A 72,089-nucleotide genomic window follows, 5' to 3' on the forward strand; every position below is an offset into this window, starting at 1 on the left:
TTCCTCTCTCTAAATATATGTATATGTCTCTCAATATAATAGAAAACAATATTTGCATTTTCATTCTTATTTTCATTTATGGGATTAAGTTGCAAAAATCCTGACCCCTCTCAGCTAAGTACCTTGGCCTAAATCTCTCAAGATTCAAGACATCCTCCTGAAACAGAAGAAGAGTGGCAAGTGGGAGAAGGAGCAAGTGTGTGGGAACATTGACCTAAAGTGTGCAGTCTCCTTCTCAAAAAGGGGAGGCAGGAGGGTGGGAAAACTCTTCAGTAGTTTACCTATGAGGATGATGTTACCTGTGCGTTTTTCCATACATAGACTTCATTATGTTCAGGTAGTTTATTTTTATTCTTAATTGTATTTTGTTTCATTTTCACATATTTGTAGACTTTGCAGTTTTATTCCATCTATTAATTTCCAGTTTCAATTCATTGGGTTCAGAAAAGATACTTTGTATGAGTTTAACCTTTTAAAATTTGTTGACTTGTTTTGTGGCCTAAAATAGGGTCTATCCTTGGAAATATTCCATGCCCATCTGGGAAAACGTGTTTTCTCTTGTTGGATGAGAGTGTTCTGTATATGTCTGTTAGGTTCAATTAATTTATAGTGTTATTCAAGTACTCTGTTTTTTCTACCTATTATTGCAAGTAAGGTATTAAACTATTGTATTACTGTTAAGTGATCTGTTGCTCAATAATGTCAATGTTTATTTCACATATTTTGGAATTCTGAGGTTCAGGTATACATATTTAGAATTGTTTATCTTCTAGATAAACTTGACTCTTTTAACATAATGTCCTTCTTTGTCTCTTTTAATAGTGCTTGAAATAACTTTTTTATCTCATATAGATATAACGACAACAGTACTCTTTTTGTTGTTATTTGAATAGAAAATCTTCCTGGGGTGTACAGTAAGGTGGTAGTTGCTCAGGCTGACCTGTCTCCAACCTGTCTGGTGGCAAACCAGCACCCATTCACTCCTTCTAGTCTAGGCTTCTCCAGCCTTTCTATCTGTTTCAGTCTTTCTCCAAGTAGCCAAGGGGATTTGTCTCCTCTGTGAAGGACCCCAGGACTGGGATGCCAAGTCTGTGGATTGACCTACTCACTCCTCAGTGTTAGGGTCTATTTGCACAGTCTTCCTTTTCCTCTTAGTCCTTCCCTAGGTGCACAGGTCCCAACCTGAAGTTTTTACTCCTCCCTAATTATGTGGAAATATCTCTTGAAATCTTGTTTGTATAGGAGTTCTGCCAGTTTTCAGTCACTTTTCTGTGAGAAGTTATTATCCCTCATCTTGACCCCCCTCCTCTGGAAACAGTATTCTTGATTGGTAGGTTCCCCCCTACCCCATCACTCAGTTTTTAGCAATTTAAACATATCATTCCACTGCCTTCTGGCCTCCAAATATTTTGTTGATAAATTGACTGACAATCTTATTGGATGTGATGAGTTACTGCTTTTTGTCGCTTTCAAGATTCTCTCTTTTTCTTTTGACAGTTTGATTATAATATGACTCAGCATTGGTCTCTGATTATTTACCCTACTGGGGTTTGTTGAATATCTTGCATTTGTAGATTTATATATTTCATTGCATTGGGAATTTTTTAGCCATTATTTCCTCAAATAATCTCTTTGCCCTGCCTCTCCCTTCTGCTTTAGGGACTTTCATAATGTATATACCTGTCTATATGACAGTATTCCATAAGTTTGTTAGGCTGTATTCACTTTAAAAAAATTATTTCTTCCTTCAGCTCCTGAGACTTGATAATTTCAAATGTCCTGTCTTCAAGTTTGCTGGGTCTTTTTGCCTGTGCAAGTCTAATCCCCTTTATATGTATTCAAATGCTCTTCCCCTGAGCTTCACCCCCAAGTCTAATTCCCTGTAGAAAATGTGTAAATTCATTCATTGTATTTTCCAGCCTCAGAATTTCAGTTTGGTTCCTTTTTTAATTATTTTTATCTCCTTGTTCATTTTCTAATTTTGTTCATATATTGTTTTTCTGATTTTCTTTAGTTATTTTTCTGAGTTTTCCTTTAGCTTTTTAAGCATATTTTTAAAAAGTTATTTTAAAGTCTTTGCCTAAAACATCTAATGCACATGTTTCCTCAGGGTTGTTTTTTTTTTTTTTTTTTTTACCACTTTATATTCTTCCTTTGGAAGGGCCATATTTTCATTTATTTTGTATGCCTTGTTATTTTTGTTGTTGTTGTTGAAAAATTGGATGTTTATTTATCTATTTATTTATTTTAAATGAAGGTACTCAGTACTTAACCCAGGATTTTGGACATGTTAAGTACATGCTTTACTACTGAGTTATTACCCTCCCACCCCCTGAAAATTGAGCATTTATGAAAGCAGTCACCTTTCCCATTCTTTGCATACTGGCCTTTTGACAAGGAAGTCTTTTCCTAAGCTGGCTCTTGATTTTGAAACTTGGGATTAAACTTAAGACAAGTTCTAAAGTCTTTTTAGGCTTTTTTGAGCATGCATCTTCCCTGGGCCTGTGTTTTGCTTTTTCAGTTTTCCCATATATGTGCTCCTTTTAAGTATATTAATTTCCCAAAGGATGCCTCCTTTGAACTTTTGATTGTCTATTGTGTGTCTCCACCCTGAAAAGAAAAAGAAACATTCAGTTTCTCTTCTCAACTTTCTATTCTCTATACTTATTTCTGGTCACCACATACGTGAGCATTTTTTCACAATAAGCAATTCTGACCCTAACTTCCAAGATTTGTTTATACCCTACAGATTAAGGGCTCAGTCCCACAAGACTTCTCCTCAGTTCAGATGCAATTACAAATCCAGGTTGTCACCTGTGCTTCTGACTAACTGGCTGTACATTGGAGTTACCCATCTCTTCCCCAGGTTCAATGATTTGCCAGGATGGCTTAAGAACTCAGGAAGGATAATTTGCTTACTAGATTACTGGTTTATTTTAAAAAAGGATACAGCCTATAAACAGCAAAATAGGAGATGCAAAGGGAAAGATATCAAGAAAAGCATGTGGAGCTTCCATGACCCCTTTGGATGTGCCACCTTCTAACAACATCCACATATTCATCAAGCCAGAAAATCTCTGAACCATTTCAGTTACGTTTTATTTATTTTTTAATGGAGGACTTCTTAGATAGATATGGTTGAGTAAACTATTGGTCATTGGTGATTAACTCAACTTTCATCTCTTCTCTGCTCCCCAGTGGTTGGAGCATCAGGCTAAATGTTACAACTTTCTAATAACATTGATTCCTCTAGCAAACAACTCCATTGTAGTGATCTAGGGTCTTTACAAAATCACCTCATTAACATAAACTCAGTTGTTGTTGAAAGGTGCTTGTTATAAATAACAAAAGACTCTCCTTTCATCTTTATCAATCTGGAGGTGTTTTAGGAATTGAGGACAAAAGACCAAAAGTTACATGAAAAATAATTTCATCTCTCTCATCACATAGGGTTTTAAGAGCTATAAACCAGGAATAAGGACATTGATCAAATTTGTGTTTCTTATTATACATCTCAATATCACACACCCATAATGTCTTGTCATAGGTGTCTGCAGGTCATTCTCCCTGCAGCTTTAACAAGCAATGCCCACTGCTTCTCCCTGCCTAAGATCCAAATAAGGGAAAAGATAACAGTCCTTCAGTCAGCCCATGAGGTGTCAGAACATTGTAAATGCAGTCTGCTCTGCTCTGTTTATTTTGAAAAAGGGAATTAGAAACTCATTTGATGCCTTAGATAGTCTATTTTATATATTCACTGGTAACCTATTGCTCTAGGCATCTGTGGAGCTGTTTCTCCACATTTTTCCTTGAGAAATACCTGCTGCTTCTTTCCACCTGATATCCAAGTTTTACCACCACCTACCCCTCTGCCACCCTTCCCTGAGTTTCATGTGAGGTGAAACAGAGACCTGAAGAGGCAGCCCTGACAGGTTAGAACATTATAAAATTCCCTCTCTCTGAATCAGGGGAGGGAATTGGGAAATGATTTGCCACTTCCTTAAAGACCTTACCACAATGGGGACAGAGGGCAACAGAAAAACCACAGAATTTCCTACCATTTTGAAGGAGGCTGTTTCTTGATTTGGTATTTGGTTGGTTGCTTTGGACCTTTGACTGTTTTATGGAACTACTGTAAGGTTATTCTAGCTAGTATTTTGGTTGTTGTTTATATCTCCTTGGGGAAACAAGAGCTTAGAGTTTGCTAGTCTGTCATTTTGCTCAAGTATGTAGATTTTCAATCCTTTCTCAATGACATTCACTCAGCCTTTGTGAGAACCATTTACCTCATTTCCAAAGTAGTTATGTTAATTTCTAACTTTCAGTCTCTTGTGAATATCAGTTTAGCTGGATATGTAAGTTATTATCAAAGGGCTTGGTATATTGTAGGCCTTCAGTGCATCATAACAATAACTTTAATTATATTATTATTTTGAAATAACAGTTTGGAGAGTGATATTATATTATTTCACTACCAATATCATGAGAGACTTGAGGGAATGATGGGGGAAAACCTCTGCAGTATGCTATTTCTAGGTTACACTTTGTCTAATGGAAAGCACAGAACTCTTACTTACCTTATCCTAAGTTGATAGATGCTTTGTATAATTTTGAGTTAGAGAATGGCTTTATAATCTGATTTCCACTAAGAAGCTCTTCTAGGTTGGCAGGTTGCCATGGCATCCAGACCCAAAATGATGGACCCCATTTGTCTTCTGGAAAGTGTCAAGGTTCTTTCAGTGAACCAAAAATCTCTGCAGATTCTTGGTGAGATTTCTTTGCCAGTGCTGTTGGTGGCCATTGTAGGGCCGTATCATACATGCAAATCCTACTTGATGAACCATCTTGCAGGTCAGAATCATGGTGAGTATTGTACAGGGTCCAGGACCAATTGCTTGATTCTAGCTAATACCTCAGCTTCTTAATTTTTGTCCTGATCTTGTGTAGGGAAAACCAAACTTCTCTTAACAAATCAACTTTCCACTCCTATTTCTCACTGCTAAACCACTGTCTTACTGTAATTCATTATCATATTGTATGTTTTATTCCTGTAAAGCAAAATTTCTCCTACCAATTCTCACAATCCTACCTTATTTTACATGCTTAAGCACTGGACTCTTGCAATTGTGTCTACTCGCTCTTGAAACACATTTTGCTTCTTTATGGACTATACTCATCAACATATAAATGTGTTCAAATGTCTATAATCTTAAAAATATTTCCTGTATATCATATACTACTGTGGCTAACACCTCTCCCCACTTTTGAAAAATTTGTCTGACAAAAAATATAATCTTGATTTTTTTCCCACCTTTTTCTCTTCCCATGACTGTCTTCAGTCCATTTCTCTCTGGCTTTGAACCTCACCGTTCTTTCAAGATACTCTTGTTATGGTTATCAGTGACTTCCATTTTGTCTGATTCATGGATTCCCCTTTGCCTCTATGTTGAGCCCTTGCTTGATATCTTTATCACAATTAATGTTCCTTCCTCCTTGAAACAGATGACACACAAAGTAGGACATTCTTGAGGAAATGGAGAAAGCACCAACTCGTATGCTGGGATACTGACATTCCAATAGATCTGACTCTGTAGCCCCTTGGTTGTTTAGATTATCTGCTCTAACTGAATGCTGCTTTCTCCCCTCTCCTCACAGGCTTTCCTCTAGGCTCTACAGTGCAGTCTGAAACCAAGGGCATCTGGATGTGGTGTGTGCCTCACCCACACAAGCCCAATCGTACTCTGGTGTTCCTTCTGCACAATTAGAGCCTGGGGGATGTGTGAATGGTAAAGCAGAAATTCACAATTAAATCCTTTTTATTCTGGATTTTCCCCTTATCTCTCCATGGTCCTAGAAATTTTACTGTTTAATCTGTAAAATCTAGAAATCAGTTTTAGTAAATAAGGCAAACTATGTTTTGTTTGAATCTCACTTCTAGGTAAGTTATCATAGTGTCTTAGATAAATTCTTTTATTTCTTGGCACTGTGTGGATGACTTAATTACATTTAGTAAGTCATTATTCAACGGCTGAGTTCCAGGCCTTTGGACTTAGCATTGTAGATATCAGTGACCAAAGTAAATGTCCTGCCCTAAAAGAGTCTTTAGTTCAATTGACAAGACATTATCTGCAGTCAGATTTAATACCATGTAATTGGGAAAGAAGCAGGCTGGAGAGAAGAAATTACATTGCATTGCAATCCCCAATTTCTGGGAATTTCATGGGAGCTCCATGGCTGGAATGGCTTTTTTGATTTATCCTGATTTTGGGACAGGGGTGCTGATACATTTTTGAAGAGCTGCTCCAGAAGCCTTTCTAATTAAGAGGGCTGACACCTGAAGACTGTCTTCCACCAGCACTCCCAACAGCTGGGGGAATAAGTCCTTCAGTTTTGAAAGGCAATCCAGGCAGCACCTACTGGTTTTGAGAACTTACAGTTAAGCATAACTAAGAAAGAGGAGAAGTATCAATCTGTGAGTGAGGAAAAATTTCTGATTCACCTTCTTAGCTTCAAGGTGAAGAGTGTATTTGAGGGTTGGATTTAAGGGACGGGTTTACATTTTCTATGATGAAGTTCATCAACTACTCACAGAGTGTTCTGGAAATCTATGAGACACCTCTGAATGTGCAAGTTCTATAAAAGTAAGTTTTTGTCCTACAAGAAACATTTTAAAATGGATTTTTGGTGTTTTAGCTTTCTGCTAATGGGTGAAATGAACTATCCCTCCTTTCACCGTTTTGAGATTTATTTGGAAATAGTACCTACATTTTTATAGCTCTGTCTTTTTTCTCAACAGGAGTTAGAAAGTCTGCTTATTTTTAAAGCCATATATCAAACAATGATATAATCTTGCTGTTGAAATAATTGTTTGTCATAACTGCCACTTCTTCTTATCCTAATTGATTATTTTTAAAAACTTTGTTTTGGGGAAAGAAAGTAATGAATAGACTCTTATCCCCCCAAACTCCCATTTAGAATCTTCTCAACATAAACCACAGTTTTTGCATTTACACTGGGAGCAACTTTACATGCCATTTATAATAAAAAAAAACTATTTCCAGTTTATGCCATCATTTAGACAATGCTATGATTTATACAACTTAGCCTGGGCTTTAGGGCCCTTGATTAGGCTGCATGAAACTCACCTTAACTTCTACACTTGCCCTCTGCCTTCAAATGACTCTGTTCTAACTACAAGACCCCTGTCTTCTCCCATCTCTAATTTTGTTTCTCTGGGTTTTCCTGTCTATGGGATCACCTTCATTTCTTCAGTTCCACATTTACCAGTTCTTTAATATTCAGCTCAAGACATTGAGGAAGCTTTCAGATCACATATTCTTTCTCCAAATTTCATAGCTCTGTTCTTCCTTGATAGACTTCTAAATTTTAGTTTAGTGTTATAGCTATAGGTTTCACTGCTTATATACATTACTGAGAGTAAGCCTTTTACAGATACTTCTATCATTGTTGCACTTACTGTTATGGATGTTTGTCCACTGCTTTGAAATAATCATGTTGAAAGAAAATTTTCATTTTTAGCATTGCTTTTTTAAAATCTAAGAACAGTGGGGTATATTTAGTAGCTTCCTGCAAGTATTTATTGATTGCATATAATTTAAATACCCAGTTATGCCAACTATTGTATATTTTATATGGACTCTGATTAATAAATAAATGCAGAATGAATAAGTGCCCACACTCATCACTGAATTCCTAATTACACAACAGGTACTGTATTAGTTTTTCTGTATATGTTATTTTACTTTATCCAATTGAGGAAAAAGAAAGCACTGTGAACACTAGAATCCTTTTATATATGAAAAATTTGCAAACACAAGAAATGTCTCTGTAATTGTCAAAGTTGATATCTGCATTTACATCTGTCTTCAATTTCTTTGCATGGTGAGTATGTTAGCTGAAATAATAAATGAAACCATGATTGAAGAAGTGTACAGATGAATTTCTAATGTAGGGGTAAACTTCTAACTCTCTTGTTCTAATGTGCTTTCTAGGATGAGTCTAAGATGGATTCATGGATCTTTGCCCTGACCGTGGTTCTCTGCAGTAGCTTTGTCTAGAACAGCATGAGCACCATCAACCACCAGGCCCTGGAGCATCTGCAGTATCCTTCCAGGTCCTGAACCACCATGTTTCACTGAATTCATGGGGATGAGGATAGAGTCAGTCTCTCCCTTCCTGTCATTTAGTTTCTTGGGTGGAGCAGAGGGGACCCATGGCAAAAGTGTGATTATAATATTTTTATACTAGAGAAATGTGTGAATTGTTGGTAGTGAGTTTCTTTTCCCTAACCAAATGTTAGTTATGCAACAGAGCTTGCAAAACATCAGGGCAAAGTCCTCTCAAACACCTGATAGAGTAGAAGATTCCACAGAATTTGTGAATTTCTTTCCAGAATTTATCTGGACTGTATGGGATTTCACCCTGGAGCTGCAGTTATGTGGTCAGCCTATCACAGAAGATGAGTACTTGGAGAATGCCCTGAAGCTGATTCCAGGTATCAGAGTATGGCCTGGGCAGTGTACAGTCCAATAGAGTGTGGGATCTACTAAACAATATCCCTCATCTTTGTGATTGCATTTGTATTTGAGACTAAATCAAAGTCTGTGGAAATGGTGGCTGGAAAGTGGGTTGCAAAGATCTAGGGGCTACAGTTGAAGTTTACTCAAGAAAAGTAAAGTGTAAAGTGAAATTACTCAAAACCAATTTGTTTTTTATACATCTTTAAATTTACCATCCAGATTTACATGGGTGATGAAACATTCTAAAGACTGGACACTGTATTTCCTTTTCCTTCAATTTTTCTCTGTTGAAGAAAACAACAAATCAGCTAATTGTTAGACATGAAACTGCAGTGAAAAGCTTATCTAATGAACATAATATAGATTTCACATATTATTCTTTTCAAAGAGGGCTAGAAAACTTTCTAATCCTGTATAATTATATCATCTACAAAATGACTGTATGTTCTAAATAAACCTGAAGAAGTGACTGTCTTTACAATCTATGCCTTTTCAATAATACTGACAATTATTAGAATATTCATTTTACCTTCCACATCATAGCTTTCTCCTAATTCCCACATGTTTACCCATGAATTAATTACAAGGTAAAAATTTATTTTCATGGGTTACATTTCCAAGGATGTGTGTCTATTGAAACCTTGAGAGAAATATCAATCCCAATTTAGTCATTCTTCCTTTCACGTTTCTATTTATGATTTCTCAAAACAGCTATTAAGAAATTGGCTGGCATGAGAGGACCAGATATAAACATTTACCTCAAAGAGATTATAGATTAGTGGTGATACCTTAAAATTATATTTCAGGTACATTTATACTTCAGAGGTTTTTACTAATAAATAAATAACACTGCATCAATTATTTTTAGCATGAAAACAGTTTTTCTTAAATAATGAGGATGTCATTCCTAATATTCCAATTACTGTCCATGATCCCTTGTTTGTAGCTCTCCTTTTTGGTTCCACAGCTCAATTCCTACATGAGGTTGAGTTGAGCAGAAAGTTTCATGTGACCTTTCATCCTTTTAGCTGCTAGTTAAGCAAACACATCATAGACAACCACTCTACTATGTGCATGTCTGGAGAGACCAGCCATAGGTTTCCTTTACTGGATCAGATGTCTCCCTAAATTTCTCTGCAGTTATATCATTGGTATAAGTCTGATGTGCAAAGAAGTATTGAATGTCTATGTTAAAAGAGTTCTATGTGTAGAAATGGCAAAGACACACAAATCCCTGCCATGAACACCTGAAACCCCCTCGCCTCAAGACTCTACACACTCTAATCCCTGTTTTTCTGTCCCTCAGGGAAGAATCCCAAAGCCCAAACATCCAATCTACCCAGAGACTGCATCAGGCATTTATTTCCAAGATGGAAGTGTTTTGTCTTTGACTGGCCAACATAGAGAAAAAAAATTCTAGCCAATATTGGGATGGTATCTGAAGACCAACTGGATCCTAAATTCCAGGAGCAAACAAAAAATTTCTGTTCTTACATCTTCACTGATGCAAGGACCAAGACCCTCACAGAAGGAATCATGGTCACTGGGAAAGGTGAATCTCTTTTTCCCATTTCCATGGGGACTGCTATGTGTTGAATATTTTATATAATGTGCTTTCTAGTATTTTTGTTTGATTCTATAAAGGATTCTGATTTTACAGACTTTTATACTCCATGAAGAAATCTGTATACTTTATAATTATCTCACTTTGGGGGATTTACAAATTCCTTCCCCAAATTGCAACTTTTGTCAATGATATCGGTGACTCCCACTTATCTGAAAACATCTTCCACTTAGAACATAATCACTCTCTTGGTGTAAAAACAGAATACTGCATGTTTTCAAAGGAAGTCCTATACAATAAGTGTTCTTCACAAGGAGAATTCAGAAGATATTTTGAGAATTTAGAGTGGTCCAAAAATAAACATTAGCCCATAAATCACTGAAAATCCATTCAAAGCCTCAGAATTAGGAATAAATTAAACATGGTACACTTTGCCTCATCTGTCTATCTATGTAATCTATATTTTTTCAATTTTTAAAATGAGAAACTGTATTTTCCAGGTAGCCCCTAGTATGTTAGATAGAAGTAGATATTAACTTTTTTAGTCCTGTGGCCTGGAAAACCATAAAAATGAACAGTCAGTAGAAAATGAAGGTGATAATAGTAGAAGGAGGTAGGGGTGCGTGTGTGTGTTTGTGTGTGTGCATGTGTATATGACCCTAGAAGCATAGTCTCAGAATCCTGGAGCCATTGACTGATAACTTGATATTTAGACCCTAAATTTCCTGGCTTCTTCAGGGCTGAGGACTCTGGTTGTGACCTACCTGGATACTAGCATTAGCGGAGCAGTACCTCGCTTGGAGAATGCAGTGACAACTCTGGCCCAGCTGGAGAACTCAGCTGCCATTCAGAAGGCAGACAACCACTACAGCGAGCAGATAGCCCAGCGAGTGAGCTTCCCCACAGACATGCTGCAGGAGCTGATGGAGGTGCATGCTGCCTGTGAGAGGGAAGCCCCTGCAGTCTTTATGGAGCACTCCTTCAAGGAAGACAAGCAGGAGTTCCAGAGGAACCTTGTGGTAATCTGTCTTAGTATTTACTTTATGTCACCTCCCCTTGAAGAATGAAGACTAGAAGTGTTGTTACCGGTCCCATGGCTCATCTCTCACTCAAGGATAAAGTAGTCCATGTTCTCATGAGGGACAGAGTTTCAAAGGACTACATTTCCTTCTTTTTTGACTGCCAGAACTCAGGCAGTTTATCTGGAACTCCCTTTGACCTTCAATGAAAAATCAGTATAGATATCCTCTTGAAATAAATACTTCTGTGGATTCCAAGCCTGTCCAGAACACCCAAGACATTCTTTAGCTGGCTTCTTTTTCTGTGAACACACTCCTATGGCTGGGAACCAAAATTTCTCTTTTCAGATCCACATCTCAGGCCACTTTCAGCTTAGGTTGCTCCTTGTTGTATCTATCATTGAAGACAGAATCACTGAATGTGGCAGCTTCAAGGAACCAGAGAGATTAGTTAATGCAACCCCAACAGCTCAGATGAAATACCCAAAGGAGGTTAGGGAACTTCCCCATGGTCTTCCAGAGTTTTCAGAGCTGTGAATAAATCAAATCTTGTGACTGCTGTTTTATTACATGTCCTCCAACAGAATACTTTTCTCATGAGGAACACAATTAGACCAATTCTTCTACCAGATCCTTTGGAAATTTACTTCCTCTGTTCCTTGCTTCTGGTGACAGCCCTCTATCTTTCTTCCCTCTAGGAAATCATAAAGAATAAGAAAGATGATTTCTTGATGCAGAATGAAGAGACATCAATCAAATATTGCCAGACTAAACTTGATCAGCTTTCAAAGACACTAATAAAAAGTATCTCAGCAGGAAATTTCTCTGTTCCTGGAGGTCATGAACTCTACAGGAAAGCAAAGGAAATTATTGAAAAGGAATATTACCAAGTGCCCATGAAAGGAGTGAAGGTGAGGAATAAGGGAAACATGGGGAACCTACAGAATACTCAAAGGGGTCTCCTGAAAATCTGAGAGTGCAGCTCCATTCATGCATAAAGAGAGTGTATGGGGCCATTCAAACAGCTGTGGCTTTTAAGGTTCGCTGCATGCTATTTATTCCTGAAGAGAGTACAAATGTCAACTCCCAACCATGAGTACAGATTTCTTAAATCCACAAGAGACAGAACAGAATTTATTCATTTTTTTTTTACTCAACAACATATTTGACGTGTTGAGCACTGATAATTTACAAGTCAGTCTTTGCACACAAGGATGATCACAAGTGAGGCAGGAAGTCAACTACATAGGCAAGCTATAACACTCAGGAAAGAGCTACTTAGGTGTTAGAAACAAATATAATAATAATAATAATAATAATAATAATAATAATAATAATAATAATAATAATAATAATAATAATAATAATAATAATAATAATAATAATAATAATAAACAATAATAATAAACAATAATAATAAACAATAATAATGCAACTAATATATATTGAACTATTGTTTCCTATAGCCAAAATGTTAAGCTCTTTCCCTAGACTCTTTAACTTAATCTTTCAAATAGCATTAAGAAGCATCTACATTATCAACATTTTAAAGATCTGAACTGAGAAGCATAGGCAGGTTAAAATAAGTTGTCTAAAGTTATAAACAGCTAGTGGCAGAGGAGAACAGCAGCACAATTTAGAGGCACTATTTCACACTGGGAAAGCAGATATGTAAAAGCACCAGAGATTTGGGGTTTGTAGAACTGAACATGATTTTGACTGGCTGGATTCTAGGGTGGGGAGAAAGAAGTAGCACTGGGCAAGAGACTGGACAGAGACAGGTCACTCTAAGGAGCTTGGACTCATTGTAAGGAACCACTGTGGAACTTTAAACTTGAAGCAAAAGTTACATGGACTTAGTTGTCTTTGCATCACTAATTTTCCTATTGGAAATCTAATTTCTGTGCTCCTCCTTTGTTCCTCAGGCAAATGAGTTCCTCCAGAGGTTTCTGCAGTCCCAGATGGCACTAGAGAAATCCTGCAGGCAGATAAAGCCCTCACTGATGGGGAGAAGCCCAAAGCAGGTACAGGGTAGGGCTGGGCTCACAGTGGGATGTGTATGTTCTTGCAGTGCCCTCTGACAGGTGTGAGAGCAAAACCTTCCCAATACCGGAGCTTCCTTCCTTTCTGTGGAACAACCCTGCTGCATCTGGAAACAGCAAAGGGAACTGTGGTTGGACGCCAGACAGGCAGAGCCTTTTCTCTCACATTCTGAAGTGTGTTCTCGATGGTGTGGACATGGGGTTTTGGGGGAGGACTTCAGAGATTTCCTACTTCTCTCTTTAATTTGGTTTGGCCTCTGAGCTCAGGAGGGTGGAGGTCAATCCTTGCCTATTTTTTCCCTCTCTAATACCTTCCTGGGGCAGAAGAGTGGACCTGGAAGGAGACAGCTGAGAAGGAACAGGAGCTGCTGAAACAGAAACTGCAGGAGCAGCAGCAGCAGGTGGAGGCTCAGAAGAGAAGTCTCCAGAAACACATAGTTCAGATGATGGAGAAGATGGTGAGAGAAAGAGAAAACCTGCTGAGAGAGCCAAACAAGATATTGGAGCATCAGCTGAAGGTGAATCAGGCTGTGGCAGTAGTAGAGCTTGATAGCTTTGCCCCGGTACCCCAGGAAGGGATGGGTGTAGGTTACAGCATGGTCATGCAGAGATCACAAGTGCATCTACTGCTTGTGATTTATTAAAACCCTGAAGCCTTTGAATCCTTCCAAAACCTTTAAATTTGGCTCTGTAATTAGACTTTGGAGATTTCAGGATGAGTATTCCCCCCTCTACTCCAAGCCCTCAGAGTATATAAATAGGGTTGAATAGCCATTTAGAGAATTTTAAAATGATCTCACAGGGCTTGATTGAACAGATTTTCCAATTATGTGTGTTTAATATGAACAACAACTAGTACGCTCTACCAAGGTCACTACCTTTTACCAAGAGACCTGCTCAGCCCAAGGCCCTGAGGTAGATCTGTTCTGACATAAAACTACCAGAAATGTCCAGACTTAAAAACACATAGAAATGATAGATTTTACACTTGCTGCATTGCCTCCAGGTGTGGACAGATCCCCAAGCTATCATGTGGCTTGGAGGGATTTCTCTCATTGTTCATCTGAACATGATTTATAAGAGATTTCTATAATTTAGGGGCCATGTGTTTATAACAGATTTCTATAATATGGGTGACAGTGTCATCCTGAGTGGGACTGAGAATTAGTGCAGTCAGACCAAGGCTACCTCTCATTTGCATTTTTTGACTGGAAAATATTACATTTGTCCTCATGCCAGGCTTAGCCTCCTGGCAAAACCCTAAGGTATATGAATATTATTAAGGCTGTAAACTACACTTCTTCTTAATATTTCAGTCCAAACCAGGAAATATACCTTGTTACAAGAGTCTCCTTTCATGATTAAGAGAGAACAATTTTAGGAATAAAACAAAGATAGTCTGACAAATTTCAAAGTTTGACAAAATGTAATCCTTGAAAAAATGGGGGATTTAAAAAGTTTTACTTCCTTCCTCATTTTTTTTTTTTTAGGTCCAAGAAGATCTGTGTACTGAAGGATTTAGAAAGAAATGTGAGGTGATGAGTACAGAGATAAATCATTTGGGAGAGAGAATTGTTGATACTAAAAATGATGATATTTCCTTGCTTGCACAAGCCTTGGACAACCTTGGCAAAAGAATCGCTTCGTTATTGCCTGCCCCAGCTAACATTCTTGGTAATGTTATGAAAGTAGTGAGCTCACTATTTAAAAAGAAGTAGCTCTCCTTGTAAAGAAATCAGATATATAATATAATATACATGTATGTTCTCTGGCCTATTTCTGATATGCATGCTTTTCACTTTCATCCAGCAATGCTTTAAATGTAAAAAGTGATTTCTAGAGAATACTGATGCCTGGCCCACATTAGATAGAATAAATGCATGGACAATTTGATATAGTGTGTTGAGTTTTAGGAAATATATATGTGTGCAAAATCATATATATGTGTATGTACATATATACAAGAGTTTCACTGAGGCTTCACTTCTAATGGCAAAAGATTGGAAACCACTTAATGCTTATTTATGTAATTTGGTAATATATATTTTGCGTGTATTTATACTAGAATACTATGTTGCTAGTAAATAGATAGTGGAGCTCTATTTGTATAAATATAGAACAATCTGGAAGATAGAATGTAGAGTGAAAAAATGAGGCACAAAACAGTTTGTATAATGTGTTCACCGTAAAAAAAAAAAAGGCAATTATTTTGGGCACTCATACACATGTATGTATAGTACATTTCTGGAAGATTCATTAGAAATTGTTATCATTGGTTCTTCCTGGAGAAGACAGCTTGGCATCAGGGATAGAAAGGACACATGCTTTTCATTATATACTCTATATTTTCAATTTTGCAAAGTTAGTTTGTGTTATTTCTTGAATAACAAAGAAAACAAACTACATTACTAATAATTAAAATAGTAAATGTAATGTGAATAAATGGAATTGCTCATTGCTTCCAGAAATGACATTAGCCTGCTTAATGAGGGGTATAAGACTAAGATCAGAATACTAGAAAATAACGTTTGCATCCTAATCTTGTATTTGCTTTGGCCTTGGTTTTTAATCCCTTATATTTGCTTCAAAAATAAGGTATGAACTTTCCTGTTACCCCTTGAAATCTCAACAACAGTAACATTTACTTCATAGGTTTCAATTACACTTTTACAGTGTTTAGAAACAAATTACTAAACACTAAGAATATTCACTGGTGAGAGGAATTCCCATCATCCTTAAGTTCAGTGGTGGCGTCTCTGCTGTAGGCAAGTACAGAAGGAGTGATGCACCACTGCAGAAATGGATGCCTTGATAGTAATGGGGAATGAAAAACCCAGACACATAGAGGCCAGGTGTTGGCATTTAAACATCAGAATTCAAGTACATACAATAAGAGTAATGAGCATCGTGGTTTGTCTTAGCTCAGACTGCTATAACAAATTACCATAGACTTTGTGGCTTACAAAACAAACATTTATTTCTCCCAGTCCTGGAGGCTGTAAGTCCAAAAGCACTGTGCCAGCATTGTTATTTTCTTGGTAAGGGTCCTCTTACAGCTTTACAGATGACAAGGTTCTTACTGTGTCCTAGCATGGTGAAGAGAGAGAGACAGAGAAAGAGAGAGACAGAGAGAATGAATCTCATGATTCTTTGTTATACAGGCACTAATTAGATTCATGAAGGCCCCACACTCATTATCTAATCCCTCGCAAACCCCATTTCCAAGCACATTGGGACATTGGTATTTGGGGTTTCCTCAAATGGATTTTGGAGAACACATTCAAACATTCAGTCTATAATTTGGTTGGAGTGGCAGCTAGCAGACCTGACCAGAGAAAATTCTGAAGATGGCAAATAAAACAAGGTGTCTGTAGAGAAAAATAGAATGGGGAGGAAACCATTGTAATCAAGGATATTTATAGGAAGCTGAGAGGTAACATTGATAAAAGGTTATAATCCGTAGCCTTGGTCTAAACCAATTTCAGATGATGGAACTATCACCTGGAGGGGAGGGCAGGATCCCAGGAGAGAGGACCTTGCAACTCTGGGATGAGGATAAATGATAATGATTTTCACAGTGCCTCTCCTAGGGGACCTCTGGAAATGTACTTGGATCCATATGCTGGGAAATGAGAATGCCCAAACACTTCAAGGACTCTCAGAATCAGGATCCAAGCTAGGAGTGATGCTCAGATCCTGAAAAGACATCACAGTCTCCCTGTTAGAGGTACATGACATCCTGGTATGAACACAGTTTTGGCCCAGGTGCAACTAACTTGGTCTAGTATTCTTTTCAAATAAAAGTATAGTTCGTCTGAAGACAGACACCATTTTATATATATATATATATATATGTATTTTCTTTACATCTTCATAGTGTATGTTTAGGCACAGAGGGTACTTAGTAAGAAACTTCTGTATAAACAAAAAGCTGACACATGTGTGATTGTTTTCAATTGCCAGAATTCCATGATCACACCAAACCTCTGAGATAATAGATTGTTTGGATTTTAGATATTAGATTAAGGTCTCTATTTTGACTTAAGGACCAGAGGAGCAGAAGAAACTCTTTCGGTACAGTTTCCCCCTCTGTGACCTTATTCACCACAGTCTCAGTATCTCTGCGAGGATGTTAACTCATCTCCACTGGAGAATTTAAATGACTCCATCTAGTCGTGGCTTCAAGTGTTCAGAAGGAAGAATGAATGGCTTTGCCTTTTAAAGAAGAAACCATATAGTAATGAATATGTGACCAATGTATCATGGGGTTTAATGGAAAAGTAAACTATTCTACAGAAATATCTGTATATCTGTTCCAACTGAGAGCTTGACTTAAGCAGATGTTCTAATCCCTTGGACTAGACACACCCTGCATTGAAGAGCAAAGAGAAGCCTTGTCTTTTTTAGATTCGACATACAAGTGATATCACACTGTACTTGTCTTTCTCTGACCTATCTCACTTAGCATAATGTGCTCAAGGTCCATTGATGTTGCAAATGGCAGGATATCCACCTTCCTTGTGACTGAATAATATTCCCTTGTGTATATGTATATGTGCCACATCTTTTGTATCCATTCATGTGTTGGCATTTAGGTTGCTTTCATTTCTTGGCTACTGTGGTTAATGCTGCAATAAACTTGAGTGCAGATATCTCTTTGAAATACTGTTTCTATTTTCTTTCAATAAAAAATAATAAAACTGACAATGGTCACTTAGAAAAATAAAAAGGCTTTAAAAAGTAGTTAACAATTTATTCACACATCTATTCTAATCCTCATTAAGGAATGCTTGGTTCTAATTATTTACATTGTTTGTTAAATTCTTATGTCCTCCCTGCCATTGTTCTGGATTATGTAAAGAGAGAAAAGCAAAGATCTTGTCCTCATGCAGCTTACACTGTGTATGGGCCTTACATAATTTTATTTAGGCAGAAATAAATATTGTAATTATATACATGTATATATATATGTGTGTGTGTATATAGATGTGTGTGTGTATATAGATATGTGTATGTGTATGTATGTGTATGTGTGTGTGTATATATATAAATATTTTATGTGTAGTGATCAAGAATCTAAGTTGCAACCAAATAGTCATTTTTAAAGTTTGGTTTCAACCTAGTGCATCTTGCCTGGAGATATAATTGTGTATTATAGAGCCCTAAGGACCAAATATGGTAACTTTAAAGTAAGGTAAAACCTAGAGTGCATGGTGATTGAAACAATGAATAAATAGATTAATGTTTGGATGTATGAATAAGTGTGACATTTGTTTATTATTTCAAAGGGTAATAGATATCCCTCTTATTACCTATAGGCCAAAAAGTAAAGGCTTTGGTGAAGAATTTTGTGTTTTTTGATCTCTATTCCTTTATCACCTGTACAAATTATTATGTTTAAACAAACTAAAGTGGATTCTGTTTCTATGACTGTACTAGGACTGATATGACAACTCTGGAATATTCTTCCTTGTGTCTCTTTTTCCATGGAAGTGTGGTTGTGCCACTCATCAGTGTTATTTGGATGGAATTCCTTTTACTTCAGATAATGTGATCTTATTCCTTAACCACTGTTCTGTGGACAGTGGTCCCAGGCTGCATTGAATATGGTGCTCACTCAGCCCAGGAAACAGTCCCTGATAAAACATGAGTAATGAATTCCTCCCCTGATATATTTGGTCTAAGACCACAATCTCTCTCTGCCCCTGCTTACTGTCCATTAATATAGAAAATGCAGACAATCAAGTTCTATTTCCCTCCCACTTAAAGTACCTAATTATTTTATTTTGATGAAATATGCACAACTATTTACTATTTTAACTATTTAAAGTGTACAATATAGTGGAATTAAGTATAATCACATTGATGTTACAATCATCATCACTATCTACCTCCAACCCATTGCATCATGTTCAGCTGAAACTCTGTATCCAATAAACAAGTCTCCATTTCCCTCTCCCCAAGCTCCTGGTAAGTGTGAGTAAACTTTCTGTTTCTATGAATTTAACTACCCTGCATACCTCATAAAAATGACATCATATACTATTTTTCTTTTTGTGACTGTCTTATTTCAGTTAGCATAATGTCCTCAGGTTTATTTAGACTGTAACATGTGTTAGAATATCCTTCTTTTTAAGGCTGAATAACATTCCGTGGTAAGAATGTACTACACTCTATTTTATTTTTTTAATTTTTAATTATTATAGAACTTTTACATTTCCACTTAATTTGCAGTTATTACAAAATACTGGCTATGTTCCCTTTGTTGTGCAGTACATCTTTGTAGCCTGTCTTATGCTCAATAGTGTGTTACTCCCACTCCTCCCACTCCTCCATACCTTTATTGCCCGCCCCACTTCCCACTGGTAACCACTGGTTTGTTCTCTATATTTGTGAGCCTGCTTCTTTTTTTGTTGTTGTTTTTGTTATATTCAATAGTTTGTTGTATTTTATACATTCTACATATAAGTGATATCATATAGTATTTGTCTTTCTCTGTCTGACTTATTTCACTTAGCATAATGCCATCCAAGTCCATCCATGTTGCTGTTAATGGCAAAATTTCATTTTTTATGGCTGAGTAGTATTCCATTTTGTGTGTGTGTGTGTGTGTGTGTGTGTGTGTGTGTGCGTAGTGTACAATAAATATCTATACATACTATATCTATCTATATCTATCTATCTGTGTGTGTGTGTATATCATATCTTCTTTATCCATTCACCTGTTCATGGACACTTAGGTTGCTTCCATACCTTGGCAATTGTACATAATGATGCTATGAACATTGACATGCATGTATATTTTCAAATTAGTGTTTTTGGTTTTGGTTTTGGTTTTGCTTTTATATACCCAGGGGTGGAATCTGGGTCATATAGTAATTATATTTTGAGATTTTTGGAGAAATCTCCATACTATTTTCCACAGTGGCTGCATGAGTTTACTTTCCCACCAAGAGCCCACCAAGGGTTTCTTCTCTCCACATCATTGCCAATATTTGTTGCTTGTGTTCTTTTGATGACAGCCATTCTGACCAGCAAATACACTACAATTTATTTACCCATTCATACGTTAGTGGATAACTAGATTGTTTCCATTTTTTTGTACTGTTTTGAATAATGCTATTATAAACATTGGTGTACAACTATATATTTGAGTTCTTACTTTCAGTTCTTTTGAGATATATAACTAGAAGTTGAACTGTTGAATCAAATGGTAATTTTAAGTTTAATTTTCTGAGGAATAGTTATACTGTTTTCTACATTAGCTGTTCAATTTGTTCCTACCAATGATGTACAGGATTCTCAATTTCTCTACATCCTTACCAAAATTTGTTTTCTGTTTCTAAAGAAATGGCAACCATATTAATGTGTGTGAAATGTATCTCATTTCCTTAATGAATAATGATGATGAGCACATTTTCAGGTACTTATTGGCCATTTATCTTTGTTATTTGGGGAAGGTGTCTTCAAGTCCTTGACTATTTTTGAAAGGAGCTCTTTGTTTTTGTTTTTATTGTTGCTGAGTTACAGGGTTCTTTATATATTCTGTGTATTAATTTCTTATCAAATGTATGATTTGTAAACATTTTCTCCCATCCTGTGAGTTACCCTTTATTCTTTTGATATTGTCCTTTGATATGCACAAAAGTTTTAAATATTTGTAAAAACCAATTTATCTATTTTTTCATTTGTTGTCTACAAACACCTTTGGTGTATATCCAAGAAATCACTGCCAAACCCAATAGAATGAAGAGTTTCCCCTACGTTTTCTTCTAAGAGATTTTGTTTAGCTTTTACATTTAGATCTTTGTTCTATTTTGAGTAAATTTTTAATATGGAGGAAGGTAAGGGTATAACTTCATCCTTTTGCATGTGAATATCGAATTTCCTCAGTATCACTTGTTGAAAATATTGTGCTTTTCCCACTGAATGGTCTTGACACCTTTACCAAATCATTTGACCGCATATGAGAAGATTTATTTACTGTATTCGTCTATATGTCTATTTGGATTACAATAGTTTGTACTAAGTTTTGAAATCAGGAAGTATGATATCTTCCACATTGTTCTTCTGTTTCAAGATTTTTTTATTTGTTTATTTGGAATCTCTTGAAATTCCCTATGAATTTTAGAACCTTTTATTTTCTGGAAAAAATATTGGAATGTTGATAAGAATTGCATGAGATCTGTAGAATCTGTTGAGTAGTACTGACAGCTTAACAATATTAAAACTTCCCACCTATGAACATGGATGTCTATTTCTTTATGTGTTATTTAATGTCTTTTGGCAATGTTTTCAGTATGCAAATCTTTCTTCTTCTAGGCTAAATTTATTTTTAATTAATCACTTTGATCCTATTTTAAATGGGATTGCTTTCTTAATTTTTTGAATTGTCATGTTAGTGTATAGAAATGCAACTGATTTTTAATTGTTGATTTTGTATCCTCCAAATTTGCTGAATTTGTTTATTTTTTCTATTTTTTGGTGAAATCTTTGATATTTCTATATTTAATATCTTGTCGTGTGTTGAGAGAATTTATTTATTCATTTCCAATTTTAAATCTCTTTATTTCTTTCCCTTGTTTTATTACACTGGCTAGTATCTCTAATACTATGTTAAATGGAGGAGGGGAAAATGGGCATTACTGTCTTTTTTGTTATCTTATGGAATAAGATTTCAGTCTTTCAACATTGAGTAGGATGTAGCTGTGGATTTTTCATGCATGGTTTTTATTATGTTGAGGAAGTTTTCTTCTATTCCTAATTTTTTAGTATTTTTTTTAACAGAAAAATTATTAAATTTGATCAAAGGATTTTTGTGAATCAATTGGATGACCACTTTTTTTCTTTGCTCTCTTAATGTGGTATATTATATTGATTGATTTTTCTATTTGGAATCTACAGGATGTAATCAACATTTATAGAATACCAAAAACATCAGAATACATATTTTCCTCAAGCTAACATGAAACATTCACCAAGATAGACCTTATATTTATCATTAAACACACCTTAAAAATTGAAAGGAACAGAAATATTATAATGTATGTCTCAGACTAGAGTGAAATTAAACTAGAAATCAACAATGGAAAGATAGCTGGAAAGTCCTAAAATACCTGGATAGTAAACAACACACTTCTACGTTATAAATAGGTCAAATAAGTCTCAAGAGGGATTTTAAATGTATTCAATGAAATAAAAATAAAAATACAACTCATCAAAATTTGCAAAATGCAGTGAAAGTTGAAGGAGACTTGTAAGATACTTTTGTCATGATATATAAACTTATGGAGACCATAAACTCAATTTTGGGAAGGGGAATAGGAAGACACAAAGCAGCAGTTCCCAGGAAGGGAAATGATCCTAAAATTAAATTCATAAATGGTTTCCAAGCAAAGAACAAATCCAGGGTGTTGCCAGAAAAGAAAAGAAAAAAGATGGAGGGGTCAAATATGAAATGAAGGACATGACTGAAGATTCTTTTCCTTAAACCTCAGAATCATTATGGTTGCATCCTTGGAGTATGACATAATCAGAAAAAGACTCTCTGAGGAAATACAGTATGTATCATAGATGCTCTCAAACAATTGGGCTTCTGGAAAGTTTAAGGGAGTTTTTCCTCAGACTTATCAGCAAAAACCCAAAGTAGAAATAGGGCTACATTGAAAGGATTTGTGGGTACAGCATTGTTGAGCCTTGATGAAGCTCACCTCAGAAGGCTTAGAACAAATTGGAGGGTATTTGTGCTAATGAAGAGCTACAGGGGAACCTGTTGATCCTGCCCTGGCACTCCCATGCATGACTATACTTTCATACATTTTTCCTTACCACTTCATTCTCTTATCTATTTTTACCCTTTGTTTTTCTTTCTTTTCTCATTTCTTCACCCCTTTTTGGACAGTTTTGTGTAAGTAATGGACAGAGGACAGGCCTTGGAGTCAGAGAGCTTGCATCTGAGACTAAGCTCTAGAACCAAGCTAAGTGACCTAGAATATGTTAAGTCTAATCTCTTCACTTGCATAAATGTAGGAATAATATCTAATTTACTGTGTGATCATGAGGATTAGAGATAGTAAGTGTATTTCCTTAACGGTAGAAAGTGTCCAATAAGAGTGGCTGTTATATTGTTTTTATTACTGTTGCTACAATTTTGTTTATGTGGTTGATTTGGGTTCTTGGAGCAGCTGTTAGTAAACTCTACACTGAGTTTCTTTACTCTACATACTCTTTAATATGATTATTTTTATGAGGTTGATTTTGATAGCTGATATTGAACTCTCTTAGTCTCTTTACAGCAGAGTATCCATCCCAAGATGCTTTGAGTGCTGGCTTCTAGAAATGCTTTCATGATCTCCCTAGAGAAATGCCTGGGAACTTGCATCCTCCTATGTCTCCACTTCTGTAAAGATTTCTTCTCAGAGGATTCAAGCAACAAATCATCTACAGGAATTGCCATCTTATGCTTTGCTTCTAACATACTAACATTAGAAAATTATTTTTTAATTTTTATATTTAATACTACAAATATATCTTAGGCCTTCCACTAGCAACCAAAGATACAGCAAGCCCTCATTTAAAGAGAATGCTAATCTATACTGTATCAGTATCCCCTTCCTGGCTCCACTTCTGGCACGATGGTGTGCAACTCAGAATCACTCCTCAAAAAAACTGATGAAAACTGTTTTTAAAACACATTTAAAAATAGTTGGCCTTATGAGCATACACAAATGGAAATGCCACTACAGATATACAGCAAATGAGGACACATTTACTCAAGAATATTTACTGAAGCTCCATAAAATGATGAGTCTTTAGTATTTGAAGATCCGCATTTTCCCCTCTCCACTCATTGAGCTGGGAACTCCACCCAGACTTGTACAACCAAGAACACAAGTTTTTGACTCCCCCCAGGTCCTGGTTGGAGGGTTGTCTTCCTGGGAAGGACATGACATTAGCATTACTCATACTGCCCCTAGATAGTTGTTGCTGAGGCAAAGTTCTGTACTACTGCAGCCAACAGGTGGGGGCCCCATTCTTCCACCACGTTTCCTCTCATGAGACAAAGGTTCTACCTTGGGCATGGTAGGACATTGAAGTCCCAATTGCTATTGACTCAGCTCATATGACAGGGGCTTGTGCCAAGGAAGACAAGCCAAGGACACCTGGGGCTCTTGCCCATATATCCACTGAGCACTTACTTCTTCAAACTGGGCTGTCACTTAGAATTGACCTATTGTTCCTTACTCCAGCACCAGAGTTGTGGCTCAGAGATTTTCCCTCGGAGGAAAGGCAGACCATAGAACAGAGAGCTCAAATTATCTCCCCAAAGGAGCCAACTTTATTTGCAACAGCATATGAAGTTCAAATCTAAGTTTGCTTTCAAAAACAGTAGAAGTGTTGGTGAGAGGCAATGGGAAGGAGACTGATAAATTCATTGAAGATACAGGCTAAATGATAAGCCAACTAGTTGCTGGAGAAAAATAAGTAACCAGCTGCAAGAACTAGAGTCTGAATAAATTTCAAACTTTGACCATCAGGAACTGTCCCTTCATAGCAGCCTGAATTTGACTGGATTAGGTTGTAAATAATTTATTCTCCAGGGCATTGTTATGAACAATAGAGCTTTTAACCAGCAGTTAGTGGAGTTTCATAGGTTAGTGTGGTCAGGTAACTAGACAAACACTGCCTAAGTCCTGCTAAAACCTTGTTATCCCAAAGTGGCTGGGCATGTCCAAGGATGAATCCCTGAGGAAAAACATCAGAGGCTTTACCCTGTGTCTGTTTAGGGGATAGAGGAGGAAGAGAAGGGAATGGACAACACTAAAATAATCCAGTTAGTCTTTAAACAAGTAAACAAGCTAACAACAATGACAAGCACTGAAAGAGGGGAGAGATGAAGCCAGTACCCAAAGTTGCTGCAATATCTAAAATGTTCATTTTCCAAAAAATATGAGACATGCAAAATAAGCAGGAAATTATGGCCTAGATACCAGAAGAATAGCAGGCAATAAAGCCACCTGCAGGAGAGACCAGATGTGAGAAAAGAAGCCATTATAAATATGTTCAAAGAAACAAAGAAAACCATGATTTTAGAAGTAAAGCATGATGACAGTGTCACATCACATAGAGAACATTAATAAAGAGACAGAAATTATTAAAAATAACCAAATGGAAATTTTGGAACTGAAAGGAGCAATATCTGAAATTTAAAAATTCACTAGATGGAATCAATAATACACTTAAACGGGCAGAAAGTAAAAGTACTTAAGAATAGATCAATAGAAATTATGCAATCCAAGAACAGAGTGAAAAAAGAATGAAGAAAAAATGAGCAAAGCCTCAGAGAAATGTGGGACACTAATGTATACCAACAGACATGAAAAGGCAGCACCAGAAGAACAGAGAAGGAAAGGAGCAGAAAAATATTTGAAAAATTAGTGGCTAAAAACTTCCCATTTCCTAAAAAATTTAAATCTACATATCCAGGAGGTTCAACAAACTGCAAGTAGGATAAACTCAAAAAGACCCATGAATAGACACATAGTAAAAATGCCAAAGAAAATCTTGAAGGCAGCAAGAGGAAAATGACATCTTGCTTAAGAAAACTCGTATAAGATTAACAGTTGACTTATCATCAGAAACAATAGAGGGCTGAAGGCAATAGGATAACCTATTCGCAGCCCTCAAATTTTAAAAGCTCTTAATCAAGAATCATATATCCAGCAAAATTATCATTTAAAGTGAAGATGAAATAAAAAGACATTTGGAAAACAAAATCTGAAAGAATCTGCTGCCAGTAGACCTACCTTACAAGACATACTAAAGTTAGTTCTTCAGGCTGAAAGCAAGTGACCCAAGACAGTAATTTGAATACACACACACACAAAACAAAGAACACTGATAAAGGTAATTATGCAATTATAAAGGAGTATAATTGCCTATTTCTTATCCTTTCTTATCTTGTTTAAAAATCATAAAGCAGTATACATTTAATTGTATTTGTGGGCATATAACATACAGAAATGCAATATATTTTCCAATAGCAGGGCAAAGAGGTTGGTGAGAACAAACCAACATTGGGTTAAGAATTGACTCCAGATGTTTCACTTGAATCCAAAGGAACAAATGCATAGAATCTGAAATGGAAAAAGGCTAATATGAGAAAAATTATACATATAACATAAAAATTGTGTTCTACACTGGAAACTGACACAACACTGGAAACTGACTAAAACTCAATTTAAAAAAAAGAAAAATTATACCTATAAACTTGCTCTCTTTTCTCCTCTCAGCTTCTTTAAAAGACATAAAATTACATAAAGGAATAATAATTATAATGATGTACTGTCGGGCTTATAACATGCATAGAGATAATACCTATGACAAGAATACCACAGTAAGAAAGAAAAGAGAGTAGAGCTATATGGGAATGCTGTTTCTACATTCTCTGAAATTGCTGGTGTAATTGTGAACTGTTTTTGATAAGACATATATGGTAAGGCCTAAAGCAATCACTAAGTAAATAACTAAAAATATATAGCAAGAAAATCATTAAAGAAGTTAAAAAGTAACATTAGAAAATATTCAATTAATGAAAAAGAAAACAGTAATGCCAAAAAAAGACTTGTGGTGTAGAGAAAATAATAACTTAAATGAGAATTGTAAATCCTATTGTTTTGCTTAGTTTTGTTTTTATGAACTCTGGATACAAGTCCCTTATCAGATATATTATTTGTGAATATTTTCTACCATTTTGTGGGTTGTCTTTTCATTTTCTTAACATTACTTTTTCAATTAATGCTATGTCTCTCTCTCTTTTTATTTATTTATTTTTTTTTTTACTTAAAATGAATCAGAGCAAACACAACATGTGTACAAATCTACAGATAAAGCTGCTCTGGAAAAAATGCATAAATACATGGCAAAGAAATGAGACTTGGCATTTTAATGCTGATCATGCCATCCTCAGTGCCATAACAACAAATCTGTGCTTGCAACACAGTAAACTATGTGTATCTGCTATACCCTACTTCTCAAATCCAGGACTTATGAACTCAAATCAGAATTTGCCATCAAAAACTCAAACTTGAATTCCTGTACTAGGAATGTCTCCAGTAGAGAGCACTAATGTTTTTTGAATATTCAGTGTAAGTAGCTTTAATTGAGATAAGGCCTAGGAAGGAGTTACAACCATTTCCCATTCCCATATATCTGGGTACACAAGACATAGGCATTTATTCCATATCTATTAACAGTTTACAGAGCACCCACTGTCCCCAGGCACCACATTAGGCCTTGGGATCCTGAGGAGGAAAAGATACACTCTTAACCTCAAGGAATTTGGCCTAGTGAAGAAGACTGTCTCAATCCCCTAATAAAATCTCCTTGCATCAATCAAGGAAAGCATTTACTAATCATGCACTTTCCTATCACAAACTACATACATATATGTAGAAAAGCACATGGATTGTAAGCATTTGCAAACAGTAGGTTCAGGAGGGCCTTAGAGAAAATCTAGTCAAAATCTCTCATTTTATACCTGGAAACTTTAAACCCAGAGTGGATAAGTGACTTACCCACGATCACGATAAGAGCTAAGATTAATATGGCACTTCCTATACGCCTAGAACTGCTCTAACAGTATTGTTTATTTAATCCTCACCACAAATCATTTTTGAAATACAAAACTAAGGCACAGAGAAATTAATTAACAACAAAAATCAAACAGCTCACAAAGGCAAAGTCAGGATTTGAATCTAAGTAGTCTTGCTCCAGAATCCATACTTTTAGTCACCATGCTATATTTAAGTAGCTATGTGTAAAGACAGTCATGATTTTCTGACTCATGTTTTTGCACTGTCATGTTATTTTATACTGTCAGGGATTCCAGCATCTCAAGAAACCATTGGTCAAAAATTATCAAAGAAATCTCAAGATACTATGGTACTTCAAAGTCACAAGATACTCGATTTGGGGAAAATGGCTCAATTCAACGTGGATGTATATGTTACCAGAAGGTGAAGATGAAGACATGCACAGACATGAGAAATATAGTAAGTAATCTTATAAGTATTCTATCTTACTTTGACAAATGTTGCCACTTTTGTCTAATTTCCTTGTTTTCCTGAATCACTTCCATGTACTCCTTCTCACTTCCAAATCCCAGTCTTTAAGTGTGTTGATTCTTCAATCAAATAAGAACATGTTAATGTAGACAGAGCTAGGGATTAAATCTTGAGAGGACCCTGCACTATACAAGATAGAGAAAATGTGCATTTCAGAAGCCTCAGACTTCACTTCACCCATTCATTTATTATCTAACAAATATTTATTGGCTGCCTGCCATATGCACAACAATGCACTGGGTTCTGGGGATGTGCTAGTCTATGTGATGGATGTGACCTTTACCCTCCTGAGGTCCACAGTCTTACAGCATTCCTCCAGAGTAAGTTAGGGATCCATAGTTAAGCACTTGTCAATTCTCAAACTGTTGGTCCTCTGAATGATGCCTGAGCTACAGGAGGATGAACAGAATGACTCAGCAAGACTGGAGACTGCTAAGAGATGCTGTCACTCTCAGGTGTGAAGACTACAGAGGAGTGAGCATGTTATTTTGAAATGACAGTAATACACTGTTTGAGTGATATGCATGAACTATAAAATAGTTTATAAATAGAAATTATTTGCATTATGATTATGTTTTGTCAGAATGCACACATATTTTTTTGTGTGTTTGTGTCCTTGAGGACCCTGAAGAACAAAATTTTGTATCTGATTATTGAATTGGTTAAGTAAATTAAGGAAATCCAGGCATTTTATTTGATAATCAAGTTCACTCAAAGATGAAGGTAAAATTATAAAATTTACACCCACTTACATATTTGTTTCATCCTTTAGTATGCTTCCCCCCTCATTTTTACTTGTAATCAATCTGTCTGTAACTCCCCCAGTTACACAGAGGCCTTTAACAGACACAAAAAGCTATTCTGCTCACAAAAACAACAGGCTTCCTTAAGCCTTAAGTTTTTTTTTTTTTTAATTTGCCCTTTAGGTCTCAATTTCTCTGAGAAATCTGGGAAGTCCTCTCCACTTTAGCCCACTCTTTCATCTACCAATGTAAGACCTAACTACTTTTGCCCTTCAATTTTGTAATGAGATAAAGGACGCCTGATTTATTATCATACTGCTCTTTTTCATAAGGTGACCTGGTTACATTCAGCTATTATAAAGCATATTTGAGTCATAGGCTCTGAACCATGTCAATATCCTGTACTAGGAGATTTTAATCAGCCCTGAATTTGCTCATATATCCAGCTACATATTTGCCTCTATTTTTTTTTTAAACTATAATTTTCTTGAGGGCACATGTTTATTTGTTTTTAAATCCTCCAAAAACAATTTGGTGGAGAGACTGAATTGGAGATAAAGAAGTTAGCAGAGATAAATTAGTAGAATAAGTGGATAATTGGAAGGTGTGCCTGCATTTGGATACATAGGATTCAGGAGACAAAGACAAAGAGAACTGTGGTGTGGGGACACACTGGTGTTTGTTTAGTTAGTCCCCACTGATTTATCATGTCCAGCCTAACGGTCCCTGGAGGAATGCTTGGAGACTTGTGGACCCCAGGAGGGCAAAGGCCACATCCATCAAATGGACCAATGTATCCTCAGAAACCAGTCCAGTGTTTTGCCCACAGTAGGCATAGAAAAAACATTTGTTGGATGATAAATGAGTGGTAAGATGAAACGAAGTCTGAGATATCTGGAACATGAAATATTCCTATCTTCTTTTCTGATATAGTCCAGGATAGTTATATTAAACACATAGAAAACAGAAACTCCTGCCTAGACTGTTAGTGGCTTGCCCCAGATCTCACTGCCAGAAGAGCCACCAGCAGAAGCCAAGATACCAATTCTCATACACTTTCTGACTCATATCTCTTTTCCTCTATTTCTAAAATGTTCTGAATCTTGTTCTTTTACAATTTATATTGATTCTTAAAAATTCTTAACAAACTATATATATGTGTGTATATATACATACATACACACACACACACACACATACATATGCATACATATTATGTCCTAGTCTTAGAGAATCAGTTAAGGTTAGAATTGAAGTTCAGTATTAAATGTGTATTACAATTAACAGATAGCCTAATATTAGGCCAAGAAACACATATGCACAAATACATACACACAGAGTCATTGAGGAAAAAAAGATGGGAGGGGCATGGAATCAAGGCCTAGCTGGTATTAGACCTGGGTTACTTCAAATCAAAGAAATGAAAAAGTTGACTATGAGGAACCTCAGAAACCAGCTGCTTTCACAGTATCAGGAAAACTTTTGCCCAGATTTCAACATGGTCCAGGGAACACAGATTGAATTCTTACAGGGATCCCAGCAAGCACTCTCTCAGTCACTAGCAGAACCCATCAGGGCTTTTTTTATATCACTTCACAGGAGCTAAGGAGCACTAACTCTGCTTTAATTCTAAGCTTTCAGCCTGGCTTCACTTGCAAATATTTTCTTAGAAGTCTTCATTTTATGGATGTGAAAGAGACAATAGTCAATAACTGGCTGGCTCCTGTGTGGCAGATTCCAATATGGGACCCAGATGACAGTACATATTGTTTAAATGGGATGCATGGGAAACTTTCAAAGAAATATTTGGACATCTTCCAAGAAGACAGATTAGCTGGAGATGGCGGGCATCCTGCTGCAGGAAATCGTGTTTTCCCCTTGAAGGAGAGCCTGGAAGATCACCTTCCTAACACTTGTCATAAAAGGAAGGGATGTCATATAGTTAAGGCAGAGGGTCAATCAGCATAGTGGGGTGAGAACACAGAGTAATTGGTCGTGAATATTTAAGACTGGGACCATGATAAGGGATCAGCTCACACAGAAGTGCACAGCTGGCCTTGCACAATTACAGTTTCTTGTCAACCTACCTTATTCCAAAAACACTTGCAATGTCGACCTCATCCTGTCCTTGAACTTCTCACCACTGAGCTCATTCTCAGGGGTCATTCTCAGAATTTCTCCCAGGCCCAAGGAGAGCTCACGTTAAAACTCTGCAACCAGGAGATTGAAAAGTTCAGGAAAACATGGTGAAATCTTTGATCAAAAATAAATAAAAATTCTTCATCAATGACAATATGCTCAGTTATACAGAGTTGAACCAGCAGGATGACTTTCTGAGAATGCAAAGCCATGAATGCCTTCTCACTTTTGTTCTTTTCTTCTGACCTGATATCTCAGTAGGACTAACAAATTTGAACCCTGGTGTTGAGAAAGTATTGCAAAGTAGTATTTCAATTGAGCACTGTAAAGCTAGCCAAACTTTCCCAGACCCATGTTCCTATGCTCCTCCTTCAACCCTGCGTGGCCCACCAACCTCTCCTCCCCTTTCAGGTGCTGCATGCTTCCCCTGTAGATTACATACCTCTGAGAAAAGGAATAATGATTCCTGTTTACCTTCGTATTCTGCCTCACCTCTCCAGAATTCCAGTGCTTTCTTTTATACACTGTAGAATTTGAATGTTTTAATTAATTGAAAGAAATAGAGAATTTTCCATTATCAGAAATAATTTTATAATACAGAATTGGAAAATAACTGTTAATACTGGATAATATTCTGTCTTCCATTAATCATAAAAATTTTCTCATGACACAGAGAAATCTGAACTCTTATCAAGGAAGCCACATGGAGCAGAGATGATGACACTCAGAGTCTCTCTTTTTTTAATTTTTTTTTTTATTTTTTGGTTTGGTTTGGGTTTTATTGTTTTGTTTTGTTTTTCAGGGAATCAACTCAGAAAGGCCCTGCCAAACCTAGGAGTGAGTTGATTGCTCCATGTAGGTCATGCAGTTCAATAACACAATTTGTAGTGATCCTTTCATTTCTGTTATTTGTGACTCTGCTTGTGCCATTGGGCAGAGGAACCGGCCACATTGCTGCTCACACTCATCTCCTTTATCATATGAATGTGGGGAGCCTACCACTAGATATGTCCCCAAACCAATGGGATGCTGTAGAAAACAGAGTATTTCTGTCTTTTTCTTCTGGATTTTCTCAGGTTACCAGAAAGAGATTGACTGAGCCCTGAGGGTGGATTGGTCATTTTAAGACAATATTTGGGGCAGATAAGGCAAACATATAGAATTTAGGTCTTTCTAAATTTTACTTCTCTTTCATGAGTCTCTTTCTGATTATTATCACCTGCACTGATCCATCTCTTCATGTAAGTAGTACTTGGTTGTTTTCTATGTGTTCACCTAAGTTCTGAGCTGCTTGAGGTCAGAAACCAATATTGATGCTTTTTGATATTGTTCTTGATATCTAGCATACTGATGGGCACAGAATGAGTGCTTAATAATTATGATGAGACTACTAAACACAATTTTACACTTTGAAAAATTTGGCTGTGGAAATAGTGACTGAGTCTTTTAGAATTTTCTATGAACAGAATAATAAATGTATATAGGAAATTTATAAAATATAGATGGGAAATAAAATACAGCCGCATCTTTCAGAGACACAGCTTCTCTTTCCTTTCTCTTTCCAGATCCATGCAGGTGACAGATCTTTCTCTGTCCACCTCTGATGGAGACTATATTCTTTACTGTCCAGTAGCATATTCCCTTTGATTGTCTCTTAGGTATGCAGAATTGCGAGCATATTCGAACTTTCCTTCTTTCCTTCGGTCAAATTCTTGTCAGCAGTTTTACACACACACACACTCTTCCCGCACCACCAATCTTTTGCAGATTATAATCAGGAGTTCTTCAGGCTTCTGCCTAAGACGGTGGACTTTGCAGACTGGTGGGCCTGGGTTTGAACCTTACATGATCACTTTGGATAAGTTTCTGGATTAGTTAAATTTAGCTGCCAGTTACAGAGACTGCAAAGAACAGTGGCATAAACAAAGTGATGTTTGTTTCTCTTTCACATTAAAAAAATTTCTAGAGAGACAATCCAGAACTGGTATTATGATTTCACAAATCTCCTGAGGCTTAGGCTGGTTCCACTTTTTAGGTTTGCTAAACATCAGATGAGGTCCTCAATCTCATAGCCCTAGATGGATCTTTATCCATCACATGCAATGTAGAAAGGAGGAAGGAAGGAAGGGAAGGAGACAGAGGAAAGCAAGCATCTATGATCTCTTAAGGAAATTTCCCAGAGGCTGTCATACACTTCCTGTTACATTTCATTGACCAGAATTTAGTATTGTGACCTCACTAACCTGGAATAGAGACTGGGGAATGTTGTCCTTATTCCAGACAATACTCAGCTGAAATGTGGGCGGTTCACATCCTTAGAAAGAAAGGGGGAAAGGAGCATCGGAGTAGCCAAATACCAGTTACTCTATACCACTTTTTTCTTGACTGTTATTACCCATCTCACAGGAGTCTTAGGATTAAAATAAATGTTACTATGAAAGCATCTAATACAGTATCTAGCATAAAACAAGCTTTCGGTTAATATTAGTTAATATCCCTCCTTATTCTTTTTGTGAATTTTCTCATTTCCCTGATACCCCATCATTGGCATCCAAATTCTATTTTAAATACTTGCCCCAGTTGATGGTACTAAGCTGTAGTCTTGTACCTTTTCATAAGAGGGAGCAACAAATACATAATTATTCAATGTCAGCATTAATTTTTTAGCTTAAAGTTTGGCTTAGATTTAAGACATAGCTCTTGGAATCAAATAGACCTAGATGTGAATCCTGGCTCTGCCACTTAGTCAGTGTCTAACCCCAGCCTCTTGCACCCTCCATTTCCTCATCTGTGACCTGGGGTAAGATTCAGATATGAGGATTAAATGAAAATAATAGAGAGAGAGTGCCTGACATACTAAGTGGTAGTTTTTCTTATCTTTTTAAATTTGGCCGAATCTGGGTGAACCTTTTTGAAAATGAACTCTTATTCAATTAAAAAAAAAAAGTTTTAAAATTGGTCATCTCCATACATATACAAATGAGTGTTGTTAAATTGTTAGTCAAACCTTTTGAAAATTGTCTCCAAAATCAGTTTAAACCCAAATAGCAGCAAAGTCTTTCTTGTATTTTTTTAAAGAAAAAAACAGCATAGCTGAGCCTTAACCTTATTTAGCCTTGATTTGAATGATTTTTGGCAGATCCACTCTTAGAAGCAGAAACATTTCCACCAATGAGTATATTTCATAGCATCTTTCCCCCAGTGGCTAGTTGTTAAGCCCCTACTGTGTCCCAGAAGCTGTGCTAGATTCTGGGGACATATTGGTAAGCAGGAATGCACATGGTCCCTGCTGCTGTGGAAGTCGCAGTTACTGAGGGAGACAGGTGAATCAATCACTGAAAATAAATGAAAAATTGCCATTATTAAAGTTGTTAGGAAGGAGAATTACCGGTGCTGTGAATATATGTGTGAACATCTTATGATCCAAGGTTGAATGGTGATTTTAGGAACAAAAAATTGACCAGTCAGTTGAAGTAAATAGATATTATGAGCATATGGTTTGAAATGAGCTCAGACACAAGGTGAGCCTACCCTTGGCATGGACCAAAACATGCCACAGTCTCCAGCACCACTCCAAAGAATGCATTTCATGGTTTGGGGCTGTATTTAAAATAAGTGCCCGATATATATAACTTCTCAATGTGATACTCTGAAAGGGGCTACATAACTTAGGAATAATCTAATTATTTCATAATGTATTCATGCTATATTGATAAATATTAAATTCACATACTTTTTTTTTTGATACACCAAGCAGAGATATCTGAGAAAATTGGCTGTAAAGTAGGATCTTTTCAGAGAGGGTCAGAGTGTTGATCTGCATTACCTGTAGTGAGAATTTGAATTTGAAGCCATTTGGCTGAATGAGGTGGCATAAGAAACACTGTTGGCAGAATAGGTAGCCCACAAAGTAGCAGTGGAGGATGACCACAGGATGAGAGGTGTGAGCAGTGTGTTCCAGAGAGCAGGCAGTACTGTGCTTGGGATGGCCCATCTCAGAGCCAGCAGGCAGCCCCAATGTCCCATCTCTCCAAGGCATTCCAGGTTCACATAGACAAGAACCCAGCTTGGCACCTTGGCAGTGGGGTACCATTTCTCCTTGTCCTGTTCAGCTGAGCTAACGGGGCATCCTTTGGGGAAAATGTTGCCTCTCTGGTCTCTTTTAGGGGTTTGGAAGTTGGCTGGGAGGCTCTGTTCCCATGTAACATGTTAGGGCATGACTGAGCCTCGGGGGAAGAGCTGCCTGCCATTGGACTGTAGGTGGTTTCTTGTTCTGAGCTGATAAATTTAAGATGAATTCCATTCATCTAAAGATTTTTAAGTTCATCTCTGTAGGCAAACCTAAATGAGTTTTAGTTAAATGAGGTACCAAAATAGGCAACTGAGCAAGGGCTTGTCTTCCAAAAGCATTTGTGAGTCATGATGCAGTTTCTAAAGGCATAGTGTTGTGCACGGTGGGCAGGTTCCCAGCCCTCCCCAAGAGTATTTGTGCTAGGTATTTACCCTAAGGCATCACAAGCCTTTCACTTTCACCTTCCCAGGAATGCCACTGGAACTAGGAATTTCCCCAGCTCTTCAATTGCTCTGTAATTGGAATTCCTCCCTCAGGATGCAGCAAAATTGTTTCGACCTCAGGGACTTCTCAATTGCTGTTCTCTGCCTAGAAAATTCTTCCCCTAAGAATCTGAATGACTGCTTCCTTCTCAATGGAAGGTCAGCTCCAGAGTGACCTCAGGGATACTTTCCCTAATATCTAGATAAAGTACCACTGCCTGCTACCATCATAGTCCTTCAGACCTGGGTTCATTGCTTGCTGACTTGTTCATATTCTGTTCCCCCCAACAGAAACACAAGAATATAAGTTCTGTGAAAGCATGGTTCTTGTCTCCCTTGTTTACCTGTTCTTAAGCCTGGTAGAGAGTAAACTTCCCAACCTGCTGCATGTGATAGTAGGCAAAAAGTTTACCCCTTTGGACATAAAATAGGGATAACATCACCTGTGCTTCCTGCCTCATAGAAAAACTGAGGACCTTGAGTTAGGGTGCTGAAGATACTTTCTCTCCCAGAAACTTGTGACCAATTTTTTGATTCAATATATATATATATATATTGCAAATATCAATACCATTTACCCAATTACATAACCCCAAAAGTCTTAGAACACATTTTGTGCTTGTCTTTGCTTTGCTCCCCACTAAACTACTCCTTAAACAATAGTAATCAGTTTGTCCAGAGGCCATATCCTTAAGGTCCCTCCCTTCAGCACCCTTCCTTCACAGCTTCTTGATTGCCTTGAGTCTTTCCAGGACCACTGATAATTGTCTTCCAACCAGCAGTTCAGTTTGTATTCTTTCCCCTCTTCCACCTCCCAAATTTGTCATCCACACTGCAGGAAAATAATTGTTGTGGAAGGCAAATTCCACACCAATACTGCTTAGTTTAATAATCATGTAATGACTTGCTTTGCCACAGGATCATGTCCAAATACCTTGAAGAACCATGTAAGGCAGTCTTCCTCTGTGTGCTTCTGCAACTCTCCAGATTCACCACTTGCCCTTCTGTCATTTCTAAATCATCAGTGCACACAACATGGACAGAATGTGCACAGTCACGTGCCATATGCACCAACCATCCCAAACTGTTTGCAGTGCAGAGAGGAAGGATTCCAGGTGGCTTCACTCCCCTCTATCTGTGGTGTTCACATTGCCTTGTCAAACACCTGCCCATCTTTTAAGAGTCAGTTCAAGTGTACCTATTCTTAAAGAACATTCCAAACACTTGCCCTCTGCCCACCACTTCCAAGAGCTCCTCATTTCTTCCTCTGCACTGCCTCTGAGCCTTGTAGTATGCCTATTATAATACCCATGCCAGAGATCATCTCTGCCTCCTCCTCAGGGCTCCTTCATGGTCAAGTTATTTGATTCATCTCCTGAGCTTCCTGGGCCAGGCATTATACTTGGCATGTTAATCAGTATCTGGAAAAGAACAAAACAACCAAATTCAGTGTACTTATTATCTAGTAGAGGGCTTCATTCAATAACATACTTTTGACAGATACTTGAAAAATTGAAAGATCTCCTTGAAGGTTAGAGTTAGGAAGAAGGGATATTGTATTTATGCTGTTAATAGATATCAGTTGAATGGCCAAAATATTTTGTCAATGAGCTAGTGTTAACTGAACATTTACTGTGTTCAGAGTTCTGGATGTGGCCAATTGCAGGGGATGCTTGAAATAGCTTTTGGACATTTCTGAAATGACTCTGGCTTTATCATTTCACTGGGTCAAAATGTTAAATGGTCAGCACAGGTTCTCAGCTTCCAGGCAGTTTAGAACATAGTTCCTGAATGTTTTTTCATCCACTACCCTCTTAAAGGATTTTGAAACACTGTGTCCTTTCCTCATCCATTTAAAAAGATAATATGTAAAAATTTTATCTTGACTAAATCATTATAAAAGATGGTGCTTCTTACATTATAAATATTGATTTACAAAAACCACTCTTTTTAATGTACACAATGGAAGCTAAATTAAATACCAAAGTGATTTTGTATCTACCATGTCATCCATATAAAAAAAAAAACACACACACACATTATAAACAAACTGTTCTAGAAAAGCCAGGAATTTTACATAGTTGTTTCCCTTGCAGAACTCATTTCATTCCTCTTCTCCTATAAAACTTAATCCCCATATAACATTCTTGTGTTTGATGTATTTTCTTGATTACAAGTGCATTCTTAGCTCACTCTCATCCATGTACACCCACCCCTTGGCTCAGGACACCTGCTGGACATTGGTTGAACATCAATTTCACCTTTTCTCTCTCTTACTTCAAGAGACAGAAAAGGTCCTCACAAAATTGGGAAGGAGGAAAAAGAAAAGTAGAAAAGGAAATCAGTGCAGGACCTGACTTTTGGTGAGGGAGCCAAAAAGGGAAAACACTCTTTTACTGGGACACACACAGAGAGATAAGTTGGGATTGAAGGAGATCCAATGAGGGTGAAAGGAGTGCACAGCAGATGCCTGGCTGACAGAACTGAAAGAAAACAGCACAAAATATCCCTGTAATCAATCCCCAGACCTTGACTTGAGCTTTTGATGCTGAGCTAGGAATGTCTGCTGAAGCTGAGGGAGATGGCTGAGGCTGATGGCACAGACTGAGTCTCATGGGGTTGGAGTGTGTTGTTTTCTGTGATTGGTAGTGTCTATGGAACAGAACTGCCTGGGACCTGAATTCAAAAAGCAACATTGCTGATGCACATGGTGTGGATTATCTAGGTATCTCATGGACATATTCACTATCTCTGCAGGTCCAGGTCCCAATTTGGCATTTTTGAAATAGAAGAGAAGCACGGTTCTATCAGAATCATCATAATTTTGGTCTGAGAGACCCAGGGGAACTTCGGGTTGAAATCAGAATTCATGGCCAAAGAACCTGCATATTTCATAGGCACAACTGTGATTTTTATTGGGTCCAAGGCAGAGGGTGTGTATATGCTCTGTGGTTGTCTTGGTGGTCCCATGCCACAAGGAAGAGAGAGCCAAGAGCAGAGATCTGGGTGCACAGAAGGGGAAGTTGAAGCCTTTCCATCAGCCTTGTCTACTACATGAAAATGTGACAATAGGGATGGCACTGACCTGATACTGCACTGAGGACCCAGCTGGGGGACTGAAGGATCATTACAGGAGGCCCTAGTGCATGACATCTTTAGATTTGTTTCCACTGGTGTTTCTGTGTAGAATTTGGACATTCCCATGGCAATAGAAAGGGCAAAGGAACTGTTATGAGTGTGTATTGGAAACATTCCAACACCACATACCACAGCCTGCACTCCAGAAATGGTTTGGAAGTCTCAATTCCAATAAAAGGAGAAGCCCTAGCCACTCTCCAATCTGTGATAAACACCTAATCAAAATGAGGCTCTGTTAAACAACAAAAGTAGATTGTGTTCACCACAACAAAATCCACATTGGCAATCATAGAAATAACAGGCAATGCACTCACAAGAATGACATGGCACCACACCATACCAAAAACAGATCTCACAGCAATATCATGGAAATGTACGCAGCCAACATAGGAAACCTTCCACTTAAAAAAAGCCCTTCAAATCTACAACAGATAACTGACAATCTTTAACCCATAAAGATAGAGAGCTATAATAAAATGAAAAAGAAGAACCATTCCCAGACCCAACCTCCAACACACTTGGAAACTGAACAAAAAATAAATTAAAAAAAGGCAGCATGTGAACACCCTTATCTACAGAAGAGACTGAAATAAAAATTAGATTATGACTACTTCTTAAAAAAATAGTTTTAGTTTTCTAAAATGTCTGAATTTTCAAAGCCACATTTTATATTCTCCACCACCTTTTTCTTGTCAATGAGCCTGAGTAAGGTGTTCACTCAGTGACCAAGAAGATCTCAGGTGTTGTCAGCAGGACCTAAAGCAAGCCTCCTCCTACTTGCTTCATCAAAAGAAAATCGACCTATAGTTCCTGCCACTGAGCCAAGAAAACAGGCAGTGAAAAGACATTCAGTGTTGTTAATCATCAGAGAAATGCAAATTAAAACCACAGTGAGATATTACCTCGTGTCTACCAGGATGGTTATCATCAAAAAGACCACAAAACCACAAACATTCAGCAACAATGTGGAGAAAATTGAACCCATATACACTGTTGGTTTATAGTTTATACAGAGACTAGTGTGTGAGAGCTGAGTCCTGGAGGCCTGTGATTTATCCAGGAGGTCAAGTCATTGCAGGCAGCATGTGCTGCTTGAAGCCAGTTTTCAGCCCTGGCTGTCCATGTGCATCTGTCTCCTCAGGAGCTGATTCCCCCAAAATCACAAACCCCCACCCAGAGATTCTGATATATTTGGCCCAGGCATCCTGATTTGAAAAGCTTCCCACTTGATTCAATGTGTAGTCACATTGAGAGACACTGTGAGCAACTAGTTCACTCTGGGTTTAGTCAGTATAATTCATACACCCAAACTAGGAAAAGAAGGAACAATAGAAATGCAAACTATTACAACCACAATGGAAAACAGGATGGTGGCTTCTCAAAAAACTAAAAATAGAACTAATATATGATCTAGCAATTCCAGTTCTGGGTATTCATCCAAAGAAAATGAAAACATTAACCTAAAAATATATATGAACCCCAATGTTCATGGTAACCTTTTTTACAATTGCCAAGATATGGAAGCAAACTAAGTGTCCATCAACAGATGACTGGATAAAGAAGTTGTGGTATATATAAAATGGAATATTACTGAGCCATAAAAAAGAATGAAATGTTGCCATCTGCAACAATATAGATGGACTTGGGGAGTATTATGCTGAGTGAAATAAGTCAGACAGAAAAACAAATACTGTAGAATATCACTTATATATGAACTCTGAAAAAGAAAACTAGTGAACATAACAACAACAACAACAACAACAAAAAACAGACTCACAAGTATGGAGAACAAACTAATGGGTATCCATGGAGACAGGGAAGAGGGGAGGGCAAGACTGGGATAGGGAATTAAGAGGTACAAACTACTACTTATACAATAAATAAGCTACAAGGATATGTTATACAGCACAGGGAATATAGCTGATATCTTATAATAACTATAAATGGAGTATAACCTCTAAAAACTGCAACCTGGAACTTATATAATATTGTACATCAACCCTACCTCAATTAGAAAAACGTCGAAACCAGTTTGCCCCATGTGACCCAGGTCCCTCCAGTTTTGCCTCCTTTTCCTATCTGTAGGGCTCAGTGTCATCATCTGTTAAATAAGGTACTCAGGCTAGAAGGCCAGCTCTACTTCAAGAATCCTGTAAATCTATTGAAAGCAAACTAAATGATCAAATGAGAAAACTCAACCCCAGCATGAGCAATCCTTACTGCTGGCAGAAGTTCCATCTCCACCATGATGAAATGAGGACTAGATAGTGCACACTTGTTCCTTGCTTTCATGGACAGGAAGACACAGCTGATGTTATGTGAGATTTAAGAAGTAGGGAGAACAAGCCACATACTGCACTAAACTTAATACTCTCATCTGCCTTTGCTTTCCCTTCCTTGCACATTTACTGGAGGTGAGATGTGTTTAATTAAGCTTATATACCAATAAAAACCAAATTATAATTTGCTTTTACCCATTCAAATTTGTCTATATAGAAAATGTTTTCCAATAATAAAAATAACATGTATTAACCATAAAATTTCAAATAATTTTAAAACACAAAGAGTAGAAAGTAAGAGTTATCCATCTCTTGCCCAGATATATTTTATTTCCTTTAAGGAGTTTAACACATATCATTCAATACCTTTTCTTATATATATATATACATAAACTATATTTTAAATAAAATGAAATTATACTATGTGTAAATTTTACAACTTGCTTTTTCATTTGACAATATATACTGTAGAAATCTTTTCATTTGAATTTACATTGCTTTACCTCATTCTTTTTAAAGGCTGAATAGTATTCTACTGTCCAGATGAAATAAACTGTATTAAGCCATCCCTACTGAGCCTGGTCCTCTCCCCTCTAAGGTGCAGGCCTCTGCATCTGTGAAGGGGAGACGTGGTCTTGGGGGAAGAGCAGGATGTGCAGACAGAGGTGAGCAGGCAGGGAAGCAGGGCCAGCTGACTGCCACTTTCTGCCCCTCCCCTCTGGCTTTCAGCAACACTTCCTTCATCCTACAGTTACATGAACTGCCTTTTTCTCCTTTCAAGTTTCAAAATTCCCTGCATTCAAAGAATTTTGGAGAAACATTACATGAGCATTTTCTGATTGTTCATTTCAGATTCCTCCTTCTCTCTGACAACAACACATCTGGCACTAATCTAAATACTCATGAAGCAAGACCAGCAAACTCACAAAAAGCAAGAGGGGAAGGACCCCGTTGATCTTTCAGTCAACATGGAGGGTTAAAATTGTCCAATTTAAAAATACAGCTGGGCAGATAAGAATAAGAGATACTAGAATATTTAAATCAAATGCTTCTGGCTAACTGAGTTATATTGCCAAGCATTTAAGTCACCCTCACTCCAAGAAAATTATTTTACCGGGAATCAGGCCCTTAAAAAATCCTATAAAACAGAAGTCAAATAGGACTCTCTGCAGACTGATGGTAAGGGTCTATTATTCTCAGAATGCTGGGCCTTTAATTTCAGAATGAAATCCAAGCATGTTACCCAAGCAGCTTATAACTTATATAGCAGATGGTGGACATCAATGGGACTGTTCTGTGTTACTTTGTCAACAACATCTGAGATGGATTGCATAAAATCCAGGTTGGTGAACAGAATTTTGTACAGATATAAAAGAAATAATACACATTTCTCTCAACAACTTTTTTAAAATGTAACTTTAACAAATACAGAATTCACTATGCCTTTTAAACCATCACATTGGAATGAATGTGTCAAATTAATCCAAGTGACTCTGTGCATGGAGTGATGGTGACATGTCCCTTCAAGAGATGAAATGTGTGGGTTTAGAGAGGGAAAAGAAATCAAACAGTAACAAAGAAAGACCAGCCCTGCGTTAGAATACACAGTGACTCAAACTTTATATGAGATTGTAAAAAGAAGTGCTCAGTGTATGTGGCATGTAATGAAAAATATTGTAGATAATGAGCATGTGATGTATAGACACTAATGTCATGAAAAATTTAGCCAGGATATAAGAAAAAACCTAGTCAGTGACTCACACTGTAAATCTGAGCTAGAAGACTGGGAATGGGGAATGGTGGTGGCTTCTAGTTGAAACAATCAATAAGGTAATAACCATGTTATTAACTAAAAAATCTTACATTCAATTCCATAAGTGAAATAAGCTAAAGTATAAGTAATTCAATTACAAAATTCTTAAAAATGCTTTAAAAATCATGAAAAGTGTCAATGTGCTCGAGGGAAGAAGAAGGTGTCTTGCAGCTGTTCACTGGACTTTGCTGGTTTATGTCTATTTTAACTGAAGACTATCACGAGCGAATGAGTGCCGTGATATCAGTTACTGTCAGACATACATTGTGTGCCATTTCCCTGAACAGTCATACACATCGAAGAACAGGCAGTGGTTTGTATTTACCTATTAAATGTAAACTGAATGAGGCAGAAAAATATACCAAAATACAAATAAAGTCCATTTTACTTAAACCTTAAAATACTGCCTCTTAGTTACTGCTTTTACAAACGCAATAATAATTCTTTGTGACTACTTGCTAAACTGATGATATATTTAATTCTTCTTTCCAAGGCTGTCCTCAGACAGAAGCTTTATCTAACTTGCAGCAGGGAACACAGCAGGACCAGCTGTACTGGGTTAAATGTTGGACTGGGGATGGATCGTCATGTGTGATGGGAAGGTTATATGTACGCTATCGTACTCTTATACAGAGGCAAATTCCAATCAATCCTCGAGATTAACTAGTTTTCTTATCAGTAGGAGATGAATTTCAAATCCATTCTCTTCTATTGCTCTTAAAGCTTCTTCCTAACCACTCTTGGTTTAACCAACCATTAACTGTTAAACAGATAGCCAGACACAAAGAGGAGCATGATGAAACACCCAGTCAAGTGCGTGGACCATGCAGGAGCCAGAGCAGCCACTGAAGCTGCAGCCTACACTCCCAAGGTCCTCCCTGAAAGGTGGCCACCTCACTTGGGAGCCCAACGGGGAGCCACTCTTGCACACACGAGGTGACAGCATTGCTCCACACACGTCATTCTCTGCACACTCAGAAAGCAAACGTCTTACCTCTGGGTGAAAGAAAATTTCAGGGCCTGGGAAACTTTCCTAGCCAACATCGATAATGAATTTCTTCTGGCTTATGGCATTGTTCCCTGTTTGCTGTTTGATCCACTTCCGCTGATCCAGGTCATACTTGGCAAACTTCTTGACTATATTGGGGCAAATGTGACAGTACTTCTCCTGCAGACACACACACAGAGATGTCACCAGGCATTAGCGGCCACCCAGTCTGCCCTCCGGCAAACACCCAGTAACTCCAGCACCACAAACCCCCGACATCATTCCTGCCCAATGCCACAGCTCCAAGGGACACTTACTGGGCTCAGTGATGTCTAACAGCTATGCTCTGGCCACGTACTCTGCTTTCTTTCCAGCTCTGCTATTAGTCCCAGCCTCACTGTGTCACATGTTGCTGCCTACTATCTGAGATGATGTCTGACGGTGCCTATCAAGTCCCTAGTCTCCATCTCCTCTCTTCTTACTCCTTGTATGCCCCCACGTGGCACCTGCCCAGGCACTTGCTGCCACCCACTGGGACAAGCAGACCCGCCTCGCAGCCCAACCCAGATCTGAAGGCAGCAGATCTGGCCCTGTGGTCACCACATCCGATTGGCAGGTGGTTAACCTGCTCTGCGGTCTGACACAGCACACTCAGTGGCTCCATGACAGAGAGTTAGTGAGTGCCTAGGCACGTGGGATGCACAAGTGAATAAAACACACACAGACCCCTGCCCACTGGCCCATACACTGGCTGAGAGTCAGAGTAACAAGTGACAGTGATAAATAAGTAAATTGCAGAGCACTTTATAAGGTGCTGGGACCATGAACCAAAGGAAAGCCCGACTTTGACAGGATGGAGCTGCCACACATTGGGGCATGAGAACCCGCTCAGTGCCAGCCCCAGCCTGTGCTGTGCAAAGTGTTTCCTCAGCTGGTGATGCCTAACTGGGGGTCTCTGGATTGATCATCTGTCCTTAGAGCTAACCTCACAAGAACAGCAGTTGGCCCCTGGGTACCGGATTCTGAAAGTCAGCTTCCTGTGGGCCAGGTGGGCTTTGTTCAATGCCTGCACTTTGTCAGTCCCAAAGCTGGTGCTCAGGAGGACCTCTGAAGACATTTTCTTGATACTAAGTTCAAAATTTCTTAGAATCCCTGAAATGAAACCTAATACCATCCTTGGTATACTCTGCACAACTGTAAGACTGATGGGCCAGACTTGCTACACACCCCTGTGCTCACTGATAACTGAGTGAGTGGGTCACCCCATACAACTTCAAATCTACCAGGCTGAGGGCAGAAACAGTAAGTTGTCCTAAGACACCAGGTCAATTTCTCACAGCAACTCAGAGGCTTAACTGAAGGCAGGAAGTGCTTCCACAGTGTTGATGGTGTGCTGTGTGTCAGCCCCAAGTCCTGGACCACCACTGTCCCCACCAACAGAATCCACGCATCCACAGGCCCACTCCTGCCCACAGGGGCAACAAGACACAGGGTAACTCTGACCCACTCCCACAGAGGGAATTGGGGCAAGAACTAACTGACAGCAGTGATGGGGTTTCTGACCTGCAGGGAACACAAGGAGCTCTTCCACTGCCTACCTTCATGGCTGAGTGATACCTTGTCACTGCCCAAATGGGCCAAACATGGTTCAGGGTCAGAGATGGACCTCAGAGAGCCAGTGAAGAAGGTAAAGCCCACCACGAGGACTAGGAGAGTAGCCTCTGTCACATTCAGCATACTCAGGGCGCTTCTCACCTGCATGGCCACCCCGACAGTCAGGAGCCAGAGGCTGTGAGACATATTGGTAACAGGAATGGGGAGGTGAGGGAACTTGGGTCAACTATCCAAATTTATTTCCTTGAAGAAACACAAGGAAAGGACTAGGGGAAGTTCTAGGAAATATTTTAACATAAAAAGAAAGTCTTATGCTACTTCTGTAAACCTTCCCCAAGGGGGAAAGGATTGACTCCCATGGGCTGCCCAGGACCACACACCCAAGCTGTGAAGTGACCCATCCCTGGAAACTCTAGTCCTGGGCACACCCGGGCACCCAGCCACCCTACTCACACGGGCCCTGACTCGCACCTGTGCACCCTGTCCTAAAAATACCTCTCCGTCCACCAAGAGTGTCATGCAAAATGTGGGACTCCCCCCAGGCACTAGATTTCCTTCAACCAGCTTGTTACTGGGTGCAAAAGTGGGAGGGAAGGGGGGAGGCTAACCTCCCTTAAACTCCCCTGCAGCTCAGAAACTGTGTGTTCAAGGTCACATGTCACTTCCATGCTTAAATTTTTCTCCAAAAACAAAATCTTTGCTCTTTATATAATAATTATCCTTGTATTACTAAAAATCTCTTCATTTTGACTAAAACAAAACAAAAACAAAACAGTAATTTGTCCTGATTTTGCAACCTGAAGAGAAAATTGCTTTGAAAGGGGTCTGTCAACTGCTACCTACAGAGTGACACAAAGACCAAACCGATGGATCAGTCAAGTGGGCATTTTAAATAAGGACCAATGAACCATTTTCCTCCGAATCTTACTGATTTAACTTTAGAGCTTCCTGTAACTCCTCCAGCATGGTAACGGAGTCTAGAAAACACAGGTGGACTCTGTTCAATGATTCACCCTAGAACAGCATCACTCTGAATGGTAATTCTCAGGGTACAGAACCACACACAGCAAGAGCTGGAAATGAGTTTGAATTCTGGCTGACTGCACAGGATTCCTCACAGTCACTGCTGCTGCTGTCTGCTCCTTACTCAGGAAATGAAGCCTGGAGGGAGAGGTGCAAGACACATTGGCTAATTGAAGGTTCTGTCTAATCAGGCTCCAATTAAATGACATCGTACTAGGCAGGATGCTCAATACCAGTTATCAAGCTGCTCTCATTTACAGCTGGAGAACTCCACAAGCATCCATGTTCAGAGAAGAGGCTAAGTTTTCAGCCCCTTAATTCAAGTGTTAAACAGATGGAGACCCACATTCATGGGGAGTGGAGGGAAGGCACAGTGGGAACAGGGGTGGTGGCCACAAGGGGAAGTGTGCAAACACTATTTCTCTCTCACCACCAAACTGGCCCATTTCCCATCTGTTTTTACCTTAATGGCCTTTGTGGTCTCCAGTGGTTGCTCAGGAGGGAATCCCACCTCCCTCTCACTTGGCAGCTGTTGAATGAAATACATATCTCTACCTGCAATAGGGATGTGTTTGATGCAGCTTCCAATTACCTAACCTTCCACATGGGGAGACAGAGAGGCAAAACACCATGTGAGTAACTCCAGGAGGAAAGCCCTCCCTGGACTGTAAGTTAGACTCCTGCCCCCACCTGCCCTGGCAATGCAAGCATTTACTGAATCTCCACTCTGTGCAAAGCTCAGGACTTGGGGAGGGGGAATAAAATGACCATGCATGCAATTCCATTAGGAGAACCTGAGATGCTCTGTAAGCAAACAAAGTGGCATTTCCATTAGGAATGTGAAGAGAAAACCACAGAAGGCAGTTAATTTCCAAAATGCTGCTGTCTGTCCGAACAATGGGTCATTTTATTGTTCCTCTAACAAAAAGGAAAACGTTTTAACTATTAATTTTATAAACATTTTTATTGAGTTATAGGCATTTTACAATGTTTTGTCAAATTCCAGTGTAGAGCACAATTTTTCAGTTATACATGAACATATATATATTCATTGTCACATTTTTTTTTTTTTGCTGTTTAACTATTAATTTTTAAACCAACTACAAATTGGCTTGCATTTAAAAGTCAACCACCTGGCTAGCATGCAGGACTTAGAGTGTGACAACCAGGACTCAGATCCTGGTTCCACATCTGTGGGCAAAGTAACCATGGCCACATCTGTTAACACATATGTTTCAGCCTTGGCACCTTCACCCATCATATGCGGTGAGTGGGTGCACAGAAGAGACCCAGTGACAGGCAGCGGGTCAAGTACACAGCATGGTTTAGGCATGCATTTAAGACTCAATAACCGATCTGCTCACTCTAGTAAGAGCTGCACTTGGTAGGAAGGAACAGTCTGGCAGGTTCCCCTCAACCCTATGCTATGTGAGATCCATGCTGGGGGGAGTTTGGATCCGCTCACCCAGCTGCCCTCCCGGACCAGTGACCAGGCTGTCAGCCATCACCAGCAGGAGAGGGCCAGGAGCTGCTGTGTGGTCCCAGGTCCTCACCAGCCCCCTGGGGTGCCACTCAACATGCAGGCCACAGGCTGGGAAGGTCCAGCTCATGCTGGTGGGAGTAGCTGTGCAGAGTGGACAATGTCCCCACCTGCACCAGGTAGAGGAGGCACTCTGAGCTCCCTGATGGCACTGGTTGCTTGTCACACACTCATGGAGACAGAAGGCTGGAGCAAATCCTCATCCATCTGACAGATGGGTCAGTTCCACTATGTACAAGCACAGTTACCACTGAAGTTGCAAGAACAGGTGACTGAATTCCTCTTATGTCTTCTGAGGTGCCCAACTTCTAGAAGTGAGAGAGTGTGTAGCCTTTCTCAGGAGCCCAAGCCAATTGTAAAATATTTAAGATCAAGATAAAAGATATGTACACATTATTAAAATAAAAATATCATAAGAAAAGTAGCTCTCACAAACAGAAACTATTCACAATTTCTATACTCAATACATTACATATAACATTTTCTAAAATTAATTCAACCCATTTTGAGTATCAGCTTCATCACAGATTAAATATATTAAAAAAACCACAGCCAATGGTAGGAAAACAAGTAAGTGAGTTGTGCTACACCCACATGATGGGCTGTCAGGTAGTTACTAAATATATTTCCACAGAGTATTTAACCATAAAGATACATCAGGGATATGTCAATATGCAAAATACAACCTCAGGAGCACATTGTACAATTAGAACATGAAATCAGATGGAGGGTATCCCAACTGCTTAAAATGTGTGTTGTTTGTCTAAGAAAAAGAGCTCAGTAGACTATACCAAAAAAGTGTGGCACAGTCCTCTGGGCAGGTTTCTGGGTCATTCTATTTTCTTCTTTACATTTCTCCATTTTACCTAAATTTCGTACAGTAAATGTAATTTTTATAAATAGGGGGAAAAAACTGCATTAAGAAACAGAGAAAAATTTGAACAACAACTTTCTCTGTGGGCCTGCACGTAGTGTGAAACTTGTTTCAGATACACATGGTAGGCCAGGAAGCAGACCCACAGGCACAGTCCCTGAACTTGGCCTGCACTGACCTCTGAGGACGTGACCTCAGAGAGGAGCCAGGCAGGGCCACACAGCAAGTGGCACCTAAACACCTCACACCCAGGAGGGGGCAGTGTTCCGAGACTGGATGAAGGGGCTGCGAGCACAGAGCATGCTCTGCAGGCCTCCTGCCTCTCCTCACCCCCAGGCAAAGGGGACACTGGCAGGGTGCAATGACAGAGGGGAAAGATTTGGCTTTTTCCTCCTGACTGTAGACACATCAGCCTCCCCCTGCAGTGATTTCTGAACTTTGAGGTATTAAAGCACCAGCATATTAGTACATCATCTCTGCAACGTCCTGAAATAAAACAGTGACTATTTTTTAAATGAAATAAATGAATTGTTTTTTTAAATAAATACTAGTTTGCATTTTTTAAATTTGTCTTAGTTGACTTACAAAATTCTGTTTCCAGTGTATAGCATAGTGATTCATTTATTGCATTTTTAAAAGGAGCTTAGCACATAAACACACAAACCTATATTTGCACAAAAGATACTTGTAATACACAAAATAACAAACATTAGTATCAGGGGTTGCCTCCAAGAAGGGACGTGGAGAAGGAAAGGCAGGTCTGAATTCCCAATGTAACCCCCTCCAGATAGCTTCAATTTATTAAAAAAAAAAATTTAAATAATTCATTTAACTAGTCCATTGTACCAAATATATATGTGTATATATATATATATATATATATATATATATATATATATATAGTCTCTTGAAGCCTGAATTAGAAATCACTTCTGTTATATTTTGAAAATTAAAACCAAAAAGTGACATTGCAGAGCATCCTACAAGTCAAGGTGAACAATCTCTCCTTCTTGGCTCTTAAAAAATTTTTAAAAAGCAAGAAACAAATCCTCTCCAGAGGATTGTCACAGAACACAAAATCATCCTCCAAATGTTCATGTGCCGCACCCACTGATATCCAGATTACAGTTCAGAATGAAAGTCAGGAAAACCCTCCTGGCAAAGTGACACCGGAGCCAAGCAGAGCCCAGGGACATCAGACGACTGCTGACACCAGACTGCACAAATCTGCTACTGCAAATTTCCAACTGCCAGTGCCACAGACACTAGGCATCTTCCACTTTCTCACACAAGTGTGTTTAAAGGCTCTTATTACCTTTGCTAAGTACAGGTATGTCTTCAAAAGTGGTGCTTTAATTAACAGAAGGGTTTTTTCTTTCACTGCTTCCTTCACCTCAAATCAGGTTAGGCCCACAGACAGAGCAGAACTCGGCGCCCTGCTGACCATTGGGATAGTGTGAGTGACCCCATCCCTGCTGTCAATGATGATTCCTGTTAATGTGTGTTCACCAACTTGTCATGATGTCCACTACACAGCTAAGGCCAGCACTGCCTTCACAAATACCAGAGAGACCATCAGCATGGGGACTTTCTCAAGTGTTCCACAAGCCTATCTTCAGGTTGGAGCAATAAGCCCTTTCTTTCTTACTGAGTCTGAATGACCTTTCCCTTCCCTACCTTCCATCATCCTCCCAAATCCAAATTCCAAAGTGGGCAACTAACATGTAAATTCTGTGCACTTAATCTGGAGGAGTAAACTTCTCAGTAAGATAAATCAAAGCTTTGCAAAGAAAAGCCAGAGACAAAGGAATTTTATTGTGGAATCAGGAGGTTTTAATTTCTAATCCACTGGTTCCCAGTGTGGGTCCACAGATGGATTGCAATAAGACTACTTGTGGGGACTTTAGAAAGACAAAATACTGGGCCTGGCACCCAGAAATTCTCATCTGGAGAACCAGGATAGTGGTTCTCAACCAGGGGCAATTTTGCCCCCAAGGAGCTCCTGGCAATACCTGGTGCCTTTTCTCGCTGTCACACTTGAGGGAGGGGAGGCTGGTGGTGGTGCTTCCCCTGGTGGGTCAAGACCAGAGATGCTGCTAGACATCCAACACACAGCTCAGTACCCTCCCCTCCCCTGAGGACTGCCCGATCCAAAATTTTGAGGCTGGAAACCCGTGGTCTGATATAAATTCTGAGAATGTGTATTTTGAAAAAAACACTTTTGAGGAGACTTTGCTGCATGGAACACTTTGAGAACCACTGGGCCAATGTTTCCTGAAGTGTCTCCTACTCCATGAAACAGAAACAGCTTAGGGGTGGGGGAATATTTCTGGTTAACTTTGGAAGTGGTGGAATAAACAGAGTTTCCTAATGTAGGCATTTTCAGAGCCTTTAAGACATCACTGTCTACTGAGAATCACCACACAGAGGACACAGCATGTGGAATCTTCCAAGTTAAACATCTATGCAACTCCTCCTCTTTTTTCCTACAAGTAAGGGAATAGAATATGCAGGAAGCATTTTGGAAAACAATTTTATCATTTATTCCCCCAAATTTCAGTCAATTCCCTTATATAGAGGCAGATACATTACACCTAAAAACAACAAACCACCCCACGAAGAACAAGCAGCTTCAGGGGAAGTTCTGCAAACTCATGGAACCACAGGAGCTCAGATCCACAAAGGGAAACCCTTGAAAGACATTTATTTTGTTTCATTTTGTTTTGTTTTAACAGATTCTATAGTATATTTTCTTTTTTATGATCAGAAGTAAAAAAAGCCAAAGAACCACACCTACATCTTGAACTTGTCTTCCTGAGGATACCTTAGATTTTAATGAATGTAAACAGACAAAAGCTGGACAAACTCTACACCAGCAGTAAAAACATAAATCACAGAAATTGCTCTGTACAGTGTTTGAGCTCGGACCTGAATGGGATGAGTTCATGTGCACTTGAGTGCATGGGAAAGGAAACCACACCACACAATCTTACAGAGGCCTCTAGAATCACCATTTCTTCCACATTAGACAACTAAGGTCACTTGGGAATCATGAAAGTCACTTGTCCTTACCTGAACTGCAATGTAGAGTCCCGGTATATTAAATAATTTGAACATAATTTCTGCAAGATATTCTTTATTTTCTGGTGTATTCAGACGAGGTTCTGTCTGTAAGGAAATATTCACTATATTTAGTGTTCACACAAATTTCATGTAATTACATCAGAACAGCAAAATGTTAATCTAAAAGCATGTTCATTAAGATGCTGTACAACTCCTTAATTTGACAGACAGAGTACACCCAGAGTGATTGATTAAACATATTTTGGCTGTGAGGTTTAAAATCTTTGAGAGAGTAAAGCCTCTCTAAACACTTCTGCTCTTACTAATCCACCCCAAAACAAGAACAAGCTACAGAAAAGGAAACTCCACCTCAGATAACAGAACACCCAAACACCGTGAATCAGAAGAGACGTGCACTGAGCTGCCAAGGGCAATAACAGCCCCACTGAGACCAGATGAGTGAGGACATGGAAAGAGAACACCAGTGACTTCAGATACCAGGCAATATCCAGTTCTCCAGAGAAGAGCAAAAGCAGAGAGCCCTTGCTAGGTGTCAGAGCAGTCTGAGCAGCACAGCTGCAGGAGCCTCGCTCCCCAGGTCGCTCCACTCAGAGCACAGGCAGCAAGGTGAGAAGTTACACCTCCACCATCAGCTGTGAGAAAGACAAGCCTGGGACAGAAGCTGCTTCACCCAGACACTGCCCACCACCCAGCCTAAACCCGAAACACAGCCAGTTCAGAAAGAGATCCCCTCACTCAAAGATGAGGAAAGAACACAAAGAGACTAGCCAAACACCATATAAAAACACTCAAAGAAGAAGAGAAGGGAGAGAGAAAATATGAAAAAACAAATGGCAGATAAAAAACATGTACCCAGAAAAATATAAAAATAAAGCAGATGAATATCATGACATAGATATCTGAGTTTTTTAAAATGTCTATTTAAAATAATAACTATTATCTAATAGGAGGAAATTAACAGGAGTACAGAAAGATAAAAATAAATAAAACTGCTTTTTGTCATTCAGCAATATGTTGAATATTTTTCCATGTTAATAAATATGGATTTACATCACATATTTAAGCTAGGGGAAAAAAGAGAGAGAAAAGGAGAAAAAAAAAAAAACAAAGAAAGGAAAATAAATCTAGGCCTTTTGGCAAAAAAATAAATAAATAAAAATCCACATTACCCTTTGTTATATGCTGAGCTGTGTGTCCCAAAACTCTTATGCTGAAGCTGCAACCCTCAGGTGACTGTGTTTGGAGATGAAGCCCCTAGAGTTGTAATCCAGGATCAGTGAGGTCACAGGACAGCACTAACATCTCTGCAGGATAAGGCAGAGGGATCAGGAAGCTCTCTCTCACTCACACACAGAGGAAGAGCCACACAAGGACCTGGTGAGAAGGAGGCCATCTGCAAGCCAGGAAGAGAGATCTGATCATAAACCAACCATGATGGCACCTTGATCTCAGACCTAAAGCCCCCAGAGCTGTGAGAAAACAACTGTCTGTTGTTGAAGCCACTCAGCCTATGGTGTTTTGTTAGGCTTATTGAGCAGAGCAACATACTCTTAAAGCAGGAAAAGGGCAGCCTGTCTTGGCCATTGGCACAGCTGCATGCAGGACACTGGGACACACAGGGCCACATTTACAGACTTTTCTGGCAGGAAAATATGACCCCAGAATTCTATATCTGGCCACACTGCCAATCAAGTCTGTTGCAAAAACAAAATATCTTTAAACATACAACAACTTGAGAGAATTTGGTTTCTATGAACCCTTCATGAATTAACCATCAGACAATAAGCTTTAGCCAAATAATTAGAATGCATAAAGTACAGCCAAAGACTTACAGTGAGTAAGTAGTCCATTTAAGATGTAGGGATAAATGCTTTTCTTTTCTGGGAGAATCTATAGCTATAGAACAGAATGTAAATATTATAAATTAAAACAACAGGAGTAGTATCAAGTTGACAGGCACAGATGGAAAGGAGGAAAATATAAAGACACTGATGCCCTTGTGTCATGGAATCAAAAGATATTGTTTTCTTGGTAGAGCAGCAGAGACACAAGTAAACATAAAGTCACAAACATAAATATCAGAGTAATTTCACTAACATAAACAATCAAAAGCAGGTGATAGAAGAAAGGAGGAGGAGGTAAGAAATGTGGCCATGTACCTACGTGGTCACTAAGCACAGTAGGAAGTAATCATCCCTAAACAAATACAGGTAAATATCTTATACAAAAGTACAGTTATGTTAAAATATGTTTTACCAATTATCAGAACGAATATGCACCCAATAGAAACCAAAGAGAAAGCCAAGCCTGAGTTTTAAAATATCCATACATAAATAAAACACACTAAAACCAGAAAGCACAGCACCAGAAAAGCAGCTGTGACCACACACACCTGCCACACAGCCCAGGCCATTTCAGCACGGGCAACGGGAGAGCTCCAACTCCAATCAGCCCAGCTACACCCCACCTTACATTTTACCAAGTTTGGAAAGTGATTTCCTCTCTCCATGCATAATTAGCACTGACTTCACAGGAGTCTAAACGAAGTGCTCATGGCAGCACCTGGCATGGGGAACGTACTCAGTGAAAGTGCATTATTATCACTAAAATCATCAGCATGTACCAGTGAGAAACTCACCTACTGAAGAGAAAGTCTCTGAACAAAGACTATGAGACAAAATCAAATTCCATTGTCAAGCCAAGGGACATCTAAAACAAGGTGCCTCAGAGAGGTGCACAGTTGTCACAGCTTCCAAGATCAGAAACAACATAACTGCACATAACAAGGAACTGATTACACAGATTAGGTCACATCCATAAAATGTAACACTTTGCAGCAATTAAAAAGGATGGGCAGTGTGTCTGCAGATATGAAACAATATCTACTATAAATTTGCTACATGAAAAGGGGCCTCTCCATACATACACATTCTTAAATATACTTCTGTATCTACAACATTTTTTTAAAAAAGCAAGGTGTATGATGGAGAGAAATGAGGAGCTGTTTATGGGCACAAAGTTTTGATCTTGCAAGATGGAAAAGTTCTAGAGTTCTGTTACATCACAATATCAATGTAGGTAACGTTACCAAATGATACATTTAAAACTGTGTTAAGTGGGTAAATTTCATATATTTCAAATTATAATTTCTAAAATTTTTAAAGTAAAAATCAAAATGTACCATAGTATGTCAATTTTGTTACCATTTTATGAATCAAGTTTATGTATAATCCATGTGCCTGCACATAATTATTGCTGGTTAAGCACCAGTAAAGTTGGTTTCCTCCAGGAAGGGGATCTGGAAGGCAACACAGAAGTGGGAAAGAGACACTCTTGCACTGGAAATCGTACTGCACCTTTTGAATTCTGTGCTGTGTGTATGCTAACTCTTCAAGCAAATAAAAAAATCTGGCTATCAACTAGCTGGGGGCTTTAGTTTATACTCCTGTCTGATACAAAGCTCAAACATCATGCCCCAAGTAAGTTTTAATTACTCTGATTAGAATCAATACACTCCCTGAATGGGAGAGAGAAAGCAATCTTAAGACATAGACAAGAAATAATAAAGTCATCAAAAGCAGATTGTAAGTAAGTGATCTAAACGTTATTCAACAACACATTACTTATTTTAATGTGCCTACCTCAAGGGGCTGAGATCAAATTAGTTAATACCTTAATGTTCCCAGTACACATTTATCACTGTGTTAGTGATTACTATATCAGATTTTTTTTTTTAGTTTTCTTTCATTTAAAGCACATGAAGAATAGCTGTGGATTCCAATATTTAGGTTACAATATATCTCCTTATGGCACCTCCTATCAACCTGAAAAACAGGCCTAATAACTACCTACCCCACAATTGTCTGTGGGATTAAATAAGTGAGTTAATTCATGCAAATGCTTGGTGGGGAGAGGGCTGGGCCTTTAGCAAGTGCTGAATATATCAACAATCAACTGTAATATCAAGAATATATCTCAGGCCAGAAGAAATTGAATGTATTAACTCCAGAGACCTAGAGTCTTCTCTTACCTTGAAGAGGAATCCAAGCACCTTAATAAGTTAATTTTATAAACATAACATTTAAACTGATTAGAGGGGGGAATAGGATGAAGAGAGGAAGGCTAGAAAGGTATGCAAAGTGAGAGCATAGTCATGCAATGTTTCCTTCCTGCCTGGTTTAAAAAAAAATGTGAGCCTATAGAAGGCATTCCAACAAGAAGTAGATTAACCCTGGCTCTGGATTCTTCCTGGGTTTAATTTCAGTGTCAAGTGATGTTCCAAATAAATCCCAGATGAATGAAAAATATATATAAACATCAAAGGAAAGTAGGTTTACTTACATAAAAATTTACAATTATAGATGTTCAAAAACATAACCTACAAAAAATCAAGTGAGAAAAAGTATCTGCTTATGACAAAAAATTCGTATCTGTTATATGAAAGAGTTCACACCATAAACAGATTGTGGCCATACATACAACAGAATATTATTCAGCCCTAAAAAAGGAAGGAAATTCTGACACATGCTACAATGTTGCTGAACCCTGAAGACCTTATACCAAGTGAAATAAGCCAGTCATGAAAGGGCTAATACTGGATGTTTCCACTTATATGAGGACCCAGAATAGTTACAGTCATAAGGACAGAGGGGGGATGGTGGGGGCTAGGGCTGGGAGAGGGGGAAAGAGAGTTATTCTTTAATGTGGACAGAGTTTCAGTTTGGAAGATGAAGAAGTTCCTGAGATGGATGGTGGTGATGGTTGCACAACAATATCAATGTACGCAACTCACCAAACTGTACATTCAGAAATGCTTAAAATGATAAATTTTATGGTATGTGCATTTTATCACAAAAGAAAAATTTAAGTAGAATAAAGTTCAAAGAAATCATAGCAACAATAAAAGCAATAAAACACTGATATGTACAAAACCAAGGACATGAATAGGCAATTCACAAAGGAGAAAATACAACTAATAAATACATGAAAAACTGTTTAAGATCAAAGGTATTCAAACTGTAAATTAAAAAGTCAAATAATCAAAAATGATATTAATCAGTCCTAAGAGTTCAAATAATGTGGCTTCTTGTACATTGAAGATTTCAGTGTGAAATTGTATACCAGAGATTCAAAATTATTAACACATCTGGACCTCCAAATTATATATATATATAATTTTTATATTCTTAATATAAAAATGCTCTAAATATAGAAAAAATGTGCAAAATTACTTTATGTTATGTCTTACAAAACCAAGAAACTGGAAACAAAAGTAAACATCTAAAAATAGTGGGGCTGCTAAACAGACAGGAAACAACCACTGGATACATGATTGTATGACCATTAAAGTGAGGATTATGAAAACCGTGCAAGAAAATGGGGGAGAGGGATGGAGGACACAATATTGAATGCAAAATCATATAAAAACATGAGTGAAAAGATTAAGTATAGCTATACTAAAGGTTAATATTTATGATAATGGGATAGGAGTGTGAACAGCCCCACAATCATCTTCCAAACTTTCTAAATCGCACTTATAGTTCTATAATAAGAAAAAAAAAATCATTACAAGAGTTGTGAAACCCTGAGTTACAGCCTGTGTGCGAAGGCCACAGAAACTCCCAATACAACTTCCTGGTTTATTTCTCCACAGGTGGAGAAGCTAAAAGAAGAAAGACTTCACCACAGGGCAGAAGCCACAGCACATCCTGGTGTGGCTTTTCCCTCGCCTGATGGCTCTGTAACGTGGAAAACACATTCCATATCCAACCACAGTTGTGAAGACAGCTGAATTCTTGATCTGCCACTGTCTTCATACCTGTAGTCACATCATTATGGCAGGCACTGCAATTTCCCTACCCAGTATCTATTCTGCCTTCTGCCTTAATGACAGACCACTGATCAATCACAGGCCCAGAAAACAGCATTTCCCAGACTTCCTGGTGTACAGGGATGACTAAGTAAGTTCTGGCCAATAAGAAGCAAAAGTTACTTGATGTGTCTTCTGGGAAAGCTCCTTACAAGGTTGAAGGTAGACTCATGTAATAGGCCCACTTCTGCTCTTAACCCCTTCTTTCCTGGAATATGGAGGTGATGACTGGAGCTGCAGCAGCTAACTTGTGATCTAAGGCAATCTTAGAATGGAAGCCATATGCTAAATATACTAGAGCACACAGATCCCTAATGACACCAGAAACCTGACATACCAGCACTGCCCTCCCTGCTACAAATGACTTTAAGAAAAATAAAACCTTTAACTTGCTTAAATCACTGATTTTTACACTTTAGTACTTGCTGCCAAACAATTCACCATCTGTGAATAACTAACATTAAAATCTATACACTTCCATTAAGAGAATGTTTACAATAAAATTAGGTTCTCCTGGTTCCTGAATCAAATTCAGCACTATTAAAGACACATTCTTCTGGGTTCTCAGAACCATAATCATAAATCTATGTTTTCCTCAATCCTCCTTTTCTCCTATGTTTACCACCAGTAATTGTTCCTTTAGAGGACTAATTTAAATAAAACCTTCCAAAAACCATTATTTATATATAACGAGATCTAAATTGGAGATATCAAGTTTTTCTTATTTTTTAAATACTGAAGTTTATGATTAAAACGTCACATGAATGCAAGTTACATAAGCATTTTATTCATAATAATGGTAAAATATCATCAAGTATTAATTCAAAAATGAATAATTAGTCAGTACTATAAACATCAATCCATATTTCTGGATAAAGAAAGCAAGCTGAACACATGCAACTAATATTGCTCCAGTCCCAAAACTCTCCATAACTGCAGTAAAGAAACATTTTTAAAAACATAAATCCTCAATGAATGGCAAGTAGGAGTGGAGATGACAATATACTGAAAATGGGAAGAACACAGGCCAGCAGTAACAGACTCAGCAGCGCCAAGGATGTCCAGCTCCACACCAGCCAGTGCTAGTGTAGAGGACAGAGCAGGTCTGAGCCACCCTCATGAACCAGGAAGGGAGTTACTGCGGTAAGCCAGGACAAGCCACATGTCATGGTTAATATTATGTGTCAGCTTGACTGGGCAAAAGGGTACCCCGAGAGCTGGTAAACCATTATTTCTGGGGTGTGTCTGAGAGGGTGTCTCTGGAAGAGCTTAGCATGCAGCAGACTGAGTAAGGAGACCTGCCCTTGCCAATGTGGGTGGGCATCACACAGGCTACTGAGGACTTGATTGGAACAAAAGGATGAAGGAAGGGTGATCCTCCATCCCTGAACTGGGACACACATCTTTCCTGCTCTCAGGTGGATGGCAGAGCTCCTGGTTCCCAGCATCCTTGGGCAGCACTGCTGCTTGCTCTTTCTCCCCTGATTCATATTCAAAAAGGTTTGCAAATCTCCTCTACAGTTACAATTCAATTTCCCTTCAAGAGCACTGCAGTTCTTTAGAATATATGATTCTGTCTTGAACTCTGGGCAATTCAGTATTAGAGAAAAGAGTGTGGTTCCCATTTGCTATCTGTTTAGTCCACGTGACCAACATGAGTTGAGTCTCTGAAACTTCTTGAAAAACATGAGCCCTACTGAGCTCATTCCCACCATGGATGTGCAGATGTCTGTCATGGCAGTCAGAAGGGACAATTTCATAGGCTACTGAGGGAACTTTAATTTAAAACTTTTAGACTCTTTTACACCAAGAAGCCATTAGCTGATGTAGTGGTTCAGTAAATGTCTTCAATGAATTTCTGGACATGGCCACAAATCCCTGTACCTGCTTCACTCCCCTTCAATTATCCCATTAACTGATGAGGAAGGACATAAGCCTGAGATAAAACCACCCTTCTCATAACTTCCTCTGTCACATCATGCAGCAAACACACCTGCTAACTTCAAAGTACAATAAATGTAACACAATATTTTCTTATGTTTAATGTAATAAACAATTATTTTTGAACATTCACTTCAGATACTCATTTTTGACAAAGGACTTAAGCTTTTCCATATTCATACCAAACACCTCCAGTTCGTTCCCAGCAATTGGTTTTATTGTACTGCGGTTTATATGCCAGCTAGAGCAGAAAAATTCCTGGTAGGAAAAATTTCCTGTGGGCTGTGTCCTGGTGATTGCATTTGCTCCACGGGCCTAAGACTCAGACTCCCTCTGAGCAGAGCGGGATGGGGCAGGCAGGGAGAGGAAGCTGGGCCCCAGGCCCATGCCTGGAATCCTATCAACAGGTAGTTATGTGACGTACGAGAGAAGGGAACATGCCAAGCATGGCAGGTGGGAGTCTGTAATTTGTTTTGGCTGTAAAGACAAAGCCACTCAGACATACTGTCAGTTTCCTGGCTCCATGTATTTTACATAAACCATCATAGATACACAGGAGAGAAAATACACAGTGGCCTGTAAAACACAGTACTTGGACGTGACAATTCCTAGTTGTGAATATACAGCCAGGAAAAAGCTTAGAGCACTTTCAAGGACTTCATTTAATAGACACAAAATATATAGATTCCACTAACTACCATAACAGCCTTGTACTTAACATATTTTAAGCCAGATAATTCTAAAGAATATTCCATATTTAACATTAGAAAGGGTTTTATGATTGGATCAGGGGCCATTTTACAATGCACTAGCATGGAAAAAATGCAAAGCTAAATTATGTATGTTTTAATGTGCAGCTTATGTTACATGCAATTACTCTCCTTAAAGTAAGTGTTTTATACATGTAATTAATTTTAATTTAAAAAGAACATAAAACAATGAAAACAGGCTCCACAACCAAGAGACACTTCTCTTCATTTCTCTGTATTGTTTTATTTCATCTGAACAAGATCAATTACATCCACAATATCAGGGCCCATAACTCAGCTCAGTGTTAGAGTGAGATTTAACCTTGGCAAAACAGCACCTTGACTCAGCTCCCTCTGCTGTAAGAAGCAAAGGTCAGAGCCATCCAGTTATTTCAGGAGGACACCTAACTACACAGGTGGTTTCCTACCCAAACCAATTCCTCCCTCCTCATTCCTTGCTGCTGGAGGCCGGTTTAGGTACTTACCTCTTGGGGCCAGGTGATGAGATGTGGTCCCCTCACCAGCAACAGGAGAGAATCTTGACTCATCAAAATGTACCAAAGTAATTTTGTTCCCCTCTTGGGCCCACACTGGGCATGGACAGACAGGGCAAATCTGCTAGGAAGGTTTCTGAGGAAGAGAGTCTTAATTCTAAAACTCTGAAAGTAAATACACCAAGAGTCAGCACAGGAACTTGGTCAGCCACCCTGGGGCCTGAGGGGAACCAGCACAAGAGGCCAAACAGGTGAATTAGGCTGGGTTCTCACCTCCATCTCTGAGCTGCTCAAGTAACCAGTCCTGAGTGGCCTGACACTGGCATCCTGTTTTGTGGGATAATAAGCCCTCTTTGGTTTTGGACATTTTGGTTGAGCCTTCTGTTATTTGCCCCAAAAGCACTCCAACTCATACAAAGAGCTTTAGTGGGAATTAAAAACTCCCCAGGGAAGAATATCCTGGGTTTAAAATCTAAGCAACCCAGAATCCACAGGGCTATTCTCTCAGTCCCAGTTACTCACCATCAAAAAGTGATGGCCCTCAGGTTCAGCTCAGGGAAAATTAAAAATAACTTGTTCCATGAACCTCTCTTTTAGATCCCAGTCTTCAATTATTCCATGTCTTATTGGCCACTAAAGCAAGAGAAATCAAACTATGTCAAGCTTCAGTCCATGTCAGTAAGAGCAACAGTTTTAAAAACACTGGCCCAGAAGAGACTGAGTTATTAGAGAAAACAGGTCCTTTGCACTGGGTGAATGTTAATTTATGTAAAGAAATAACAGGCACTTTACCAGAAATATTAAGTTATATTATCATTTATATTCTACTTCACATCTCTAAGTACAAAGTATCATCTTAACCGTGAAGTAATAGATGCAAAAGTACAGCTAATCCGCCATACCATTCCATTTGGAGTTTGGAGGTTTTTAGAACAAATACCTAGTTAAACAATTTTAGTGCTTCTTTTTAATTAATCAGTCTACAGCTCTTCTACATCGGACAGGTCAGTGAGTCAACCTGCAATTTTCCACAGAAGCAGATCTTGCTCTCACATGAAGCCCAGCATTCCCAGAGTCAATCCTGCATTCTGGGGTTTCTTAAATTCACTTGACTCCCCACATGAAAAATACCTTGTTCAACTAACACAACACTGTAAATCAACTATACTTCAATTTTGAAAAATACCCCATTCAAAACCAACAACAACAAAACCTCTTTTCCAACACAAGAATAAAATACACAGCTCACAAGTACAATTGCTATGAAATCTACCATTTTGCATGATTCATCCTACTCTCTGTTCTTGATGATACACTTACAGAAGCAAATCCCGGTGGGGAGTTTAACTTTGTTGCATACGTGGGTTTATCTATGGCTTCATCCCTTATGAAAAATTCCAGGTCATCAACTCCCCTCAGCACCCTCCTTTGGGCTTGGTCAACCACTTTTGATGACTCTCTGATGGCAATATCTTAGGGAGAACAACGCAAAGATTCCTGTCAGCATCCATACTCATTACAAGGGTCAAGGAAGCATAATATAACCCCTGTGTATGTACAAGTAAATTTTCAATGTCAGGGTCTCATTGGATTTGAGAGTGTTCACAGAAAAGACACTATCACAGAGCACATAAAGTAATACAGAAACCTTTCTTATGTTCTGGTATTATTTTTAGTGTGGCACAAAGGAGCCTAGCTGGTCTGCTTTTAATACTGACAAAAGATGAATTACTAAATTTTTCAGTTTCATCTGAAAAAACATCCCTCATGATAGTGAAGTGAAAAGCACATATCAATCGGTTCCAAATTTTAGAATACAATGTAGAAGGACACAAAATTAAAAATATAATGTGAAAGAAGAAAATAAACTGAAAAATGCTCATACACTCTCAAGTCATTTTAATAAAACTGTGTCACACAAATTTAAAATATATTTTTATTCTTGTTACAAAATCACTAAAAGAAAAAACTGAGGTTGCTGACTAATATCTGACGAGAAAAGTTCAATAATCAAACAACTGTATTATGTAAAAATATTAATGGCTTTATGATATATTATTTTAATAACAGTTTAACCACGATATTTAGGAATAAACTTATAGTTAATAATCATATGAAACTTCACTGTAGAATTTAACATCTAATGAAATGTGGAAAGCTTCATGAAGATTCAATTTTCCATTTAAATTCCTAACCCCTGGTCACACTTTGCTTTCCCATAAACTCATCTTCATCAAATTTATTCCAAAACAAATGAGTAAACATATACAACCATTTTTAAAAGTAGAGTATTTGTAGTTCCCAATTTATTAGAAATGAAGAATATCAGCAAAGGTAAGGGAGTGAATTTTAACCCTTGCCTTCAGAAAGGCATCTTGAAATAATAGCTTGAAAAGGTAGGAAAAAAAAAAGAGGTACAGGACAGAAATCACTTTGCTCACCTCCTCTTCTGACTCCATCTCACTGCCGCACTTGGTCGAGAAGCTTTCAACTTACAGAAGGTGGCACAAATCCAAAGCACAGGATTTCTGCAGGACTAAGGCAGCAGGCGTGACGTGGACGTGCTGGGGGCGGAGCCCAGAGGAAGCATCCTGGGCAGAAGCAGCGGGCGTGCCAGGACCACGAGTCCGAGAGTGGGGCTGGGGAAGTCTGGAGGGCCGGGACGAACTGCGGCAACTGCAGCCACAAACACACCCGTCCCCGAACACAGACCCCGCCACGGGCGGCGCACTGTCGGGCGGCGCACTGACGGGCACCGCGCAGCCACCTGTGCATACGCAGCACGTCAGAGGGCCCTGGCGGGACGGCCCGCAGCCGACCCCAAACGCCTCGCGCAGCCGAGGCGCTGCTGCAGGGCCGGCTGGAGCCCCTGCAGCCGTCTCCCCGCACCTCGCGCCCCGCTCCGCCCTGGACGGCGGCAGCAGCTGCGGGAACCGGAGCGAGCGGGCGGCGGGCTCCGGGACTGACCGGCCGCGCCGCCCTGCGCCACGACTCGCCCTCGCCCCCGCGCCCCGGCGGGGTGGCAGCCTCCGCAGGGGCCGCGGCAGCGAGAGCCCGCCTCTGCGATGAGGTCCAAGCCCCCCTAGGCCACGGACCTAGGACAGCGAGGGCTTAAAGAAGCGGGCGGCGTCCCTGTCCTTCCGGAGCAAGCAGGAGGACGAGGTGCTGCAGGTGGGCAGGCTTCGGTCCCGGACCAGTGGACTGGCCCAGGAGGAGGACTGGAGCCCCAGGAGGAGCCTGCCGGCGCTGCCGTGAGGGAGGCTTACCAAGAGGCTGGAGTCAAAGGAAAGTCAGGCAGACTCCTGGGCATATATGAGAACCAAGACAGAAAGCACAGGACATATGTCTATGTCCTTACTGTCACTGAAATATTAGAAGACTGGGAAGATCCTGTTAATACAGGAAGGAAGACAGAGTGGTTAAAAGTAAAGGATGCCATCAATTTCTCCAGTGTCATAAGCCTGTACATGCAGAGTATCTGGAAATATTAAAGCTGGGTTGCTCGCCAACCAGTGGAAATTCCACAGTCCCTTCCCTTCCAGAAAGTAACACCTTGTTTGTAGCTGCTGCACAGAGAACCTCTGGGCTGCCATCCACATAAGATAGACAGGGTTGGAAGGACCTCTTCCACCATGTGCAATCTCATGGGCAGAGGCTTCTTTATTTTCCTTGACAAATATCTGAATGACGCTTACAAACTGAATTTGCCATGCGGGATTTTTTTAACAATCTGCTTGATTTTTAGGTGCTTTCAAATCTTCTTTAAAAAGAAAAAAGACAGTGTAAAATATTTTAATAAGCCAAAGCCATGTGGAATTTTTTTTTTTAGATGCCTTAAATGTGCTCTCCCACCCAGCCCACACACCTTGTTATTTTGGTTGGCATTTTCACTTTTTCCCCAGTATTTTTTTATCCATTTGATGTCAGTCTGTGGTTTTTGTCAGATCAACATACTTGTGGGTATATTATCCTGGTGAATTGTCTTCTCATTCACAATATTAACATATTCAATGAATCCATTTGTCAACTCATTTATCTCAATTTTCACAACTGGTACTATGTCACTAGCTACTTGATATGGCCAATTCCCCTGTAACTCAATAGTCCTTTAATACACAGTTTAACTCTATAGAGCTGGTGAGTTTTAGGCAGTTACTTTAAGCAAAATGCATGTAGTAGATATCTTATCATGGAACCTGTATTCATGGAATTGAATTAGGGTGCTCAGTTGCCAATTCCCTTTATTCATAATCTCTCTTTACACAGAACACACAAGAACCATATTTCCCTCAATTTAAATTGCTGATTTTAAATATATATTTTCAGTTTGAATTTAGTGACATCTCTTCAGTTAAACTTGCTGGTTACCAGTAAACACCTTAAATAGCAGTCAGTGGTGACTGCATCAGAATTGAGTAAAATGGCCTTCTTGTTCACCTGTTACAGACCTAGGTTTTTAGGGTGCCTCGGAATGTCTCATCTTTTATAGGTGGTCAGCAGGTAGGTACTATTTATCATGTAACTAATTACTGGGACACTGGAATGTACCTAAGAATTATTTTGTCTTATTTTTATATTCACATAAATCCAAGAATCCTATCTAAAACACATAAATACCTAATCTGAAATGCCTGTACTTCCTCAACCAAGTCAGAGATGAGATGGGGCAAGTAAAAGGTGGTTCTCTATGTAGATATTAGCTTTTTGTAAAGATCATAACTGTTGAGTATAAAGTAGGAAGAAGCATCGTTAGACATTTGTTGTACAAATTGTTAACCTTTAAAAATATAATTGCTGCTGAAAATAGTGCTGTTATAAGGAAAATCAGTGCCACCATTTTGAAACTGGGCTCTTGTGCCATAAAAGCAGCTGAGCTAAATACGAGTATTAGTTCACAAATTAAGGCTGCCAAAGGAATAAGACAGAAAAACTTTAAACCACTGATATTTCATTCTAAATTATGTAGTGTAATCAGACATGATCTTCCAGAATTTTTATATTTTTCTTTGTACAGAGGTTATGTTTTCTGGGTGTTTTTTTTTTTAAAGGAAATACTTAAAAATCCCACAGATTGACACTTGTTATCAATCTTCAGTGGACTAAGTTTTTCCTCAGTAATCTCTGAAGTTTCTTTAAATTATATACTTAACACAGAAGATAAATTGATTGTATTTGTACATAACACTGTGTCCACCTGAAATGTCACAATTACTGGGGGGCCTGGGTATGTTGTACATTGATATTCTTACAGGTAATAATGCATGAATTTCTTTTATAAACTCTTGGACTATGTATTTGATGTGTAAAATATGTACAGTATTAATGTCAACCATTTCTTAAAGGTGAGCCTATAAATATTGTTGTATCATTTTCTTTGGTCAGTAACATTTGGACCAAGTAGTGCCACTTGGGTCAGGATTTTCTTCAGTGCCATTTAGCAAAACATCTGTCTTTGTTCTATGCAACTAGCAAAATTTTGTATAATGCATCAGAATACTTCAGAGTTGTCACACTTTAAATTTCACATGAGGGGTTCTTCACTATTCTTGAACTCAGCCCACTGAAGCTAGAGGAAAGGCCCTGAGGATATTTATTTCTGTTAAGAGAAAAAAGCCTAAATTTGCAGGCTCAACAATTGAATCTACTACAGATAAAAAATAGTGTCTACTCTCTCAGTCCCTCAAAGTTTACAGAGTGTTGGGAATTTCATTTGTGCTGCTTTCTGTTGGGTAGTTGGATAAAACTGGGCAGCTAAAATTTTCAGTCCCAAGTGCCTACTAAACTAAAAAAAAAAAAGTTTGTAAATTGACTTGCAGACACAAATTAGCAAGTATCCTACATGTTTGATTTTGAGTTTTCTTAATTTCTTCTTTTTTTTTTTTGTAAACAGGTGAAATTTTCCAACTAGGCACATGCCATTCAATTTTCTGTCTATCCCATAGTTGTATAAAGTAGCAAAACTGAAGGGGGGAATGATTGTTGTATACACTTTAAAATTGCTTTGTATGGTCTCATTTGAGATAACTGGTGTAAGAATCTTGATGTTTTATATATTTGGAAATATCAAATTAAAAAATTGAAATTAAAAAAAAATCCTTACACAGTCTGTCAGTGTAAGTTCCAGTCTATCAGTGCAAGTTCCAGACTCCATCCTCTGTGCAAGATCAAACTTAATTATGCATGGATTTAGCATTAAACTGCCAAGAGAACATGAAAGACTATCAAGAGACAAAGGCAAAAAGGTTCTTCAATTCATGACTTTACTCAAGTTCACCAAGAATTTGAGGGCAATATTTCTACTCAAAAGAAAAAAATCACCACCCTAAAGAAAAAGTGCTAATTTAGTGAGAATGAAACTACCATGCTCAAAAATTTAAATGATAACAAAATCAATCTCATCTTTCCCAAAAGGTAGATACAAGTACTCTGACCCCAAATCATAGTAGACCTGTGTTTTCATGCCCCTTAGAAATAACAACAACAAAGTGCATACATTCTGTTAACTGTTATGTGGAAGCACCTAAACCCATGAAAGTGAATAAGGGTATATAGAGCTTATACCCAAAATCTTTTGTTGACACCTATGAAAAGCAAGCTGTGGACCAAAGAGCCCTTGTGAACATGATGGAGAACCAAGTCTAGGAAAGCAGCTGTAATGAGTATCTCCAAATACTTATGGAGTATACATATGACTTATCATAAAATGAAGACTTCAGTCACCAGCACCTGTCTCCAACACACTTCAGCTTACACAGGACCCTGACACCGGTGTACACAGAAAACACAAGAAATGTGCAGAAGACACTAAGCTGGAAGGGAAAATAAATATATCAGGTAACAGGACCAACACCTAAACAGTGCAAGTGGTTACATACACATGGCATCTCCATGCACTGGAACAGCATGAGGCCATGAAAAATGATAAAGAAGTTCTTCTTGTATGAATCCAGAAGGTTCACTAAATTGCAGTGTTATGAGAAAAAAAACAGGATACAGTGTATGCAGTATGCCACCACCTGGGTAACAACGCATCTGTGTATGTCTGCTGGTATCTGTAAAGTTACCTCAGAAGGAAACACAGTAACCAGAAGCACTGTTGCCATCTAAGAGGGGAAGTGGGTGGGAGAAAGTTAATTTCACTGTAACTTCTTTTTATATCACTCAACTTGTATGTCACATGACTGTATTACCCATTCAAAGTTAATTAAATTTGGACTTCTGCTTCTGGAAAGATGGATAAACATACTTTTCCCTGCTCTTCCCACTAAGCATGGCTAGACTCCCTAGGCTTTATATTTGAAAGAAACAAAAACATGCTGAGAGTTGAAGAGAATGTGGCAGACTGGCCAGGGATCAGGACCTGAGGAACTACACAGTGGTGACTTCCTGAGTTTTCTTTTTGTCTCATGCATCCCACACTAGGTGCCAGGGAAGCCAACAACCCAGAAACGCCAATGGGAGCAAATAAAAAATGTCCCCAGAAAACCTGCTCTCTCCAGCCAAAGGAGATGAAGGGACAGTGGAAACACAGAAAACTTACACAGTTACTGCCTGACTCCAGCCAAACATTACAGGAAGACAAGCCCCCACCTGCAATGTAGACACCACATGCGGAACGAGGACCTCCATCCCCCTCACTGCCTCCATGTTTGGGTTATGACAGGAGGCCCAGTGGAACATCAGGAATTCCACCAATGACAGTAGGGCACCCCTTGCCATCCCAGAAAGAAGGTACCTGCAGAGGCCTTGGGGGGAAGCCCGAACTCTGGTCCACAATCAGCAGTAACATGGAGCCCCTCCCCAGATGAGTGTCAGCAAAGGCCAAGATTAAAATCTGAGCTTCAAATCCTAACTGGCATTATCCCCTTCTCCCTGCTGGAGCATTAACAGAAATGACTTACTAAAACATAATATTTAAGTAAGATCTGGAACCTCATAATATAATACCCAAAATGTCCAGCACTGAATAACAAAAATTCTCTCAACATAGCAAGAACCAGGAACATCTCAAGTGAAAGGAGAAAAGATAATCAATAGATAAGAACACTGGCATGACACAGGTAACAGTTACCAAACAAGACTTTAAAAGCCATCACAGTATGCTTCAGTGAGCAACTACAAACACACCTGAAACAAATGAAAGACAAACAAACAAACAAAAAAGTCAGCAAAGAAACACAAAATCACAGCAAAGGTAAAAGGCCACATGGAAATTTAGAACCAAATAACCTAATACCTGAAATAAAAATCTCAATACATGGACTCAACAGCAGAAAAGAACAGATGAATCACTGAACTTGAAGACACGACAATAGAAATTACCCAAACTGAAAAACAAAGAGAAAATAGACTGAAAAATGAACAGGGCCTCAGGGACAGATGGGCGCATTATCAATGAATATGACATTTATGCATTCTGAGTCCCAGAGAGGATAATGCAGTAGGGCTAGAAAAGTATTCAAAGAAATAATGGCTAAAATTTTGCCAAATTTGTCATGAATGAATGAATGAATGAATGAATAAATAAATATAAATAAATAAACAAACCTAAATATTTAAGACTGAACAAATTCCAAACAGGATCTTAACCCAAAGAAATCCACTCTGACATATTATAGTTAAACACCTAAAAACTAAAGACCAAAGAAAAAATTCTGAATGCCTCCAGCAAATTTCTCATCAGAAATCAGGGAGCCCAAAAGGAAGTTACATATTTTTCAAGTGTTGAGAGAACTGCCCACTCAGAATTCTGTATTCTGCAAAAATAACCTTCAAAAATGAAGAGCAAATCAACTAACTATTATCTATAAAATAGATAAACAACAAGGTCCTCCTGTACAGCATGGGAATTCAGTACCTCATAATGTCCTATATATATAAAGTTGAATCACTCTGTGGCACACCAGAAAGTAACAACATTGTAGATGGACTGTACTTCAACAAAAGAAAATGTTTTTACTTTAAGTATGTATTTTTAACTGAAGTATAGTCAGCTTACAATGTTGTGTCAATAAAAAAACTTTTTAAATAGCAAAATAAGGCATTCTCAGATGAACAAAACTAACAGAATTTGTCAACCAACATATCTACTCTAAAAGAATGAACAAAACAAAGAGAAAATGAAAAAAGAAGGAATCCTGGAACATCAGGAAGGAAGGAAGAACAATAAAAATAGTAAAAATATGGACAATTACAATTTCTTACTCCTTTCTGTTTGCTAAATATTGTTTGGTAGTTGAAGCAAAAATTATAATGCTGATGCACTTCTCAGTGTGTGAAGAGGAAACATACAAGACTATCATAACAAACTGGTAAGTGTTGACACCAGCAGACTAAGAAAAGTTATGTGTATATGATGTAATGGTTACAGTAACCACTTAAAAAGATACACAAATAGCTGTAGCACAGGGAACTATATTCAATATCTTCTAGAAGCCTATAATGAAAAAGAGTATGAAAATGAATAAATCTGTATGACTGAACTACTATGCTGTTCACCAGAAACTGACACAACATTGTAAACTGACTCAACTTCAATTTAAAAAAAAAAATGATACACAAAGAGAAGCACTCAAAAACACCACAGATAAGTAAAAATTAAGTTCTAAAACATTTTCAGGTAATCCACAAGAAGTCACGTAATGCAAAACAGAGAAGTGAAAAGCAGAACAAACAGAAAAAGGACCAATCAATAACCACAATAAACCTAAGTGGTCTAAACACACCAGTTAAATAACAGTCAATTTAAAAAAAATGACTGAGCTCTATGTTGTCTATAAGAAACACTTCAATTTAACAGTATAGAAACATACTTGTTTTACTACACTTCAGTTTATTGAGTTTTACAAATTGAAGGTTTGTGGCAATACAGAATCAAGCAAGTCTATCAGCATCACTTTTCCAACAGCATTTGCTCACTTTGTGTCTCTGGGTCACCATTTGGTAATTCTCACACCACTTCAAACTGCTTTATTATTATTAATTTGTTTATGGAGATCTGTGATCAGAGATCTTTGATGTAACTACCACGACTCAATGAAGGCTCAGGTGATGGTTAGCATTTTTTAGCAATATTTTTAAACTAAGGTACATACATTGTTGTTTTAGACATAATGCTATTGCACACTTAACAGACTACAGCACAGTATACACATAACTTTTAAATGGACTGGGAAACCAAAATTTCATATGACTGGCTTTCTTGTGATATTTGCTTTATTACTGTGGTCTGGAACCAAAACCACCACATCTCCAAGGTATGCCTATATGTAGGTTAAAACTAGACAGATGAAAAAAGATATTCCACATAAACATTAATCAAAGAAAGTATGAGTGGACACATTGCTATCAGAAAAAGTAAAATTTATAGCAAAGAAAATTACCACTAACAGAGAGGGATACTAAATAATGATCAAAAGTCAATCCATCAAGAAGACATAGCAATTCTAAATGTGCATGTACCAAAGAAGAGTGCTGCACGAAACATGAAGCAAAAACCGAAAGGAGAACTAGAAGAGTGCACAGTTACAGCTGCAGACTTCAATCCCTTCTCTCAGCAACTGATGGCACAAGTAGAGGGGAACTCAGCAAGGATACAGGACTCAGCAATACTATCAACATGCAGGGTGTAACCAACACGAAGAGAGTACTTCGCCCAGCAGAAGCAGAACGCACATTGTTTTCAAGTGCACAGGGGACCAAAGTAAACTTAATACTGATCATAATACAAACCTCAAAACTTTAAAAGAACTGAAACCATACAGACAATGCTTTCTGACTACAATGGAATTAACCCAGAAATCAGCAAGAGATGGGTAACGAGAAAATACCCCCAAACACTTGGAAACTAAACAACATGGTTCTAAATAATCTATGGGTCAAAGAGGAAGGCTCAGGGAAACTAAAAACTATATGAACAGGATGAAAATAGAAAATACAAAATATTAAAATGCGTGCA

The 72,089-nt window shown here is 38.5% G+C and overlaps 1 pseudogene; it reads left to right on the forward strand.

The window, feature by feature from the left end:
• Positions 1 to 9,472: 9,472 nt before the first annotated feature.
• LOC141576146 (guanylate-binding protein 6-like) lies at positions 9,473 to 17,820 on the forward strand (annotated as a pseudogene).
• Positions 17,821 to 72,089: the final 54,269 nt, after the last annotated feature.

This window comes from Camelus bactrianus, chromosome 36, assembly GCF_048773025.1.
Source record: "Camelus bactrianus isolate YW-2024 breed Bactrian camel chromosome 36, ASM4877302v1, whole genome shotgun sequence".
NCBI lineage: Eukaryota > Metazoa > Chordata > Mammalia > Artiodactyla > Camelidae > Camelus > Camelus bactrianus.